General features: G+C 37.3%; 3 protein-coding genes across 3 annotated transcripts; 2 read left to right on the top strand and 1 right to left on the bottom strand.

The window, feature by feature from the left end:
* Window positions 1-5,239: 5,239 nt before the first annotated feature.
* LOC127138281 (probable acetyl-CoA acetyltransferase, cytosolic 2) lies at window positions 5,240-8,570 on the top strand. Its single transcript, XM_051064691.1, has 13 exons — window positions 5,240-5,578; window positions 5,756-5,854; window positions 5,925-6,098; window positions 6,193-6,437; window positions 6,614-6,691; window positions 6,785-6,850; window positions 7,072-7,157; window positions 7,279-7,378; window positions 7,456-7,566; window positions 7,645-7,686; window positions 7,775-7,861; window positions 7,995-8,080; window positions 8,156-8,570. Exons 1-13 carry the CDS (start codon window positions 5,560-5,562, stop codon window positions 8,187-8,189), a joined length of 1,227 nt encoding a protein of 408 aa, XP_050920648.1. The 5' UTR covers window positions 5,240-5,559; the 3' UTR covers window positions 8,190-8,570.
* A 5,222-nt stretch (window positions 8,571-13,792) lies between these two features.
* Window positions 13,793-16,760, top strand: LOC127138279 (WEB family protein At1g12150). Its single transcript, XM_051064689.1, has 3 exons — window positions 13,793-14,181; window positions 14,311-14,499; window positions 14,809-16,760. Exons 2-3 carry the CDS (start codon window positions 14,347-14,349, stop codon window positions 16,357-16,359), a joined length of 1,704 nt encoding a protein of 567 aa, XP_050920646.1. The 5' UTR covers window positions 13,793-14,181; window positions 14,311-14,346; the 3' UTR covers window positions 16,360-16,760.
* A 190-nt stretch (window positions 16,761-16,950) lies between these two features.
* On the bottom strand, window positions 16,951-20,851 carry LOC127138280 (phosphatidylinositol/phosphatidylcholine transfer protein SFH2). The gene is made up of 11 exons (XM_051064690.1): window positions 20,577-20,851; window positions 20,437-20,468; window positions 20,274-20,357; window positions 20,119-20,172; window positions 19,476-19,553; window positions 19,269-19,322; window positions 19,108-19,167; window positions 18,927-19,022; window positions 18,450-18,551; window positions 18,231-18,311; window positions 16,951-17,626 (listed from the first exon to the last, which is right to left on the bottom strand). Exons 1-11 carry the CDS (start codon window positions 20,614-20,616, stop codon window positions 17,312-17,314), a joined length of 996 nt encoding a protein of 331 aa, XP_050920647.1. The 5' UTR covers window positions 20,617-20,851; the 3' UTR covers window positions 16,951-17,311.
* Window positions 20,852-60,948: the final 40,097 nt, after the last annotated feature.

Below are 60,948 nucleotides of genomic sequence, written 5' to 3'. Positions count from 1 at the left end.
ACAACCAAGAATAAAGTAAGCACTATCGCAAAGAGGAACACACAAAGCTAACCATAATGTGGTCAAAGCCGGTTTATACGTAGCGACAACAAGAGCGGAATGTCGCACGCAAAGACCGTAATGCGGAAAAATATCTCATCAATATATCGAAATGAATTTTAAGCGGCATAACGACATATAAATGTCAAATCCGCTGGTCAAAATCCGATTTACACAATACAGCAAAATCAAACACAAAATTATTTTTACAATGTTTATGAATTATTAGAGTATCCCCAAACGAAAACACAAAGCAATCAAATCGAAAATTATAATTACAACTTTTGAGAATCGATTCAATCGATCTGTCTGTAAAACCAAAATTTTATTCTAAGCAAAGCTATATGAGTTAGATGCATGAAAGTTTGAAATGCCCGAACAAAATTGGGGTATGACAGGGTGCTTTGGGTGTGCGATGTCTAGAAACATTGGGTGGGGGCTATGATGGGATGGGATGGAATCATATGCATCATCGGGTCTATAGTAAAATGTGATGGCGACATGTGGTTGTTGATGGTATGGGTCATGCTCTTGGTTTTGTGTTCGGGGGTGTGGCATGAACTAGTTGTGGGATTAGGTTTATGTGGGTTCGTAATCATGTTCGATTGGTGGTTGGGTGTATTTGGTAAGGCGATGTTATGAGTTTGGTTGTTGGGTTTGGGTGGATTAACATTGTCCTTAGGTTTGGTAATGGTGTGGAGTTGGTTGTTGGTGGGGGTTGTTTGTTAGGCGTATGACGACGAAGCTCGTTGGTGTGGATCAATCAAATACCTCGGGTCAAACACAAACTATGTCGTTGTAACCGTCCTATACCAATTCATATAACTCGGGGTTGGTCTAACATCCTACATGATAGGTTTGGTTATGATCCGTTGATGCCGTTGCTTCTATTAATGACACATCTCCCTAGCAAATTCTCTCCAATCAAAATAATTCTATAGAGCATCAACTCTTAGTTGATGCTGTTGTCCCAAACACGTCCGGGGGTATGGGATTTGTTGCTGCATGTCAAACTGTGGTTTGACACAGTCACTCTGGTGCATCCCCACAGTAGTGAACATGTAGTAGATTCTAAAGAGTTATTTAGTTGTAATATATCGTCTGGTACAAAGTGATCTATAAGATTTCGATAGACCGTTATAGCATGTTTGGTACATTTGTTGTAGTTCATCCCTAGAACAGACCACTTAAACCGAAAGGAGTGAAAATAAATTATTTACAGTTAGTTGTAGTATAAATTAAGCAAGTGAAAATAATGAGATAAACTTACTTTGTTGCGAAGCGAATGTGAAGCTATTCTTGTTGATGGGGGCGAGTGACGACATTCTCGACTAACCCCATGCTTGGATAAAAAAAGCGCAAGAATAAAACGAACAAATACCCTTTTGTGCAATTTTACACAAAGAAATATATATATATATATATATATATATATATATATATATATATATATATATATATATGACAAAACAACTGAACCCCAACGATATGTTCCTATTTTATTTATGTTTCTTAACAAAGGAAAATACATAATATTTACCATATTACCAATAGTTTCAGAAAATAAAAAATTACTAAATAGTAACATAATATAACACTGAGTTTTAATTATTTTTCCATATTCAATCGAATATTTGGTTAATATTATACTTGAATAATGTTGTTTAAGATACTTTAGATTAATACCTTGGCCCCTTGTTGTGACTTCAAACAAAGGGACACCCAAAAGTTCTTCGCATATTATGTTATATTGGTTAACTCTACCATTAACAGCCATACCTTCGATAGGTACACCCAATAACATGTACACGTCCTCTAGTGTGATGGTACATTCTTCAAACAAAAGGTGAAATGTGTGTGTCTTGGGTCTCTATCTTTCTACCAAAGCGAGAATAAATTTATAATCAACAGAGTATGAGACTATGTTGAGTAAATCACCATAACCGCCTGCTCATAAATATAGTTCTATTAATTCGTCGTGTGAAACATATTCATGTACACGACAACGAAATCTCTTTGGATCCTAATAAAAAATAATTAAGAAAAACAATTAAGGAAAAGTATTAACGATAAATTTAGTAATACATTCAAAGTAATAATTTACAAACTTTGCAATGTTATTGATAATTCCTCTATGTGTCTCACCCATGTTCAACAACCAAGTCAAGCATTTTTAGCTAAAGGTCCGAGATGATGAATATGTTTAAAATATATTTCTCATGCTTGAACATTCTAGGTTCAACTATATTGAGTTGTATGTTTTACTACAATAAAATCATTTGTCTTAGATCGTTGATCCGTCACAAGTTTTTTGCAAAATTGACAACGAAGAACAAGCCGAAGTCGATGTTGTTGACGAGGAAGAAGAAGTAGATGAGATATTGGTTGATCATATGGTGAACGATGGAATTTTCGACCACGAGCAAGAGCCGTTACCTTCGGGTCACATGTATTGTCTGCCTCAAGGCATGCGAAACTTAGAATTGGGTGCAGAAGAATCATCCTCAGATATATTTTATAATTCATATATGTAGACAAAAGGGTATTTATAAGTGGGAGACAAGTTTCGCACAAAAGAAGACTGTGTGAGAGCTATAAAAAAACATCACATGGAAATCTCAGCTGATTATACCGTCAATCGCACTAATGTGACGAGGAGCAAGATCTTGTATCACAATGTGCTCTGCATGTTTCGATTGGCAACATCTTACCAGAAGAGGAGTAATTCTTGGGAGATAGGTTCTATGGGTCCAACTCACACTTGTATAATCACCAATCCGATGCAGGATCATCGCAAACTCAACTCTCAGTTAATATACGAAGAAATTTTATTTGTCATTAGCCAGGATCCGTTATTGAAGGTGAGTACAATAACCTCGCATATCGTTACACGATACATTATACTCCCTCGTACATGAAGACATGAATAACTAGGACTAAGGTGATTGAACGTGTATTAGGAAATTGGGAGGATTCGTACAAAGAACATCCACAATACTTGGTGGCACTTAAGCATTATGCTTCGGGAACTGTTGCAATTTTGGAGACCCTGCCGGCATATACCCTAAACATGATTTGTGTTAGTGGAAATAGAATATTCCACCGACTCTTCTGGGTGTATGAACCATGCATTAAAGGTTTTGCATTCTGCAAACCTATTATACAAATTGATGGAACATGGTTGTCCAGGAAACATAAAGGAACGCTACTCATGGAAGTGCCACAAGATGTCGACAACAACATTTTTCCAATCGCCTTGTCTCTGGTTGAAGGGGAAACTACTGGTGGATGAAGTTTTTTTCTAAAAAATCTCCGATTACATGTTGCTCCTCAACCTAACTTATGCTTGATTTTAGACAGATATCCATCTATTGAGAGTGCTTATAAAAAGCTTGATAACGGTTGACAAGATCCTCCTTCTGAGCATCTCTACTACAATAGACACATCGTTCAAAATTTTATGCGGGAGATCAAAGACAAGACACTACGGAAGAAGGTTGTGAACGCAGAGTATGCATTAATAGAACCTTCCTTTAAGCATTATCGTGAAGAGATCAAATTGTCAAATGCATATACAGTAAGGTGGATTGATAATATTCCATTGGAGAAGTGGACCAGGGCATTCGACAATGGTCAACAATGAGGCCACATGACAACAAATCTCGTGGAACCAATAAACTTTGTCTTCAAAGGCATCTGAAACCTACCGATATCCTCTTTGGTGAGAGCAACCTATTTTTAGGTTAGGGTCACTATTTGAGATCAGACGTTCAAACTAAAGTTCAGGGTTACAATCGGGACAAATTTTCAGTGAAACTTCAATGAAATTCATTAAGGAGGAAGTTGTCAAAAGTATCACACACGTGGTCACAATGTTTGACCGTTATAAAGGTTGGTTCAGTGTAGATGAGGAAATAGACCACAATAAGGATATTCCAAGGGAATATTATCAATTAGAACTAGATAGAGGTTGATGCGATTGCGAAAAGTTCCAAGCCTCCCATATGCCTTGCTCCCATGTCATAACGACATGTTCAAAGGTTCGATAGGACCCTTCCAACTTATTATCCGCTGTTTACAAAGTCATAAACTTATGTAATATGTACAATAATAACTTTCCGGTGGTAGAAAATGAGGATTATTAGTTTGAATATCAAGGGGAGATAGTTTGACACAATGAAAATATGCGAAGAAATAAAAAGGATTGCCCTAACAACACGCGTATTCGAATCAAAATGGATATGACGAACAAAATGGTAAGATTATGTAGTTCATGCCGTCAGCCCAGACACAATCGTACAAAGTGCACAACATAATTCAATAATCCATTTTTAGTCATTCATTTTATATCTGATTCATTTTATGTAACAATTTTATTTGATATTGAAAACAACTTTCATTTCATAAGTATCACAACATTCGGTTACAACAATTTAAAAAACAACTAAACAACAATTTAAACAATAAATAAACAACATGACAAACAAATATATCGACTAAACAACATATCTATGCGATTACAACCATTAGGATAATTTTCTCACAATTATGCATCATAATACGACATTCAGTGTCAATTTTAATTGAGTCCCAGAAACGACTTTCTCAATTGTCATTGTACACCGTAATAAGCCTTTGATTTTTTTTTGATTTTTTCACCGTTTGCAATGTCTCCATCTAACCAACGGATCAAACCCCCCTAAAGATGTTCGAAAGTCTCTATGTTTCAAAGTCAGATCTTTGTCGAAAGCTTTATTGCTGAATAAATCAAATTGGTATTTTTCTTGACAATATAAGATGACATTTTAAAGAAGAGAATTAGAAGATGAATGAAAAATGATAGGGAAGAGATGCACTATATATAAAAAACCCAAAACAACATAGTAGCCAATGTCCCTAACACATGCTTCTAGAGGATGCATGTATGTACCATAGACATTGACTTGACATGAATGCATGCGCCATATCCTATAATGCCTTGATTCAAATTTTGAGTGCATGAGCCCTACTCTTGTGGACGATTTTTTTTAATCATAATTAATTTGATGTTTTTTCTAAAAATATGGTTATTGTTATGATTTTATTTTAAAATATGATTACTTAAAAAAAAATTCAAAAAAAAAATGAAAAAGTATATTTTATGTTAAAAATATTGAGTTTGAAATATAAAGGGCTAATTCATGGGAGAATAGCCCAGATACATGTGATTCATAATATCTATCTTGTATATATAAGTAAGGAATAACGAGTTGATCCATTTGGTGATTGAATAACACGTTGATATATCATCTTTCTGATCTGTACTAAAGGATAGGGATAGGGATAGGAATGGGAAGAATAGCATGCAAAAGACAAGACAATTCAAGTAGGTGTGGTTGTGGGTCCCTTGACAATACCATTAACGTATTTAACTTTCCAACCTTCTGGTCTTGTGATTTCCTCTCTCACTTTCCCTTTCTTTGAATTTCATCTCTCATCAAATCAAACTCTTTTCCGACCACGCTCCCCATCCATCCATCCATGTCTTCAAAATCCCGAGGTATGTATGTATGTCTCTTGTTCCTTCAATTATCATGTATCCTCCATTTATGCATATTCAATAATTATTACTATAGATCATAGTCTATGTATAGCTATCTGGGTGAACGTGTCAGTGTCGTGTTTCTGGTGTCCCTATTATAGATCATAGTTATATTTTTTGTTTTGATTATTACAGATGTTTGTATTGTTGGTGTTGCAAGGACACCAATGGGTGGTTTCCTTGGTTCCTTATCATCTCTTTCAGCTACACACCTAGGCTCACTCGCTATTCAAGGTTTTATTTCAATTCTTCTATTATCTATTATTGCTATTAAAGGTTTATGAAAAACATGCTTCTCCTGCAGCGGCTCTCAAGAGAGCCAATGTTGATCCATCCCTTGTGCAAGAAGTCTTTTTTGGGAATGTTCTTAGTGCTAATTTAGGCCAGGCTCCTGCTAGACAGGCTGCATTAGCTGCTGGAATACCTACATCTGTTGTCTGCACTACTATTAACAAAGTGTGTTCATCTGGGATGAAAGGTATGTGTTCTTTCTTTTTTTTTTTGATGATTTTGTAAAAGGGTATTCCTGCTGCTTATATCAAATTATGATTTCATCTTTTTTTTCATTGCAGCTACCATGCTTGCTGCACAAACAATTCAGTTGGGTTCCAATGATGTTGTTGTGGTTGGTGGTATGGAAAGCATGTCAAATGCACCTAAGTACATTGTCCAAGCAAGGAAAGGATCTCGGTTAGGACATGATACTATCATTGACGGTATGCTTAAAGATGGCCTTTGGGATGTCTATAATGACTTCGGCATGGGAGTTTGTGCAGAACTCTGTGCAGATCAGCATTCCATAACTAGAGATCAGCAGGTAGTGTTCCTAGCAAATGGAACTTTGTTAGAATTTTGCGGTACATTTTGTTATCGTTTCTACCATGACCCCTTTTTCATTGTTTTGGAATAGCAAAGTTCTTTGAAACCTTAGTTGAATTGGGCTTGATTACTTTGTTTTGCTCTTTTATATAATATCTATATGTTGTTTCTCAGGATGCTTACGCCATTCAAAGCTTTGAGAGAGGAATATCTGCACAAAAGTCTGGTCATTTTGCTTGGGAGATAGTTCCGGTATGATTATGACTCCTCCTGCTTACATTGAAACTTTTGATAACTTGTGCTGTGCTGTTGTGATTTTCAATAAACACTTTCTGCACTTTGAAGGTTGAAATTTCCAATGGAAGAGGAAAGCCTTCCACACTAGTAGATAAAGATGAAGGTTTGGGGAAGGTAAATAGATTAATTTTGAAACATGTGAACTATTCTTAATGTACCATTTAGTTTGTAGTGTGCATACTCGTAGATTTAGGTTTACATTGTTATTATCATGTATGCGTGTGTGTGCGCGTGTGATCTGTTAATGTTTATTGTTGTTTTTAGTATTAACCATTGCAATTAGCATTTTGTGACTGCCGTGTTTAGCTTAATACCTTCCGTATTCGTGTTTCCAGTTTGATGCTGCAAAGTTAAGGAAGCTTGGACCAAACTTTAAAAAGGTTGGGGGTACGGTGACTGCTGGCAATGCTTCTAGCATAAGGTCCCTCCCTCCCTCTCTCTCTCTCTATCTGACCTCATCGGGGTGTATTGTGACCAATAACCATAAGGTTCTAAGTTGCACGATCTTTTGTTGATGATGCATTTTTTACTGACCTGACTAGTGATGGTGCGGCTGCATTAGTGCTAGTGAGCGAAGATAAGGCACGCGAGCTTGGTTTGCATGTAATTGCAAAGATAAAAGGATTTGCAGATGCAGCTCAGGTTCGATAACAAGTTAAAGAAAATGTTGATTAACGAGCATTTGGAATGGAAACTGAAGCAAAACTATTTTTTTGCAGGCACCCGAATTATTTACAACAGCTCCTTCCCTTGCAATACCTAAAGCTATATCAAATGCTGGTCTGAAGGCTTCTCAAATTGATTATTATGAAATAAACGAAGCTTTTTCAGTATGGAATACGTCACATATTTTATTTGTTCATGCTCTCCTGCTTTATGCTACGCTAATCATGTTCTATTCTACGCAGGTTGTGGCTCTTGCGAATCAGAAGCTTCTCAGTCTTGATCCTGTGAGGGTTCATGTTACTCAGCTCTTTCACTCTACATCATTTTTTGGCTGCTCAAATAGATAATTCATGTACTTGCTATTGAATGCAGGAAAAAGTTAATGCACACGGAGGTGCTGTGTCATTGGGACATCCATTGGGTTGCAGCGGAGCTCGCATCTTAGTTTCATTATTAGGGGTAACTTGTGAACTCGGCTATTCTATATATCATTTTCCTTCACCCTTGGAAGTCTATAAGCCATGCTGATGTTATCCATTCCATGGCTCTAGAAAATGCACTAATTTTCTCCGATTTTTGTGATATGTTTCAGGTATTGAGACATAAGGGTGGAAAGTATGGTGTTGGTGCCATCTGCAATGGGGGAGGAGGTGCATCTGCTCTAGTCGTTGAGCTCATGTAAGCCGTTTTTTTCATTTGATAAAGCGTGTAGCCCGGGTTCTTTCTGGGATGTCTAACTTCTGTGTTTTGCAGGCAAGGCGCCACTCAAAGACGTTCTTCATTGTGAGAAAGATAAAATCGCTTCACATCATACTGCTTTTCAACACTGCTACGACATTTTTGGAAGGACAACACATATAGGTTGAGTTAAAGGAAGAAATCGTGTTAGTTCACAACCATTGGTAGTTGTCTTTTTATGAACTATATCTAAAGGTTATCGATGCGTATTTGACAAAAGAAAATAAAGAAATATAGTCATTCTCAAATCTAGATTGTCGGCGAGTTTAGCCCGGGTTCTTTCTGGGATGTCAAACTTCCATGATTTTGGCAAAAACTACACTTTGTAGCTTCAACAAAATCATAGTGCCATTGTGTGTAATCTTTACATTGAATGAACACTTATGTAGATTCTACAAGAGATTAATAAAAATATTATAGTTCAAAATCATTTCATAGATTAATTCTGTTAATTACAATATCATTAAATGACATTATTAAACTTATGTAAAAGTAATGGTACTATAGTTCAAAGTTAGTTAAAACTGGTAAGGTAGTTAAATTACTTGTTACACAAGTATTTAGTTGTGTTCGCTGTGGATTGATCGAGCCTTATTAGTGATTGTAGGTTCAAGTCATGTGTTGTATAAGTAAGCAATGTGTGCTTGAATTAAAGTGAAATCAAGTGCATGATTAATCCATTCCAAAATTTTGTTTTCCATCTATGTGTGTTCTTAAAGTTCTAACAAGCGGTATCTAAGGTATCAAGTCTCAATTGTTGAGATTTGAAACTTCTAAATGAAATCAAGAAAGTTCTATATGAAATCAAGTGGGTGATCAATCCAAGGTATCTAAAGTTTCAATTGTTGAGATTTGAAACTTCTAAATGAAATCAAGTGCGTGATCAATCCAAAGAAGCGTAGAACATTTTTGAGAATGGCCATGACCGCGAAGACAAATTTAAGAAGGAATGATTTGAAAGAAAAACCGAGTACTTCAAGTGTATCTCATAAGACTCCAACAAGATGAGAAGGTATGATTTGAAAGAAAAGACAAATTTAAGAAGGTATGATTTGAAAGAAAAACTGAGTAATTCAAGTGTATCACTTAAGACTCCAATTAGACGAGAAGGTATGATTTAAAACTGCATCACATAAGTCTCCAATAAGATCAAACAATTGTGTCTTACGAAAAATCCAGTTTTTCATGAAAGGAGTAATCACGTCAAAGTTAGATTTCACTTCTTAAGGGAGAAGGTAAATCGAGGTGTACTTGAAGTAAGACATTACTCAAGTGAAGCATAGTTGACCGACATTTTCACCTAAGGATCGAAGATCGATAAATTTGTGAATTTGAGAAAAAAATTAGGAATAATTTAGATCGACTATGATTAGCGTATGTTTAACAACTTGAATTATAAGAGAATATGTTGTGATATAATCTAAGTTGTGTAACTCGAATCCAAAGTTAATTAGGATTTAAGGTTTGTTACTTAGTATATAAATTAGTTGTATATAAATAGAAATATTTTGTAATTCAGTTTGTACAATCATAATTCAATAATGTTAATCCTTATTCTCATGCTCTCTCATTCTTTCTCTCCTCCCTAAAAGTGTCTCACGCACTAACAAATTAGTATCACAACTCCGGTTAGATTCTTGATCGTGTTTTCAAGAATCACATGTCGGTGATTGTGTTTCCGGAATCGTTGGTTGTTAATAAATCGTTGCAAAGATGAATGATACTAATGGCATTATGAATTATCTTTTAATTCTTGATGGAAAAAATTGGAATCGGTAGAGCAAACAGATAAAGTCTTTGTTCGACTTTCATGAAACCCTAAAAGTGGTTACTAATGGCGTTCTTGAGCTTGTTGAGAATGAAATCGATGCTCAGAGAGTCATGAACAAGGAGGCGAAAAAGAAAAACTGCAAGGTCGCGTATTGCATTCAATCAGCGGTAGATTCGACAAATTTCAACAAGATCTCTCATGATGAATCAGCAAAGGAGACATGTGATACTTTTGTCAATTACTATGAAGAATGCGAGAAAGTCAAAGTCGTCAAATTGCAGACTTTGCGACGACAATATGAATTTCTGTAGATGAGAGAAGATGAAAAAATTGCAGGCAATATATCGAAGGTGCAAAATCTCGTCCATCTCATAAAGGGTTATGGTGAAATCCTAACTGGTAAGATGATAGTTGAGAAGGTAATGCGTACGTTGACCTCTCACTTTGATCATATTATCGTAACTATTCAAGAATCCAACAATCTTGAAATCCTGAAACTGGAAGATTTGGTTGGTTCGTTTGGAGGCGCGTGAGATTAGGATTGTCGAAAGGAAAGGGGTTCAAGATTCGATACAAGCACTGCAGGCTCAAACTTGGAAGAAACATGGTGGTTCAGAAAAGTTCAAAGGCAGATGAGGAAAGACTCAGAGCAAGAAGTATTGGTCGAACCCTCAAAAGCATAAGGTCTATGATAGGGCTCTGAATCCTTGAAAAGAGGAGAGGGAAACTCCTATCGAAAATACAAAGAGAAAAAAGGTGTCCAATACTATAACTGTGAAAAATGGGGTCACTTGGCCAAGAATTGTTGGTACAATAAAGACAAGGGAGCGACAAAAGGCAAGAAGGGATAAGCGAACCTTGCACGTCAAAATTCAGATGATTATGATGATATGATCGTTATGACTGTAGTTTTAGATGACCATGTCGACTCCAAGATCTGGTTCCTCGACTCGGGCTGCTCGAATCACATGACTAGTCGAAAAGTGTGGTTACAAGATTTTGACTCGTCTATGAGATGCCCGAAAAAATATTTGAAGGTTGTCTAGTTGGAAAGCAATCCAAAAAGTCTTTTGTTTCGACTATGCCAATGAGAACCTCCCGCATACTCGAAGTTGTACATTCAGATGTATGTGGCCCTTTTGAGGAGCATACCATTGGTGGAAATAGGTATTTTGTTTTGTTTGTCGATGAGTTTATTCGAAAGTTGTGAATCTATGTGATCCAACGAAAGGAAAAAGTATTCGAAATCTTTAAAAAATTCAAGAAGCCTGTCGAAAACTAGAGTGAGAGGAAGATCAAAGTTTTACGAACAGATGGAGGTGGCGAATATACATCAAAGATGTTTGAAGAATTTTATGCAGAACATGGTATTGATCATGAGGTAATGCTCCTTACATGCCTCAACATAATGGAATTACAGAAAGAAGAAACATGACCATATTGGACATGGCTAGATGCATGCTGAAGTAGAAGAATTTCCCAAAATCCTTATGGGGTGAAGCTGTTTCACTGCTGTTTATATTCTAAATAAGTGCCCTATGAAGAATATGAATAACAAGGTTCCTTAAGATGTATGAAGTGGAAAACGATCATCAGTGAGTCATTTGAAGGTGTTTGGCTCTATTAGTTACAAGCATGCTCCTAATGTTAGAAGAAGGAAGCTTGATGACAAGACTGAACCTATGATTTTGGTAGGATTTCATAAAACTGGTGCATACAGGTTGTTCAATCTAATTAATAAGAAGATCGTGATGTGTTGAGATATTGTGATTGATGAAGATTCTGCCTAGGATTGGAATTCTAGTGATGAAATTGACAAGCCATTGATGAACTATGATTTCGACGAAGCAAGTAATGATGTCGAAGTCGAAGATATAGTTGATATTCTAGTCAAAGTCAAAACATTTACTGACATGCCCGACACAATCTAAGTCAGAGATGGTGTAGCTAGCACAAGTCAAAGACCTCAAAGAACCAGAGTACTCCTAACAAGGCTTCAAGACTGTGAAGTGGTTGGTGATGATGAAGTCACACCAGATGGAAATTTGGTTCATTTTGCTTTAATTGCAGGTGTTGAACCAATCAACTATAGCGAAGCCTTAAACGATAATAGTAGAAGTCAGTTATGGTCGAAGAGTTACAAGCAATTGAAAGAAACAACACATGGAAGTTATTCGAATTGCCAACACATACAAAAGCTTTCAAAGTAAAGTGGGTGTTCAAGTTGAATCACAATGTTGATGGGTCGATAGAAAGACATAAGTCAATTTTGGTAGCTCGAGGTTTTCTTCAGAGATCAGGAGTTAACTACTCTGAAGTATACGCACCAGTACCAAGAATGGAGATTGTTCGACTAGTAGTTGCCTTGGCATGCAAGCAAGGCTGGTCGATATTTCACTTAGATGTGAAATCAACATGGTCCCTTAGACGATGAAGTTTATGTCACACAACCTCATGGGTTAAAGAATTTGTTTGTATTCGCGGTAGAAGGGAATAAACAATGTTCTTTTGTGAAAAGATTTCGATCGCACGAGGACGAGAAAAAGATAGGTTTGATTAGTTAAAATTTGTTGCTTGAACATGTGTTTAAATCGCATTCTAACGGTTAAACGTTGACTTGCATGCTCGCGGTGGAGACTTAAGTGCTAGTTTGTATACACCTTAGAAAGAGTTAAACAAATGTTCTTTCGATCGCACGGGGGCGAGAAAATAAGTTTTGATGTATTTAACTGCTTTTTAGGAAAATGACGAATGCTCGATGAGAACGAGACATGAGCCTCAAGACTAATTATTCGAGGTATTACTAGAATGCTAGACTCAAACAATACATTTTTCATTCAATGCATTTATAAAATTGTTTGATATACACCAAACATTAAAAAAGATTGTTCAAAGATTCCACTGGAATGCTAGACTCCAACGATCCCTCTTTTTGTCCAAGTTTATATTAAGTGTTTTGAAAACGAAAGAATGAACAAAAGGCTAGCCCAAGATGTGTGTCTTGAGAGTGATCATTCGAGGATTCAAGGAATGTAAGACTCCAAGGATCCTCTTTTTTCGTGCTTGTTTGAAAAAAAGATTTTAACGTTATATTTAATCGAGAAAAGATTTGAAATTGAATTGATGTGAATTAAAAGTGTTTGAAAAGAAATCACTTGGCGTTGAACCAAATATTATGAAAAGCCTAGTTGACGTTGGAACAAGGGTTTTAATCGCCTTTGAAAATTATTCATTAATAATTTATCTATTTACTATCATTAGTATTTATTTATTTATTTAATTACAATAATTAAAGAAGTAAGCAAATAAGACTAATAATAAACATAAATAAAATCAAAGTGTTTTGATTATGAGAAAAATATTCATTTTGTCAAATTACTTAATTATTATTATCGTTGCCCATTTAATTAATGGTAAATAATTAAATCAAATAAACAACAAAAATAATAAAATCACAATATAAATGAAGAGAGTGCATGAATAAAACATGGGGTTGCAAGAAATAGTGGCCCAAGGCCCAAACAAGGTCCAACAGAAAATAAAACAAAAATGAATAAAACTAAAAAACTGCAGAAATCAAGAATGAAAGGGGTTGCATGAGAATTGCGTCAATGGATAAACCATAAGATTAGCAAATAAGTCATAGTTTTAAAAGTTAAAAATATTATTTCTCTATAAAATTATTAACAAACTAATCATTATAAATGTTTTTTTTAATTAATATAATTGTCAATATTATTCTAATTTTTTTTAGACATGAAAATTCACAAGTTTTAACTAGTTGTATTTGAAAGCACAAACTCATATCTTACCCAAAAATATCTAGAATCTGTTGGATGGTTATTATTATGCTAACATATGAATTAGTTATTAGTAGAATTGAATGATCTATAAGGATCTGAATTAGTTATTCTATAGATCATCCTCATCATGCAAGGACAATGACAAGAATAAGGCAACATATATAGCATGATGCTTTGTCATAAACATAAGAATTTAAAAGGTCATTTTTGTATGGTTGGCATATCCATCCACAAACCTCTCTGTCTCTTGTGCCAAAATAGCATAACTAATTCTTCATCCTAGCAGATTTAACCAACCAATTATCTCACATTTTCTTTTCAAAGGGTCCATTCCTTTCAAATGTTACTTGGACTCAAAGAACCTACCTTTTCATTTTCATTAGGGTTCTTCTGAGTTCCAACACCCTTTCCTTTGGAGATTCATTTCTACAAGGCTTTTCAACCTTCTTCATCTTTGTTTCTTTCAGGTCACAACTTTCTCATCATTTTCATTTACATTATACATATGCCATTCAATCTTCATATTGAATATGATGTTTTGCAGATTCATATGCATTGTCGAAAGTTTATGATTAATCGAATGTAATGTTTTGCAGATACTATATATATATTTACAAGTTAGAGCAAAGAGAATGAATAGCCAAAGAAAGACGGATTCTCCGAGGGGAGAGGTTGGAGAGATTGACACAAGGGCACCATTCCAATCTGTCAAAGCAGCTGTTAGTTTATTCGGTGAAGTAGCAGCCCCTAAGGACAGATTGGCTGTCAAGAGAAGATCAGCAGAGGTATATACATCAAATTTAATCGTCTTTTTTTAACCGATTAAAAATAAAACAAGAACGAGAACCGCGCATGCATAGACATTTTTTTTTTCTTCATAAAAAATATCAGATGTTATGCTACCTTGTTACATTCCTTAGAGAAATGCAGAAATCTGAAACAAATGATAAGCTTATTAATCCTTGAAACATAAGAACCGATCATCATCTAACAAGAAATCGTGAAGCTTATACGACTATATACAAATGAATTTTTTTTAGCAACCTATTATTATAAAAAGGTTGGTTATTAATCTTTGTCATGGGAATTTGCAGAATGTATTTGAAAAGGAGACACAACTTATCCTGGCCCAAAAAGAATTGAACAAGTTAAAGAAACATGTAGTCAGTGCCGAGGCCACGAAAGCGAAAGCACTTTCTGACCTTGAGAAGGCCAAGGAGACCCTTGAGAATTTGACAACCAAGATGAACAATGTGAGAGAATCCAAGCAATCTGCAATGGAAGCGGCTGAAGCTGTGAAGAATCAGGGCAAGCATTTTGAAAAGACGTTATCCCTAAAAGCTATAGGATATGAAGCTTGGAAGCATGAGCTAGAGCATGCAAGAAACGGGTACACGGCCACGGTAACCAAACTAGATTCTTCCAAGAAAGAACTCACGAAAATCAGGCAGGATTTTGATGCAGTTTTGGAGGCGAAGCTGACAGCAATTCAGGCAACAGGAGAAGCTCAGCGTTCTGCAAAATTAAACTCGGAAAGGATTGGTGAACTATCGGAGGAAATTGCAACGATGAAAGCATCGATAGAACAGTTGAAGCTCACCTCTGCACAAAATGAAACCCATTTCGAGTTTTATAAAACCACAAAAGAAGAAGCACAGAAGAAGCTGGAGGCCTTAAAGAACGAATATAATGATCCAGAGCTAATCCAAAGTCTAGACGCGAAACTTGCTGAAACAAGTGCAGAGATTGAGGTTCTTCAAGAGCAGATGAAAAAGATCCATGCTTCTAAGATGGATTCTGTGAGACTTCTAACTTCAGAACTCAAAGAAGCCACAAAGACACTGCAGGAGGTTGCTGCAGAAGAAAACTCCCTTAAAAAGCTAGTGTATATTCTTAGGACAGAATTGAAACAAGTGAAAAAGGAGCAAGATGAACTGAAGGAGAAGAAGCAAGCAGCAGAAGATCTAGCTGCGAATCTCGCCGACGAATTGCAAGAGAGCAAGGAAGAGGTGGGGCCTCAGCCAGGTACCGTGGAGGATCTTGAAGCTGATATCTTCTACATGCAGAATTGTAAAGTCCAGAAGCTACAATCTGAGACAGAAGATGCAAGAAGAGAAGCGGAAGAGATGAGCAGAAAGGCTCAGGAACTGAAGCAAGAAGCTGAAGAATCCCGAGCAGTGGCTGAAGAAGCGGAGAAAAACCTGAAACTTATAACGGAAGAGGCTAAAGCAGCAAAAGCAGCAGAATTACGAGCAATTAAAGAGATGAAGATTCTGTCCGACGTGCAGAGTAGACTCTCGAATTCAAAATTCAGTGGTAAAATCGGAATGCCAAATGAAGAGTTTGAGTCGTTGAATGGAAAAGTGAAGCAGTTTCAAGATTTGGCAGAAATGAAAGAGGCATCTGTCATGGCTGAGCTGCAAGAAATGTACACAAGGAAAAATGAACTGGACAGAAAGGTGGAAGCTAACCTGAAATTTATTGAGGAAACAAAGGCTGCAATGGAGACAGCTTTGTGGTATGCAGAGATGGCAGATTCAGCAAAAGTGGCAATGGAGAATGAACTAAGGAGATGCCATCAATCTGGTAGTCCATCTTCCCGGATATCAGATTGTTCAGATAATTCTTCAATATTGAGCATCTAGAACTGAAATAAGAGATTCAAAACCTAAATGGGAAAGTAAACAGATCGATTGGTTCTTCGGTTGGTTTTCTGCCTTTCTCTTGGAAGAAAAGAAGACTCCTCGCATTGGAAGATCACTTATTTTAAGCAGTAACTCTTCCATACGATTGGAAGCAATGTTAATCTTTCAATCTTTCATATATGAAAAAAAAAAGTTTCAAAACATAAATACGATTTCTCATTGTTAACATGCTTCTATTTTCTTCTTCTTGTTCCTAGGGCCCTTAGTAAAAAAGTTTCTGGCTATTGTATTTTCCAATTCCAGGGAGAAATATAAGTTGTAGCTATTATTAACAGCAACTTATGTACATTCATTCACACAATGCGAAAGAAGGTTAACTTAACTGGAAATAAGGCATAAGTTTCCCCGACACACCATTCAAATTGACTATGGTTGGCTTCTGCTTATCATCTGAGATTTCTCTCTTGCATTGTGGAATGCTGCAAATCTAGGATTCACAATAAGCCAAATCCCAGTCGAAGTAATTTGGACATGAAATTTTTACACTAGCAGTACTCTATTGATTTTGTGTTCTTAATTGAAAATCCAAAATAAAAAAAGTTTTAGTTGCATTGTTGTTCTCAAATTTGTTTAACTTAAGTGATAGTAATTGTAATGGTGCACTCGTTACAAATTGTGGTTCTTTCTCTAGCACGCCTTTCCCAAGAAGGGATTTTCTTTTTATTCCCTCTCCATACTACTTGAGACCTCACTATACAAGTAACAAATTGAAAAATAAAAAATGGAAATTTAATAGAATAACAGCCTCAAAGCTCTGAGAATCTCTTAATGTTTCCTTTCCTTTTGTTTCTTCCTTCTTTCAGCAGCTTCTCATTTCCTGTTTTTTTTAGCTGTTATGCTAGTCTTCATCTGGTGCGTTTCCTGCTTGTTCCTGGGCTTGAGCTGTCTTGGATTAGATCTGTGTCTCAGTCAAATTGTTCAATCGCTCCTTATCACCATTCAAGGTTAAGTTATCAAACTCCGACTCTATTTTCTTGGCAATCCGTGTATCCACATCCTGAGGTTCGGGAAATACCACATGAAAGGATCCCTGTTTGATGGGTGCGACGGCTTCACGGAGTCTGGCTTGCTGCTTGACGTAGTCGTAGAGCTGTTGATGGAAGGGATGATCCAGAGAATAGACATTTTCGCTTCCACCTTCTAAATGTCTGGATGATCCAGAGCCTTCTTTTCTACAGAAATGTGGCAGAGATGCGTAATCCATGATCTACACCAAATTCCATTTGTTAAATTCAATTAGATTATATAAAAGTATACAATAAGCACCAAAGAGTAGGTTTTCGACGTTGTAAGAGAACTACCATGTGCATTCTAAAAGGAATAAAATAAATAATGTGAAGAAATTCAGAATTAATAATTGCACTTCTAGGAATGACTTCTGCTGTTTTTCATAAACAGATTTGAATCTTATAAAATGAAAGGGGAAATTTCAAAGGTAAGTGTGGAATTAAAACTATTAACTAAAAATGTCAAGCAGGCACTTCTGTTCTGTCCGGCTAAACTATTGGCTTTTGTAGAGTGGTCTCTTGTCCGGCTCTGCTTTCCTAAGGTGTTTTTTTTTCTCTATGTTGCATTCTTTATTGTTTTCTTGAACCTGCAAAAGAAATACCTACCCTCTACTTGTTATGCATTTCTCTCGTTTTATGAAATATTGTAAGTATCTTCTGGAGTAAATGTATGCAAGAACCGAGAACATTATAAACAGAAGGAAAAAAAAGTATTGTTTTCCTTCATACCTCAACTATTGACTTCTTATACACAAAAATATATCTTAAGGAAACAAGGGGGAAAAACAAAAACAAAAACCTTACATTTAACAACTCGTCTCGTCCACATCCTGGTAAGACCTGCACTTTTCTTCTTGTCCTCTCTTGCAAAAGTGGCTTCACAACCTGTTAATGTGGAGTGTTTAACATCTCGCTAAGGTTTCCATACAAACTCAAATTATATTGAATAAAAATATCATGCAGGAAACAAAGCCATACGGAACAACATCTCCTTTTCTTATTTTGGTAACAATAGTAACTCACCTTCCAACAAGCTGAAAATATGTATGGTGCATTTACAATGAAATAAGTATGCGTCTTCTCAGGGTAGTTCTGATCATCAATGGATGATACAATCGTTAACAACTGCAGCATCAGCATGAACAAGTCAATGATATAGAACATATAGATAAGAAAACAGTTCGAAAAAGTTGAACATTTTATGCTGCATGTAATTTTTCATGAAGCAATAAATTAAAAAGTTAGACCTCAATTCCAAAACCTGGAGTAAAAACTTGTATATGTTTAGTATTTGACTTGTATCAGACACCCTACTAGACTGTTTATTGATCCTTTCCTATTAATGATCTTTTCAACTTGCTCTCACAGTTGTTCACTATGACTATACTAACTCTATAAAACTATACAGTTCAAGAATGGCTTATATATACATTCAATTCACAGTTACTCATGGGTATACCAGTCCTGTTGGATCAACTAGCAGGGCAAACTAAACGGTACCTTAATCTGATTCAGGGCCGACAGCTTCAGACCAGTCATGTCTAAAACCTTTACACAAGTGGTAATAGGCCGTCCATGCTTCTTCGATGCAGAAGGCTAGAACCATATCACAGGTCAGAAGAAGAGAACAAAAAGCTTAACTAACAGATAAAATATGAAGCATCTAAATACTAATACCCACCAAGATTACACGGTCGCGATATTCATTCATTTGAATGTGAGACTGTACATAATAATGTACCTGCAACCATACAAATATGAAATGAGATCAGAGTATTTAAGAGATATTCTCCAAAAAAAAAATACAACATCTGTTTTTCTTTTACAAGTGATTAAACTTACAGATGCTTTGTCGAATGTGCTAAGCCCAACACCAATTGCAAAGACAGGAAGACCCTAAAAATGAAGGACATAAACGAACTAAGTCATAACATTTTAATCGATGTAAAAAAGTCTGAATTGTACTTTCAACAGGCAAACACTTCCGCTTAAGGCACGACAAAACTGAGATAGCATGTGATGAAAAAGATTATGTCTGAGAATGAGCACCTCTCTTGTGTACCCGGACACTCCAATGAGTTGTGAATCACGTATTTCTCTATATAATTCGGCAGGAATAATTGGTTTCTGAAAAAAAAACACCATAAAAAGATGCGACACAATAGATTAATTAACAATTTCTTATGACTATTGGTCAACACATACTCAAATAAACACTTGCATAAAGAGGAAAATATGGTTATCCAAGTTTCAACCCGGGATTTGACATAAAACATCCTCATAGTCAAACAACTAGGTCATATGCCATAACAATGAGGACTAACTACTAACTTTGTGTATGTTGGGTTTAACTCTTTGAAGAGGCAAAAGCAATTCTAGAGTGTATAATTGATTTTGGAATGATTTTATGTTGTTTGGTTCTTTTAATGTAGAATTGATTCTGCCTCCAAAATTGATTCTATTTAAAGCAAGAATTTGTAACTTTTGAGTTTAAATGTGATTTTTACATTGAAATTTAGTGTTCAACTCACTTCTATATAAATCTATCCAAACATAAATCACTTTACCTTCAATTCATTTTTTAACTAGAATCAGTTTTACATAATCAATTATTTTCACGGCCGAATCAAACACGCGCATCATAATTCACATCGAATTCACTAATAAGATTAAAAAAATTATGCAAACTTACTGATAATATATTGTCAATCTCATTTTGTAGTCTCCAATTTAAAGAATCAATCAACTGAAAACAAACCGGAACCATATATGACGAAAATTAGGTCACATAGAGTGAAATCCAATAGCAAAAGGACAGTTGCAGTTGCAGTTGCAGATATGACATACCATTTGATAAGCCTTAGAAGGATCCCAATCCCTTGCTTTTAGAAAGCGAGTCAATGTTTCAGTAACATAACCTTGATGAAGATTCTGAAGAGAAAGAATAAAGCTATTAATAAAATCATCAATCATCAAAAGCCTAAAAAAAGGAGAAAAAAACGGTTAAAACCTGAAACGTTGTTTGCAACGATGGATCGTCAACTACGGTGGTTGAAAATTGAAATGAAAAGAGAAAAAAAAAGTGAGAAAAAGGAAAATAGATAATAACGAAGAATCATGATGATGATGAAGAAGAAGAAGCAAGTAAACCTTTTTGGATGAATGTCTGCAACTGATTGATAGCATCCATTTTCTTGCTTTGAGTTGAGTTCAAGTTCAAAAATGAAATTGAGAGAGAGAGAAAGAGAAGTTGTAGGTATAATTTATCTGTAGGATTGTTTTGCGGTAGAGTTTGTTAAGAATAACTAACTTGAAGTCAAATAATGAACAGAAAGAGGAAAGTTTCAATAATGGCAGGTCTACCATATACCATCAACAACTCTACTATTCAACCGTCCCCTTTCAGGTATGTAGAAAATCTGATCGAGTTTAAGTTCAAATCCACGATATCTTATTTATTTTTAATAAGGTGAATTTAATAATTAATTAATTTATTAAAAAAATAGAAGAGTTAATTATTAAGATTTGAATTTGAAAATATGTTGATGTTAAAATTTTGGATTCAAATTCAATTAAGTGCTAACCATATTCTGATTTTAAATATTCTTTTAAGTTAATTCAATCGGTTACTTGATATTAAAATTTTAAAAAGAAAAGTGTTGTACTCATATTAAGATTTTAAAAAGAAAAGTCTTGTATTATATTTCTAACTAATGTGCAATATATATTCAGAATATTGAATTCACGGCGTTTTTTTTTTAATTTTTTTTATATTTTATACATTGGAAATGTCGAAAATTCAACTCTTGATGAAAATTCAGAATATGACTGGCGAATAACTTTTTTGGTAACATGTTGTTTTCGTTAGTCATCGATCTTATTGAATTAAAAAGCAAAGAAAAAGTGATTTACTTGTGTCAAAGAAAAAGAAAAGTCATTATTACTTATTAGTCACTAATGTTGACGGGTAGTATTTCTTTCTTGGTTCCTGATTGACCTGTTATGTTGAATTAAGTTTAACATTATTTTCTTAACGAGTACAAATAAAACTCATTTTCTTCTTCTTGCTGTTCGGCACCAAAGAGTTTCCTACTACCTCCCTCTTAAAGAACTAATGAGATACTGTAGGTTCACATGAGTATTGATGTATGACGGGTATTTATTTTAAAAATATAATAAAAATAAAAATAAAAATTAGTTTTAAAAAATTGCGAAATAATTAAAATAGAAAAAGGTTATATTAAAATAAAAAGTGCATAGAAATATAATATTTAGAAAAAAATAAAAAATAGGGGTGAACTAAAAATTTAGTTAAATGTAAATTATAATTAAGTTATGACACTAGAAAAAATAGATGAAAGAAAGTTGGACATAAAATGAAATATAAAAGAAAGAAAATACAGTTGTCATAATGGGCTATACGTATCATAATAAAAGTTTAGCGCATGAAATACACAATATTGACCATTTACCTTAACACATTCCTTTTGAATTTGACACCCGCATTGTATATGAAAAGACAACAATATCCTTATAAAATTATTTCATTAAATTTTCAAATTTATAGGATTCACGAGTGATTTTGAAAAGTGGCAATATCGGAATTTTGAATTACACTATCAGAAATTTTAGAAACAATACGTTTTAGACCGTGAATGTTAAAAAAATTGGGATTTTGTATTGAAAATTTCAAAAATTTTGGTACAAAATCCCATGGAAATTCTCGAAAATTTCCAGTAGTTATAAAAATATTGTTTTGTATCGGAAATTCTAGAATTTTCGATAGGAATAAGAACTTTATTTTTTATCGGAAATTTCAGAATTTCTGATTGCTATAAAAAACTTTATTTTTTATCGGAAATTCTAAAATTTTCAGTTGTTAATTTTTTAAAATTTCTTCTTCTTTTGCAATGAAATATAGAGGCAGGGATGACACTATTGCATGTAGAGTTATTGATATAGCGACATACCAGACTATGGCGACTGAGGCTGAGTCTTCCTAGATACGGGTTAGACGAGTGATTCCAACTGGTTCACACCGGAAACGATTGGCTAATCAGAGTCAATTCCATACACCTCGTAGTACCCGACGCCGATGGTACGATCAATTGAGCAACCCAAAGATGAGGTGGCAGATGAGGTGGGAGTTCCAGATGCTGTTGTTGAATATGAGGTTGTTGAGGAGGTAGTTAAGGAGGTTGTTGTTGATGTGGTTGCTGGTGAGGTGGATACTGAGGTGGTCTAGCCAGATGCTGTTGTTGCTGATCTGATCTCATCAGTTAATATGTTACAGCTCCTTCGACCGAGCCCTCTATGCACATTGACAAAGGATTCCCTGGAGGATCCACTGGTTGGTTGGTGCTTATTGAGTATGTTGATCATGTGACTACGTCTATGGCAGGGAGAGGTATATGTCTTTTATGTTTAACTTTAATTTGTTTATTATTGTGCCATGAAAGCTAACTGCAATTTTTTTATATATTTTTCTGTCACAGGACCGTCCCATACTGAAGGTAACTTTGCGCGAGTCAAAGCTGAAGGACTTCCTGAATATTTTGATGCCTGAGCAGGTCAGCCGGATTGTACGAAATTTCGAGCTCCTTGATTTTTTCCACTTCTCCCTCACCATGCTTGACGCGCCACTACTTACTACGTTTGTTCAGAGATGGCACAAGGAGACATCTTCATTTCATCTTCCGTTTGGGAGATGACTATCACTCTAATTATGTCTCCTCTTTATTCCATCTCCCCATCGACGGCGAATTCAGGACGACTCCTGTTCTTAGCATGCCACTTGCATGTATGACTGCTGCACGTGATTTGAGAGTTTCTGAGGCAGACGTGCAGAAGGAGTTTGGCATCAACAGGGACGTTCACCTTCATATGTCTTGGCTTCGGAAGATGTACGACAAGCTTGTAGCGGCTGAGAGTTATGAGGTTGCCGCTAGGGTGTACATGCTACATCTAGTATCATGTACTCTCTTTGCGAACAAGTTAGATGTTTATATCGATGTCTGATACGTGTGCCTGTTCAATAGCCTTGAGGTTACCAATTGGGCATGGAGGTGTGTTGCGTTGACCATTCTGTATATAACACTTGGAGTGGCGACAATATTTGAGACAAGATAGCTTACTGGTTATTTGAGTCTGTTACAAGTATACTTGAAATTATTATTTGTTGTTGATTTCTTATTTAATTGTTACAAATAACATTTCCTATTTAATTGTTACAAATAACATTTCTTATTTATTATTTGTTATGTTTGTGCTTTGATATCAATGCTGGATATATGAGCATTTCCTCACTATCTGTAACAGGAGGGTGCAACATTCCCTAGTAGGTGCCCCACGGGCGAGGAGATAAGAGGGGAGGTAGTCACATCCGGGTGGTGTTGCTGAGTACAGGAAGAGGCTCAATACGATGACTGCAGATGATGTCTTCTAGACATCATACACTGATCATAGAGTCCACTATGATTTCGAGGAGTCTTCATATATTCAGGTTATATGCGGCGGGAGACCATGATTGTTAGACATTTGCATGAGAGGTGTCTGCGACAGTATGTTATGTTCGAAGTATCCCACGACCAATTCCAGATATACCATGTGCACGCATTGATTGGTGGTTTTATAGTAACTTCATAAGCTCTGGTCGTGCCTTTAAAGATCGAGCAGTTAGGGTTCAACATTCGTCACAGTGTGAGGATGGTTACTTAGAGTGATACCTCACTGTATCACTGTTAGTTGGGATTTTCGATAAGGGAAAAAATCCTCAGCAAGAGGTCAAAGTTAGAGACATGTGGACTTTTGATGACGTGTACACATATTGGAGTCTCAGGTGAAAGAAATTGGGACTTAGTATTTTTTTAGAAGTGTTTTGGAAACATTTCGACAAGATTATTTTCGACGTCATTGAATGCGTCGAATAGGAAGTTATTTGAACACGCAGATGTTTTGTTCAAATGCAAGTAACAACTTCTTGGTTTTATCCTGAAGACACGTGGAGGAAATGCAGGACGAAATGCATGCAGATTTATTACGTGGCAGAAGCTGAAGGAGTGGACGTTAGGAAGTAGTTATTCCATACTAGTATAAATAGGAGTTTTATTTGTAAAATTCAGGGTGTTCATTTCATTACGAAATCTCACTTAAACTTGAAGTACCAATGCTAAGAGAAAAGAATTTTCATTGAGAGAATGTATGAACCTTGAAACACCACTTTTTACTTTAATGCAAAGACTTTTAATTCAATTTATGTTTCTTGCCCAGTTACTTTCATCCATGTGTTAATAGCATTGTCTTTTACTCTTGTTTTACTGCAACATTTTTGCTTTATCATTGTCGAGATTACATCTCTACACCTTCTCTATAACTTTTTCGACCCAGTTGAAACCATACCTTTTTAATGGAAAACTATAAACAGAAATCTTTAGCATTATGTCATAGGATTTACTAGTCGATCCTTTCAGTAACCTTTAATAAGAGACTAGCGATTGTTTACCAATTTGCAGTGTAAATAAATTGGCACGCCCAGTGAGATCGATGCTAAAAAAATTTAAATTGTGTAGATATTCATAGTTTTCTCTTTAAAACTTGTTATGCATTCATTAATGTTTCTATGTTGTTTGCATGCGTTTAAGAAGTGGAAAGTCTTTACCAAAAATGACACGTCCTTCCGTAGACAACACTAATGCATAAAATAATCCCCAGAATATGGTAGAACAACCAGTCATATCGACGGTTGAAGACGCGGTTATGTGAAAACCTATTAGGACAAATACTCCGGTGGTGTCATCAAAAGCGGTTGCACCAATACCATTACAAGGGGGTGACCCCCCACCACAATTAGGAAATACCTTGTTTAAACCCACAATCGTAAGGCCTTTGTTCGGTTTCTCGTTGCCAATGAATAATAGCAATTGCTGTTATGACATGCCAACGCCGATGATGGCTGACCAAAACATACTAACATGTCTACTTTTAGTAATAACACAATGGCAACAACTCCATTGTATAACCCACAAAATGCCTCAGTGTCGACCATCAATAATATGACTCGACCAGGAGGTATATGTTATATCCCCCAAACAACATCATCATTGAATACCACTTCTATGATGGCTATGAGGCAACAGATGGACGATATTATTATGGAATTAATAAATACTCTCACCCAATAAATGGGGACTATTTTCAACCCATTGATTACAAACACAAACCAAATAGAGGAACAACTGATGAACCAAATAGGGAGAATAGATGATTTCTTTGGCATACCCCATATCCCACCTCGATCAACTCCCCATATATCAAATGTGGGGCAGGTGGAAACACCTAAAAAATGGATTGGTCCAGGCAAATGCATGCCAGAATCTAGGGTTTCGACCCGAACTAGTCCCAAATAGGGAAGAAGTGGAATACATGACTCAGTCCAATCCCAGGCCCCTGATGGTTCAAAGGAACCAAGATGCGGATCAGGTCCTTCGAAATGTTCAGCAATTTTTTTTTGCTGGGAATAATAACATAGCCAATATGGTCGAATAGATCTTGGCCCAAAATGGCCTTAATGTGGGACTTTACAGGCCTAACTTCATCTTCCCTTTGTTAGAATATATTCAACAAACAGAGTTACCCAAGGGTTGAAAAGTACCCAAATTCACTAAGTTCGCTGGCGACTGTAATACCTCAAAATTCGCCCCCCTCATTCATGCATTCATTTTTAGGTCATTTAACATTTCATATTGCATTTCATCATGTCAATCGGAATTAGATCCAAGAAGCTTGAATATCATCCAAGACACTTTGTGGGTCCTATCTGGGTGATCAGTCAACACAAGGTAATGACTTGAGATACTTCCAACATGTTCAAATGGGGTCTATTCATCAATCAAAACGTTAATCTTGAAGGAGCAAAAGTTTGTTCATGAGCTGTCATGCTCGCTAGGCGAGCAGAATGGGTCGCCTAGCGAGTCCCAAGAAAAGCCACCAGAATCACCTACGCTCAGAGGAATTTCTTGAACTGTCATGCTCGCTAGGCGAAGCCCACGCGTTTTGAAAATAAAAAATAAAATAGTAAAAAAAAAACAAACAAAAAAAACAAAAAAAAAAAACAAAAATAAATAAATAAAATATAACAGAAAAATCTTGGACTTAGACCTCTCTCATTTGAGCTCACAAAGCCACGAAAATCAGGTTATAAATACTAGAGTTTCATTGAAACAAAACCTGGCAGGGGAAAAATAGTGAGAGAGATTCTAACTAATTCAGAGCAACCTCCAGAGACTAAAGGGAACTCATCTGCAAAGAACCAATTCCCTCTCATATAAACCCTAAGATTGTTCTGCAAAGCCAACGGTGCAATTCAATTTCAATCGATCCTCCCCAATCAGGTATGCCCTATTTCCACTACTTTATACTTTCAACCTGAAATTTCTGAATGTATGAGGTATTATGGGTGAATTTGGAAGAGTGGGTATCGTTAGGTTTTGCATGTGGGCACATGTTTTAGTATGTATGTCATGTCTTGATGTGTGGATCCTTGCCCCCTGACTTTGAATTTTGATACCCTTTTGATGCATGTGTTTGACAAGAGGTTTAGGCCTCCTACACTTGGTTGCTTTTTGTGAACTTTTTTGTGAATTTTAATGGCATGATTCATGTGGTTACATTTTGATTTGGGGCAACTCTTGATTGCACCCCATCTTGTCACTCTAACCTGTTTGTTGAGTTTTTTGTGAGGGCTCACATGACTCCTGAAAGGATAGCTTGCTTGGCATTCCATTTTATTTGTGGGATACCATTTGGAGATTTATTCCGATTACCTGTATTGACTTGCTTTCTTTGATGGTGCCAGCTCGAGAGATCTTTGAGTTTCTTATTTCTTTAGCTGTTATTACTTCAGATCTTTATCCGTATGGTAGATCTCTTGATCCTTTATCTTTCCCGCATTTTACCACTTTCTTAGCTGGAAGACCTCAATAGGAGGCAATGTTTTCTTTTGTTTGTTAGTTTTGTGCCCAAAGACCTCCAAGAAGAGGCATCAGTGCTAAAGACCTCCCTGAAGAGGCAATTGACGGATAAAAGGGATTAGTAATCAATCCCCCGTTATTCAGTGTGTCGTTCTTTAAGCTCGCACTACGTGTCGATGCTTCAGAACAAAAGCCCAAGATCTTTTGTCCGGTCAGTCAGTGGAGAGGGTTCCACCTTTCTGAATCCCCACCTTTTGTCATGAGCTCACCCTGTCCAGGGTTAAGAGCTATGAGGTCTTATCCTCATTACCCTTCTGATCTTCTCACCCTGACGTTCAGTGTCAGTGGTTCATAGCCCATTTGATTACCTATTCCATGGCTTGTTTGTCGAGGTTGATATGACCCCTCTTGACTAAAGCCCTACCCATGTATGTTTGAGCCCCCTTGGTGGCATTTTACTTTATGCATGTTTGTTTTGTATGGTGCGACCGTCTCCCCATAGGATTGCTAGGCTTCGTATAGTCTCTCGTCGCATGTCAATTAAGGTAGCACTGTTCCTTCGTCTAGGACTTCCTTTTTTGCATGAGCATTCCTAAAACACAAACAAACTCATTGATTTTTCTTCTCCTAAGAACACGTTAACTCCTTCTACTACAAGCGAGTAAGTCTCCAAAGGTCGAGCATCCGGTAGATTGCATAGTAACATCATTCATCTAAAAAACACAACCCTTAACCCGTAGGTAGCCGAACTATGGCTTGCTCTGATTCTCATTCCAGATGAGATACGTAGGCATAAGACGCGATGTCTTAGCGAGCACACTCCTCTTTAACCCATAGGTAGCCGAGCTACGAAGACTCTGATTCTCATATTCAGATGAGATACGTATGCAGTGGATGCGACATCCATGCGAGTCATTTTCTTTTGACCCCTCTTTTAGTAAATAGTACATTAGATAAACCCACACCCTTTAAACAAGAACAACAAGAGCGGATCCCGTAGAGTACTACAGATGCGTAGGGGTGCTAATACCTTCCCTTCGCATAATTGACTCCCGAACCCAAGATTTGGTTGCGAGACCTTGTCTTTTCCTTTCCTTTTTCCAGGTTTACTTCGAGCGTTTCCTTTCCCTCCTTTGGGATAAATAACGCACGGTGGCGACTCTTCTGTCATTTCTTTCTCGCCGGTTGTTTTTTCGCATCTCCTTTTTCAGGTTGCGACAGCTGGCAACTCTGCTGGGGACCCTGGTTTCCCTGAGCGAGTCCCTCCTAGCTTTTGTAGGTTGTTTGTTTATTGGGTGTTCATTCTTTTGTACATTTATTTATTTTTCAGCATTTACCTGCTTCATTGCATTGTGTACATATCATTGTTGTATCTGTTGGCTTTGCTGTTGGTCTGTTTGTTTGTTGGGATGGGGTGTTCTATGAGAGATAAGCCCATTACCCAGGCTTGAGTGTACACACAGGTTTTAGAGTGGATAGTCATGAGGCTTGCGTGGCGTGTTGCTACGTTAAGTCGTTCATGAAGACCCACATCCAGACGAGGTTTCTTTTGGATATATTCTGTCCTATGGGTGTTCCATAACGGCAAATGTTCCTCTAGAAATCGTCGACTCTGGTGACCATTTCCCGAGAACTCAGTCGAGGCCTCTCCTCCGAGACGTGACTATGTTAGCTCTGGTGGGCACATTCTCGCTGATCAATCCGAGGACCCCGAGACTGGGAACTTGCTATTAGGATGTCCTGTTGAGGGGAGTCAGTGGAGGTCTTTTATCCCGTAATAATGCCAAACCTTCAGTGGTAAACGTATTATTCTCGACCGAAGGGCCGAAGTTGACAAACTTCTGTTCTTAGAACCTACCAGTGAGGGGCGGGCTAAATTCAGGAAACCTTAACCTCCAACCAACCCGGTTTTCTGGAGCAGAGCTTTGATCTTGTATTATATTCTTCAGTGGGTTTCTCTTCAGACAGCGCAACCCGACAGATGTTCAAGCAGATACAACAATCCTGATTCCCATGTCACATCATTGCATCACATCATTTTGCATTCATATCATTTAACATATGTTTATCTATTTCTAGGGGGTTTACATCTTCCTCTTGATTCCGGTCGGGATTTCTCTGGTTCTCTTAAGATGGATATTGGCAGAAAGAGACATGTCGCCTACAAGTTTCCTGTGGTCTGTTTGGAGCCTATTCAACAACTGATGAAGTTAATGGATCCTGATTCTTTAGAAGGATTCCGAAAGGATTACGGTTTGATTCTAAGTTTCGTCGCGGTTCTTTCCAAAGATCAACACGATGCTCTCTTTACATTGTTGCAGTTCTATGATCCTCCATTGAGGTGTTTCACATTCCCGGATTACATTTTGGTCCCTACTTTGGAGGAGGTTGCTAGTTTTCTCAGAGTTCCTATCAAGCCGCAGTTGCTATTCTACAGTTCTGAATTTCTGCCTGATCTCAGCATGGTTGCTTCAACCACATATTTGGGGGAATCAGTCTTGAAGGCTAATATGTGTCAGAAGGGAGAAGTTAATGGTTTTCATCTGAGTTTCTTACTGGGAGAAGCAAAGAAGAAGCTTGAAGATGGTGACCAGAGGGGTTTCAATGCTGTGTTGGCTCTTTGTGTGTATGGGATCGTCCTGTTTCCTAATGTGGCGAAATTTGTGGACGTAGACGCCATACGCCTCTTCGTGTTGGGAAATCCAGTGCCGACCTTGTTGGGAGATTTCTTTCATTCAGGGTATCACAGGAATGAGAATAGAAGGGGAGGATTGGTGAATTGTTATGCGCCTTTGTTTTATAAGTGGTTCAGTTCCCACCTGCCCAAGTCAGGAGCGTTCGTTGATGTCAAGGACTCGTTGAGTTGGTCGAAGAGATTGATGGGGATAAGAGCTAAAGATATTTCTTGGTGGTCAGACTGGGGCTTGCTTGGGGCGGATATTATTCACAGTTGTGGGAACTTCCCGAATGTACCGTTGGTAGGAAGAAGAGGAGGTATCAGTTACAATCCTTCTCTGGCAGTCAGACAGTTTGGATATGCTTTAAGAACTCTGCCTTTGGAAAAGGATGTGGAAGAATCTCTGTTTTTCCATTCTTCATCTGATCTGACTGTATCCCGTAAGGCAGCTGAGGCTTGGCTCAAGGTGATCAAGAGAGGAAGGACTGTGCTTGGAAAAGGAGATTGCAGGACTTACCCTCAGTATGAAGATTGGCTTCAAGGAAGAGTCGAAGAGTTTGGTCTGCCATTTCCTATTGAGGAACCTTTGTATCCACCTACTCCTGAGCAGTCAACAATGGTGAACCGAGAAGAGTATAACAAATTGAAAAATGCCATGGAGGAGCTTCAATCTGAAAACTCAGAGTTAAGTGTGAAGCTGCAAGACTGTATGCATCAATTCCATGAGGCGGAATATCAGAAGAGGGAAGCCGTCAGATTGCAAGGGGAAGAAGAGAGGAAATTAGTTGTGGAGGTGGATTTCTTCAGGAAGACATACGAAGCCTTGAGATCATCCAGTTCTGAGTTGAGGCGAGTCAAACAGCAGTTAGCAGATGCTCATGGTAAGTTAGCTGGTTGGCAAGAGCAATGGGATACATTTTTAGCTTCTCGGAAGGCAAAAGAGGAGGAGACGGCGGTCCAATTGACTGGTCAGATGGAGAAGTTGAAAATCCTGCTGAGGGAGAAGAACCATGAGCTGCTGTGCGCCCGTTCAACCAATGGCTATATCACAGATCAGTTCAACAAAGCTCAAGGACAGATTGAGGAACTCAAAGTGCTGGCAGGTTTGAAGAAATCCAGACTTGAAGAGGTATTCGGAGAAGATGATGGGAATTACTACAGAGAGCACATCAACGAGTTGGATGGAGTTATTCACAAAAGGAATCTGCTTATCCGGTGTTTGACAGAATCTCCAGATCGTCCTGACACAGTGGCACTACTGGCTGAAGTAAGGAGCAGTCCTTATGGGTTGTATACAGGAGGCTGATTCCTGATTTTTTGTTCCTCTCTTTACTTATTGTATTGTAGTGATGATCCACAGGCTTGTTGTGGAGATCCTTTTTGATGTACTATTGGCTAAGGCCGTTTCCCTTCGCGAACTCATTTATATGATGGTTTTCCTTATTGCATCTTGATCTTCGAAGCTTATCTACGACTCGGTCTTCTTGCGTGAGACTGGAATCAAGGGGGTAGAATACCCTTTGGAATCGATAAACGTGTCATTGCATTTACATGTTCATTTGCATATCTTGCATAACAGGTACCGCTACGATGTTCTCATATTATTTGGTGTTCCACTAGCAGGATAGCTGACCCAGGCATTCACCGGTACGGTACCCGCAGAAACCACCAGAGAGCAATGGAAAGCCTACAAGCAGAGCTCGCCGAGATGAAGATTCGCATGAATCAGTTCATGGATGTGGTTCAAGGGGTGGCTCAGGGACAACAAGAGCTCAGGCAGATGATGTAGAGGAATCCCACCACTACTCAACCAGAGACGTTGACTGATCCTCCAGCTGGAGAGGTTAATGAACCCAGTGGACCGGGGCCTACCCCGATCCTACTTGTCAACTCCGGTCAGCAACCCGTCCATGATGATCAGGAGGATCAGTTCCCCTTGCTTCAGGAGGACTTTGGTATGAGTCATGGTATGGACCCTATGTTTCGGAGACTGGAAGAGAGGTTGAAGGCAGTGGAAGGACAGAATCCTCTGGGAGTAGACGTTGCTGACTTGGGATTGGTCCCAGGCGTAAGGGTGCCACCGAAATTCAAGGTCCCGATATTTGACAAATACAGTGGTAACTCTTGCCCAAAGACCCATGTGCAAGCCTACTTTCGAAAGATGGTTGCATAATCCGATGACGAGAAGTTGCTTATGTACTTTTTCCAGGATAGCCTAGCTGGGGCATCCTTGGAATGGTATATGAGGCTGGACAGAGCCCACATCCGCTGCTGGAGGGATTTGGCTGAAGCTTTCGTGAAGCAATATCAGTATAATGCAGACATGACTCCGGACAGAACTCAACTTCAGAATCTGTCTCTTAAAAGCAATGAGTGCTTCAGGGAATATGCTCAACGCTGGAGAGAAACAGCTTCCTGTGTTCAACCTCCTATGTTGGAAAAGGAAATGGCTAACATGTTCATGAACACTCTGCCCGGACCTTACTTGGAGCGCCTGGTGGGTTGCAATGCCTCCAACTTTGCTGATGTAGTCTCTACCGGTGAGAGGGTGGAGAACTATTTGAAGACATACAAGATCCAGAGTGGAGGTGGATCCTCATCAGGGGTGAAGAAGCCGTTCATTCAGGGACAAAAGATGAGAGAAGGGGATGCAAGTGCCATATCTTCTTATCAGAACAGGGATAACCGGAGGAATAACTTTCAGAACTATCATCAGCAACCGTATGTTGCGGCTGTGACCATTCCAGCTGCAGCACCACTACAACAACAACAACCACAACGTCAACCAGCTCAGTACCAACCACAACAACCGGGTAACAGACCCGCTTATCAACAGAGGCCAAGGACGATGGACCGGCGTTTCGACACTCTTCCAATGTCGTACGCTCAGCTACTTTCTAGTCTTCAACAACTACAACTTATGCAGTTACGCACTCTGGCTCCTCCCGTTGGTAGACTTTCGGTGGGTTACGACGCCAACGCTAGGTGTAGCTTCCACTCTGGGGCACCTGGTCACAATATTGAAAACTGTAAAGCTTTTAAGCACGTAGTTCAGGACCTCATAGATTCAAAGGCCATCGACCTTGCACCGACTCCTAATGTTGTCAACAATCCCATGCCACAACATGGTAGTGCAAATGTTAACATGGTTGAAGGAGAAGCCAAATCATATGGCCAGGTCTCCGCGGTCAATGAAGAAGATGGGGATAGTGATTGCGACATCGATAACTGGGTGCGTCCGAGGATCCCGGGTGAAGTCATCAACAATTGGTCTTCTGAGGAGATTGGCCAAGTCACTTTTTTGGAGGAGTAATTTTCTTTGTTTGTTCATGCATATCCAAGTCTTACGTTCCGCCCAAGGCGTAATGACTCATTGTAGGGCTCATCTATGTGGATACCTACATTTTTTTATCATAAATAAAGGACGTCTTTTTGCATTCAAATATTTTGTTCACTGTCTTTCTATTTTTGCAGTTTTCAAAAATCAAAAAATATTTGGCAATGTTTTGTTTAGTTTTCATTCCTTGTTCACACTCATAAGCACATACCATCACTCATGCAGACGCACGTCACTGGATCCTATTGATAACGGTTCTGCTATGGCTCACTTCAACTTTGAAAATCCAATCTTTCAAGCTGAAGAAGAGGGTGATGAAGACTGTGAACTCCCTGAAGAACTTACCAGGTTATTAAAACAGGAGGAAAGGGTCATTCAACCGCATCAAGAGTCTGTTGAAGTGATTAATCTCGGCACCGAGGACGCCAAGAGAGAAATCAAGATAGGGGTTGCTTTGGAAGATAATGTGAAGAAAGGGCTGATTGAATTGCTGCAAGAATATGTCGACATCTTCGCTTGGTCTTATCAGGACATGCCAGGGCTTGACACAGATATTGTGGTACACCGTTTGCCTCTCAAAGAAGGTTGTCCTCCGGTTAAGCAGAAGCTCAGAAGAACAAGACCAGAGATGGCTGTTAAGATAAAGGAAGAAGTGCAAAAACAGTTGGATGCAGGGTTTCTAGCAGTCACAAATTATCCGCCATGGGTTGCAAATATCATTCCAGTACCTAAGAAGGATGGAAAGGTACGGATGTGTGTTGACTACTGGGATCTGAACAGAGCTAGTCCTAAAGATGATTTCCCATTACCTCACATCGACGTTTTGGTGGATAACACAGCTCAGTTCTCGGTATTCTCCTTCATGGATGGCTTTTCTGGCTATAATCAAATTAAGATGGCACCAGAAGACATGGAGAAGACAACATTCATAACCCCATGGGGCACCTTCGTCTACAAGGTGATGCCGTCTGGTCTGAAAAATGCCGGAGCAACATATCAACGAGCGATGGTGACTCCGTTCCATGATATGATTCATCATGAAATCGGGGTTTATGTTGATGATATGATTGCCAAATATCAGACAGAAGAAGAACATTTGATGAATCTGCAAAAACTGTTTGAGCGTTTGAGGAAATTCAAGCTGAGGCTTAATCCGAACAAGTGTACTTTTGGGGTGAGATCTGGAAAATTACTGGGTTTTATTGTTAGTGAAAAAGGGATTGAGGTGGATCCTGCCAAAGTGAAAGCGATACAGGAAATGCCTGACCAAGAACAGAGAAACAAGTTCGTGGTTTCTTAGGGAGGTTGAACTACATTGCAAGGTTCATCTCTCACCTAACAATCACGTGTGAGCCAATATTCAAGTTGTTGAGGAAAGATCAGGCTATCAGGTGGAATGAAGATTGTCAAAAGGCTTTCGAGAAAATAAAAGAGTATTTGCAGAATCCTCCTATCCTTGTGCCTCCGGTCCCAGGGAGACCGCTGATTATGTATTTGACAGTACTAGACAATTCCATGGGCTGTGTTCTCGGTCAACACGACGAGACAGGTAGGAAAGAGCATGCCATCTACTACCTGAGTAAGAAATTCACAGATTGCGAGTCGAGATACTCGATGCTTGAAAAGACATGTTGTGCACTTGCATGGGCTGCTAAGCGTTTGAGACAATACATGCTGTCTCACACAACCTTACTGATCTCAAAAAGTCGTCTCTCTCGCAGATTATGGTTGCCAGAACCACTATCGCTTTCCCCAACAGCAGGTTTTCAGTTCCGTTCTCTCCCCAGTCAGAGTCTCGGTATTTCGTCATTGCTAGAACACCGTGTGGCGGGTCATTTCCCCACAGGTTTCTTTACGCTGTGCATCTCCAACAGCCTTGCCAGGGTCCAGAAGATGGTTATCATTTCCCCTCAGATTCCCTTGCCTCGGCTTGGCATTCTACCTAGCATTTCACATCCCTGCATGAAGAATCATATTGCATTGCATCCTCCCAAATCGCGTAGCATTTCCATTTTCATGGAGCATTACGCCATTGAAAAATTCAAACATACGCATGTAAGCATAAAACATTCTCGGTATTCCAAGTGATAAGCTAGAAGTTGTTTCCAGTACTCAGACTGAAGATTGTTCATGACTTACCTTTATTATCCCCAGCAAGTTTCATTGGCCCATGCGCCGCCTCTATTATCTTTCCCTATTTCTGCCGATGCTGACAGGCATGAAGTTTCCGGTATTCAGACCAAAGTGGCGTTCAGGCCAGTTTTCCGATGTTCAGATCGAAGAAGTTTCCGACATTCAGGTCGATGCAACTTGCGGCATTCAGGCCAGTTTTCTGATGTTCAGATCGAAGAAGTTTCCGACGTTCAGGTCGATGCAACTTGTGGCATTCAGGCCAGTTTCCAGTATTCAGACCGAAGTGGCATTCAGGCCAGTTTCCGGTATTCAGACCGAAGTGGCGTTCAAGCCAGTTTTCCGATGTTCATATGGAAGAAGTTTCTGAAGTTCAGGTCGATGCAACTTGCGACATTCAGGCCAATTTTCCGATATTCAGATCGAAATGGCATTCAGGCCAGTTTTCCGATGTTCAGATCGAAGAAGTTTCTGACATTCAGGTCGACGCAACTTGTTGCATTCAGGCCAGCCTCTCGGTGTTCAGACCGATATTAATAATCTCATATCTTCCGATGTTCAAATCGAAGTCATTTCCAGTATTCAGACTGATGAGCGGCATTCAGGCCATGGTTATTTCTGTGTTACCATTTATTTTGGTATCCAGGTTAACATTCTTTTTCGGTATTCAGACTAACTCTCACCGTACCAGACGGATTCTTCTTTCAAGACCACCTCTTTGCCGATTCTGACAGGCATTGTTACTTCACTTCACTTCAGTGCAAATTTTCGGGCTTTTATTGTATTCAATCCCTAGATACCTCGAAAGTGCGAAAGCCGCTACTATCTTCTTTTCGGGTCTCCAATTGATTGAATAGGGGCAGCTGTAATACCTCAAAATTCGCCCCCCTTATTCATGCATTCATTTTTAGGTCATTTAACATTTCATATTGCATTTCATCATGTCAATCGGAATTAGATCTAAGAAGCTTGAATATCATCTAAGACACTTTGTGGGTCCTATCTGGGTGATCAGTCAACACAAGGGAATGGCTTGAGATACTTCCAACATGTTCAAATGGGGTCTATTCATCAGTCAAAACGTTAATCTTGAAGGAACAAAAGTTTGTTCATGAGCTGTCATGCTCGCTAGGCGAGCAGAATGGGTCGCCTAGCGAGTCCCAAGAAAAGCCACCAGAATCACCTACGCTCAGAGGAATTTCTTGAACTGTCATGCTCTCTAGGCGAAGCCCACGCGTTTTGAAAAAAAAATGAAAAAAAAAAGAAAAAAGAAATAAATAAATAAATAAAATATAACAAAAAAATCTTGGAGTTGGACCTCTCTCATTTGAGCTCACAAAGCCACGAAAATCAGGTTATAAATACTAGAGTTTCAGTGAAACAAAACCTGGCAGGGGAAAAATTAGGGAGAGAGATTCTAACTAATTCAGAGCAACCTCCAGAGACTGAAGGGAACTCATCTGCAAAGAACCAATTCCCTCTCATATAAACCCTAAGATTGTTCTGCAAAGCCAACGGTGCAATTCAATTTCAATCGATCCTCCCCAATCAGGTATGCCCTATTTCCACTATTTTATACTTTCAACTTGAAATTTCTGAATGTATGAGGTATTATGGGTGAATTTGGAAGAGTGGGTATCGTTAGGTTTTGCATATGGGCACATGTTTTAGTATGTATGTCATGTCTTGATGTGTGGATCCTTGCCCCCTGACTTTGAATTTTGATACCCTTTTGATGCATGTGTTTGACAAGAGGTTTAGGCCTCCTACACTTGATTGCTTTTTGTGAGCTTTTTTGTGAATTTTAATGGCATGATTCATGTGGTTACATTTTGATTTGGGGTAACTCTTGATTGCACCCCATCTTGTCACTCTAACCTGTTTGTTAAGTTTTTTGTGTGGGCTCACATGACTCTTGAAAGGATAGCTTGCTTGGCATTCCACTTTATTTGTGGGATACCATTTGGAGATTTATTCCGATTACCTGTATTGACTTGCTTTCTTTGATGGTGCCAGCTCGAGAGATCTCTGGGTTTCTTATTTCTTTAGCTGTTATTACTTCGGATCTTTATCCGTGTGGTAAATCTCTTGATCCTTTATCTTTCCCGCATTTTACCGCTTTCTTAGCTGGAAGACCTCAATAGGAGGCAATGTTTTCTTTTGTTTGTTTACTTTTGTGCCCAAAGACCTCCAAGAAGAGGCATCAGTGCTAAAGACCTCCCTGAAGAGGCAATTGACGGATAAAAGGGATTAGTAATCAATCCCCCGTTATTCAGTGTGTCATTCTTTAAGCTCGCACTACGTGTCGATGCTTCAGAACAAAAGCCCAAGATCTTTTGTTCGGTCAGTCAGTGGAGAGGGTTCCACCTTTCTGAATCCCCACTTTTTGTCATGAGCTCACCCTGTCCAGGGTTAAGAGCTATGAGGTCTTATCCTCATTACCCTTCTGATATGCTCACCCTGACGTTCAGTGTCAGTGGTTCAGAGCCCATTTGATTACATATTCCATGGCTTGTTTGTCGAGGTTGATATGACCCCTCTTGACTAAAGCCCTATCCATGTATGTTTGATCCCCCTTGGTGGCATTTTACTTTATGCATGTTTGTTTTGTATGGTGCGACCGTCTCCCCATAGGATTGCTAGGCTTCGTATAGTCTCTCGTCGCATGTCAATTAAGGTAGCACTGTTCCTTCGTCTAGGACTTCCTTTTTTGCATGAGCATTCCTAAAACACAAACAAACTCATTGATTTTTCTTCTCCTAAGAACACGTTAACTCCTTCTACTACAAGCGAGTAAGTCTCCAAAGGTCGAGCATCCGGTAGATTGCATAGTAACATCGTTCATCTAAAAAACACAACCCTTAACCCGTAGGTAGCCGAACTATGGCTTGCTCTGATTCTCATTCCAGATGAGATACGTAGGCATAAGACGCGATGTCTTAGCGAGCACACTCCTCTTTAACCCATAGGTAGCCGAGCTACGAAGACTCTGATTCTCATATTCAGATGAGATACGTATGTAGTGGATGCAACATCCGTGCGAGTCATTTTCTTTTGACCCCTCTTTTAGTAAATAGTACATTAGATAAACCCACACCCTTTAGACAAGAACAACAAGAGCGGATCCCGTAGAGTACTACGGATGCGTAGGGGTGCTAATACCTTCCCTTCGCATAATCGACTCCCGAACCCAATATTTGGTTGCGAGACCTTGTCTTTTCCTTTCCTTTTTCCAGGTTTACTTTGAGCGTTTCCTTTCCCTCCTTTGGGATAAATAACGCACGGTGGCGACTCTTCTGTCATTTCTTTCTCGCCGGTTGTTTTTTCGCATCTCCTTTTTCAGGTTGCGACAGCGACACGAATGAGTCGACGGTCGAACATGTTTCCAGGTATCAGACTGAAGTGGGTAACATTACTAACAATGAGAATTTAAAAATGAAATATTTTCCAAATTATCTTACGAATAACGCCTTTACCTATTTCACCACACTTCCTCCACATTCTGTCCAAACATGGATTCAGTTGGAGACGTTGTTCCATGAACAATTTTACATGGGTCATTCTAAAATAAGTCTGGAGGAGTTGGCTAATGATAGGCGAAAAGTCCCTAAGTCTATTGATGACTATCTCAACAGGTTTATACTTCTTAAAGCAAGAGCTTTACAGAAGTCCCTGAGCATAAACTGGTCGAAATGGATGTGGGATGCCTAGACTATTCCATTCGGAAGAAGTTAGATACTCAGTACCTTAGGGACATGGCGTAATTGGAAGATAGGGTTCGCCAAGTAGAACACTTCAAAGATGAGAAAGCCAGGACGAATAAGTATTATAAGAGAAATTCCCTTATGTAGAGGCAGATAATTGTTTGTCAAACATAGGCGACGAATGTGTCGAAGAAAGTGACGTAAACAAGGCTAAACTTAAGCCATGACTTCCCTATGTATGCAAGTTGTTGAAGCCATCGAACGGGAAAACTCCTGTCGAGCGCAACAAGAATGGAATTTTTTTCGCTAAAACTTATACTTTCGACATAACAAAATGCGACGAAATATTTAATTTGTTAGTTACAGATGGACATATCATTTTCCTCAAGGCTGGACATATCATTTGCCTTAAGGCTTAAAAACTCCTCCATTAGAATAAAGGGAAAAATAGAGGTTTTTGTAAGTGCCGTAATTTCTTAGGTCATAAGACTTCTCAATGTGCTCTTTTCAGGGATTTGGTTAAGAAAGCTTTGAATGAGGGCAGACTCCAATTTGGTGAGAGGCCAAAGTCAATGATGAAGGTGGACTCTGACCTGATGCAGGCCGAGGATGCTCACTATGTTGAGCCCGTGGAGATCCTGATAGTCGAAACCAATGAGGGCTTCAACATGGAGGTTGACAAGGGTGAGCAAATCTCTGCTATTTCTGATTCTGACATGTAGATAGTGTGCCCCCAAGCTGAAGAGGGGTTAATCGACTTTCTGGAGCACTACAAGCTCAATGACTCCAAGACAATGATGTGCCCGAGGTGCAGTGTTATTTTTGATGAAGAAGCAGTGAAGAAACTTGAGGGCACTAGAAGGAACGATCCCATAAGAGGTTGATGAGGAAGTCAAGCTACAAGGTTCGCCTCAAACAACGGAGGTGGCCCTCGCAGGAACGAAGAATATAGGAGGCAGTCAAGACAACCTCAACAGAGGACATTTTTCCCATCATCTAATGTGCCTAAGAACAAGTGGGTGAAGCCCCTAAATTAGAAGGGGGCGAACCAACCCAAATGGAAAGAGATTGACCCAAGGTAGGGGTGCTAGATCAAAACAATGAGAAAATGCCTAAGGGAAAATCTCATATTCCCCTAACTTACAAAGGAAATAACCCAATGACGCATATTCAATGGAGGTGTCATTAGAGGAAAAAGAAGGCCGAAAGAGAGGCCTTTGCGAACAAGCACGAAGCCACTGAGGAAAAACGCCCCTCAGCTGTGTTGAAGGCTCAAAAGAAGCCTTACTCGAAGAAACCAGATAGGGAAGATATAAGATCGCACAACCAAAGGCCTTCTATGAGGGTGGTGCAACGCGCCAAGGATGGCTACAAGGAGATGGAGAAAACGTATGAGTATTCGCCTCAATCAGATCATGAGGACCCAAAGTACATTCCTCATCCTGAGGAGGAAGTACCCTAGTATACACCTCAACACAGCTATTTTGAATAATAAAAATCTATTTTTTTTATTTCTTTCTTTTTAGTTTAATTAGGTTTTATTATTTTGTATGCCCTTTTTATTTTGTACTCGTTAATTAAGATTTAGATATTTTATATCCCCTTTTAAATTATGTACCCCCCATCCCGAAACCATGTAATAGCGTAGTCTTATTTTTTGTACTTTAATTTTTCCATACTGTGAATATAACTGTCTAGATGTATGCTAATAGGATTGCATGGAAAGATAAATAATTGAACTTATATAAATTAATTCAAGATAATATATCCGAATCCAATCATTTCCACACTTGCACCTCTAGGGTAACCCTCTCTTTGTTGCCTTACGATATTACGGTCATGTCCCGCGAATAGGGGGATACCCTTAGCAAAGACCCTTTCGATTAAATCATCATCATCCCTAAACAGATAAGTCATAGTCCCTTCGATCAAAAGGTCAATGTCCCTACAAGATAAATCATAGTCCCTCGAACATTGCCTTCGAATATATGACTTTGTCCCTCGATGACCCTTCGTTGTAGCCTACGATTAAATGATGATCGTCCCTTCGAATGGTAAGGTATCCTTACAAATGTTGCCTTCAATGACCAATCGACGACCCCACGATGTCCCTTTACATCCAAAGGAAAAGACTACTTACTTCTCAATAGTAAGGACAATTTTACCCTCATAAGGATAGGAAATACCTATAAAGACCTTGGGTAGGTATAACTCTTAAATGCTTGCTCACAGCTTAAAATGCTTTTCACACCTCACACTTTTCAAAACATCTTTTAGAAAATCACCACTTGGTATACAATCGCACCAGAATCATCGCCGAGTTATATTTTTCTAAACATCTTTCAAAATCAAACGAGATAAACACTTTGTATACATTCGTACAAGAATCATTACAAAGTTAAACTCTCCTTTCAAAATATTTTCTAAACACACCACATTTCTCAAACACTTTCTCAAACAAGGAAAACATAAGTGAGTTAAGCAATTAAGAGCCCATGGATAACCATGGATACAAAGGGTGCTAACACCTTCCCTTTGTATAATGTACCTCCCGAACTCAAAATCTAATCAAGGTCTTTCCTGTTCTTTTCCGCCTTTCCTTATTGGATAAAAGAAAAGTCGGTGGCGACTCTTGCTATCCGCAACATAGCTTTTCAAAGCAAAAACACAAAGTCAGTTCACCGTATCACAGAACTGGCGACTCTGCTGGGGAATCTTAAAAAGAGAGGTTACCTTAAAGATAAGATCACTTATGTTTTCGAATTGTTTCTTTGTCTGAAGACATGGAGCCAGAGTATACGCCACAATCGGACAACAAAATGGTTGAAGATGATTTTGACATAGGGTCAGAAGACGATTTACAAATCAATTGTGGAATAGTCTCTGTGTTGCCTGCTGAATATGATAAGGTTTCATAGGTGTCTGAGGCTGAAGAGGACTACGAACAAAATGAGGCTGCTAATCAGAAGCCTCTTTACTACTATGTTATGAATAACAATTTCGTTGAAGAGGGACAAACTATCTTCGAAAGGTCTGACCTTGTAATGATGTACCATCTAAATCCATTATTCATCAGGGAAAAGGTAGACGGTATAATCGTTAATAAAATGTTTGTTGATGGCGACACGACAATTAATCTGATGTCGCATTCATTATTCAAAAGTACGGGGAAGAGTGATGAAGATCTTCGACCCCATAACATGGTTTTATCGAACTACGAGGGCAAGACCAGTCACATTTTAGGTGTAATTCAGGTGGACTTATCAGTTGGGTCTATTTCAAGGCCAACATTATTTATGGTGATAACATTCAACACCAATTACAACTTACTCCTCGGGTGTGAATGGATTCACATGATAGGCGTAGTGCTTTCGATGATGCACCAGAGGGTGGTTGTCTGGCGACAAGATAACATTGTTGAGAGTATAGACACCGACTAGAATTATTACAAAACTGAAGTTGGTAAGGTCGGAAGAAAGGATTTCAATAGGAACCTAGTGAAGATTCCTCCATACTACGCAGTAGAGGAGGTCTATACCCCTCAGAAGGACTCCACTTATTCCTTAAACCTACATCCTAACTACAGGTTCATTTGGGAGAAAGAGCAGGTGGAAAGTCAGCCTATTGATGAAGAAAGTTTTTCCCTCACAGGGTGGATAATGGTCAATGAAAATGAGTGTTAAGTCAATATCATTGCCTCGAATTTCGGCTTACATGGCCAAAAATTGATTAAAATCGTCCCTAGAGGATGATAACTTCTAGAATATAGCTTGTGAAGCAATTATCAAAAACTCTGAGAATCTTAGAGGTGGCCTAAATGGACAGACAATAACTTTAGAAAGTCGGAGGCTCAATTGTATATATGACAACGAGCCTTTGGGGTTTGAAAAAGACCCACTTGAATCTAACAAGAAAATGCAGGCCCAGGCCCCCCTATAAAAGGTAGATTTGGGCAACGAAGCACTAAAGAGGCCAACATACATCAGTGCCAAGATAGAACCGGGCATGAAGAAGAAAGTGGTTGAGCTGCTCAAAGAATTTAAAGACTGTTTCGCCTAGGACTACAACGAAATGCCATGGCTAAGTAGAGATATGGTGGAGTTGAAGCTACCAATTCGTCCAGGCAAGAAGTCAGTGAAACAACTACTAAGGAGGTTCACACCCGAGATAATTTCTAAGATCAAGGAGGAGATCGAGAGGCTGCTCAGAAGGAAGTTCATAAGAACGACTAGGTATGTCGAGTGTTTAACTAATATCGTTCCAGTTATAAAGAAGAATGGAACGCTTAGAGTTTACACAAATTTTATGGATTTAAATAATGTTACACCTAAAGACGAGTACCCAATGCCAGTGGTAGAAGTGCTAGTAGATTCAGCCGCATGTCATGAACATTTAAGTATGCTAGATGGGTGCTCTAGCTAGAATCAGATCTTTATAGATAAAGAAGACGTACCTAAGACGTCATTTCGATGCCTATGTGCATTAGGAAGTTATGAATGCATTGTGATGCTCTTTGGTCTGAAAAAAGCTGAGACAACTTACCAAAGAGCTACGAATTATATGTTTCATGACTTCATCGAGACTTTTATGCAAGTCTACTGATATAGTTATAAAGTCCTCATCAGGAAATGGTCACTTAGGCCATCTTCGACAGTCCTTTAAAAGGATGAAAAAATATGGATTGAAAGTGAATCCATTAAAATGTGCTTTCTATGTTCGTGCATGATACTTCTTGGGATTCATGGTGCATAAAAAAGGCATAGAGATCAATCAAAATAAGACGAAAGCAATTGTCAATCTCAAGCCTCCTTCAAAGAAGAATCAACACTAGTCTTTGTTGGGGAAAATAATTTTCCTAAGAAGATTTATCTCCAATTTAAGTGGCAAGACTCCATCTTTTTTACCATTGCTTCGACTCAAGAAAGACAGTGACTTCGTTTGGGGGAGTGAGCAACAGGAGGCTTTTGACAACATCAAAGAATATCTAACGAAGCTTCCAACTTTATTACCTCCAAGTAGAAATAAGAGCATGGAATTAAACATAGTTGCGTCAGATTCGACCATAGGAAGTATGTTAGCTCAAGAAGATGAAAATGTTGTCAAAAGAGACATTTATTACTTCAGTCTAATTTTGATAGACGCTAAGACTAGGTATAATTCAATGGAAAAATTATGTTTGTGCCTATACTTCTCATGTATTAAACTCAAGCATTATATAAAACATGTGGAAGTTTACGTTTATTCTCATTTCGATGTTATTAAACATATGTTGTCAAAGCCTATTTTTCATAGTCGACTAGGAAAGTGGGCCTTGATGCTTACTAAATATTCATTGACTTATTGTCCTTTTAAAACAGTAAAAGGAAAAATTGTCGCTGACTTCATTATCGACCACTCATTGGTCGAATCAATAGAATGATACGTAGGAACTAGGCCATGAAGGTTATACTTCAACGGTCCTAGACATAAATATGGAACCGGAGTAGGAGTATTTATAATCTCTCTGGAGGACGTGCCAACCAAATTCAAGTTTAGGATCGAAGGTGCATGTTCTAACAAAGAGGTTGAATATGAAGCCTTAATAATAAATCTTCAGATCTTATTAGATTTACGGGAAAGAGGTGTCGAAATAAAAGGAGATTCTAGGTTGGTGGTCAGGAAATTGAAAAAAGAATACAAGTGCATCAAAGAGAATTTGATGATGTACTTCGTTAACACTAACTCTCTACTGAAACATTTTAACCACATTTTGATCGACCATATGCCCCGATTGGAAAATTAAGAGGCAAATGACTTAGCTCAAATTGATCCAGGATATAAAATCTCCAAGGAAAGATTGAAAGACCTGGCCGAGGTAAGGGAAAAGTTAGTCTTGGTAGATGAATTTCAAGAGACATTGTCAATGTCAAAACTTGAGGGGGCAGATAGAACTAAGATATCACCAAACTTAGAAAGGTATGAGTTTATTGGTAGTTGTTTGAACTATGAAGTTTTAGTCATTGACTCAATCTCAAATAATGATTGGCGAAAATCCATCATTGAATATTTGGCGAATCCAACTGGAGCGGTTGATCGAAAAGTCAAGTACATAGCCCTATGTTACCTGATTATGGGCAGCGAGTTATTAAAGAAAACTCCTAAGGGGATTATCCTTAAGTGCCTTGGTGAAAGCAAATCGTATATGGCGATCTCTGAGGTACATAGAGGATCATGTGTCTCATATCAAACAGGCCACAAGATGAAATGGTTGTTATTTCGACAAGGAGTTTATTGGCCAACTATGCTAAAAGATTGCATAGATTTCACCAAGGGTTTCCAAGAATGCCAGAAGCATTTAGATATCCAACATGTGTCTGCTACTGAGCTTCACTCAATAGTTAAGTCATGGCCTTTTAGAGGATGGGCCTTAGATATAATTGGAGAAATTAAGCCTTCCTTGACAATTGGGCATATATATATTTTGGTGGGAATAAATTATTTCACCAAGTGGATATAAGCCATATTGCTTCCGAATATCGACCACAAAGAAGTAATCAATTTCGTTTAAAATCATATTATATATAGGTTTGGAATACTTGAGACTATTACTACGGACCAAGGTTAAGTATTTATAGGGAAAAATGGTAGAATTTGCCTAAAAAATATGGTTCAAATTGTTAACTTTAACACCTTATTACGCCCAAGCTAATGGTCAAGTAGAGGCGGCGAACAAGCTCGTGATCGATTTGATAAAAGATCACATAGGTCAAAAGCCAATAAATTGGCATAAGAATTTAAACCAAGTGCTATGGGCATGTCTAAACTCTCCCAAAGAATAAACTAAATCCACACCATTCCGACTTGTTTATGTGCATGATGCAATACTCCCTTTAGAGATTTATTTATAATAAGCCAGGATCCAAAGACAAGCGAAGATCCCGATGGAGTACCATTTGGGTATGATGTATGATGAGTTATGTGATTTGGATGAAGAAAGGTTAGCTGCTTTAGATTTCCTAATGAGATAAAAATAGAAGAGATTCTAATGATGAATTTGTGTTATTGATGGCTTCTGAATTCGATGATGCATATTTGGCAGGCTTGTGGTATATGGACACTGGCTGCTTGTCATACCCCAAAATTTTCCTGTTAATTTTTATGATAAATTGATTCATGCATGACATTCATTTCACATTTGCATTCATTCATTAGCATACATTCTCATATAAATTATAAATTTTAATTTATTTATTATGTGATACAGATATAAAAAATAATAATAATTTTGGTTATCTATATGATATAAATAAATTATATATATATATATATATATATATATATATATATATATATATATATATATATATATATAAATAAAATAGTTTTAATTTAATGATAAATAAAAATAGATTTGAATTTTAATTGTATAATTAAAATTTTAAATTAATTTTATTTGTTAAAGCTCATTAAATTATAATAACTATTTTTTATAATTTAGTGACTATGTTCCATTTATTCATTATTTATAAATAGTATTTATTTAGTAATTCACGTTTTACTTAATAAATTTTATTTATAAGAGTAACATTTTTTTAAAAGCCCATAAATTATAAAATAATTTTGGTTGATATAAGTAAGAATAATTTTGATTTTTTTTTAAATGATGAAAGTAAAAATAGAAATAGGTTTAAATTTTAATTCAATTATGTAACTAAAATTTAAATTAATTTTTATTTGTTAAAAGTCATTTAAATTATTCATTATTTATAATAATATTTGTATTTAATAAATATTTAGCAAGGTTAAACCCTAACTCTCCTAAAGTATAGGAAGGGATCCAAATATTTAGCAAGGTTAAACCCTAACTCTCCTAAAGTATAGGAAGGGATCCAAATATTTAGCAATGTTAAACCCTAAAGTATAGGAAGGGATCCAAATATTTAGCAAGGTTAAACCCTAATCCACACCATTATAAATACTTCATATGGCTGCAACGAGAGGGGGAAAAAAAGACGGAAAAGAGGAGAGATACAACAGAAGAAGATACACAAGGCAAGGCAAAAGCAAGAAGATTCACGGGCAGGGAAAAGAGAAGCAACCATAAAGCACTCATAGCCTGAATAAGAACAACACACATACAGTGAAAAAGCTAGAAGAATCGAATCCCCAGTAAGTGTTCATTATGGAATTTGCATCCAGCATGATTACCTTGCAATACTCCTTAATTCATGCATGAATAATATTTGTTTAATATATATATTGAGATGACGTATTCATGGTTTGGTGGATGTTGATATTGCTTTATTCAAGTATGCATCTGTTCTTGATATGTCATAGCATGTTGGAGAAATTATGTTTGCATGATTAAAGAATTATATCTGCCATTTAATTATTATTATATGAGTGTTGTTTCTAGCATGATTATGTTTATTTCATATGCTGTTATTACATAATAATGATGATGATGATATAATGGTGATAATATAAATCCTTGGTTGTCTTTAACATGTATGTGTAATGTTTGTTTTATCATTATCACTTGCAGTAAAGAGAACTAATACATGAGTAAAATAATATAAGCTTCTTGATTTGTGCATGACTATTTTTATTATTGCATGATGGTTACATATGATCTTATTTTATGTGTGTGGTTTGATATAAGATGAAGTTACAGGTTTGTTTTATTCACATGAAAGAAACAGCATGAGAAAAAATAAAGTAGCTTGCCGTAAGAGAGAAAGCTGTAACATGCATGGTGGCGTGTAGAATTAATATATGTTTTAATGAAGGCGAATAAATAACGAACAGACCAACATGGCTCGTTGGTAGCTCCCCCCTCACTGCAACGTAGAGGTCCTGGGTTTGAGCCCCCATGACCTATTTTTTTAGCTTTTCAGTGTTTTTCTATGTTTACTCCCTTTCCTATGTTTAATCCCTTTCCACTATAATTAATTCACCACTATTTTTTCTATTATTAAAATAAAATCCATTAATTAATTTTCTAATTGATATATTATATTAGTTATTTAAACTAGGATATAATTTAATCTAGTTTATTAATTAAATTTTCATATATCACTTAATTAATTAAAATGGGCTATTTTGAATAATAAAAATCTATTTTTTTTATTTCTTTCTTTTTAGTTTAATTAGGTTTTATTATTTTGTATGCCCTTTTTATTTTGTACTCGTTAATTAAGATTTAGATATTTTATATCCCCTTTTAAATTATGTACCCCCCATCCCGAAACCATGTAATAGCGTAGTCTTATTTTTTGTACTTTAATTTTTCCATACTGTGAATATAACTGTCTAGATGTATGCTAATAGGATTGCATGGAAAGATAAATAATTGAACTTATATAAATTAATTCAAGATAATATATCCGAATCCAATCATTTCCACACTTGCACCTCTAGGGTAACCCTCTCTTTGTTGCCTTACGATATTACGGTCATGTCCCGCGAATAGGGGGATACCCTTAGCAAAGACCCTTTCGATTAAATCATCATCATCCCTAAACAGATAAGTCATAGTCCCTTCGATCAAAAGGTCAATGTCCCTACAAGATAAATCATAGTCCCTCGAACGTTGCCTTCGAATATATGACTTTGTCCCTCGATGACCCTTCGTTGTAGCCTACGATTAAATGATGATCGTCCCTTCGAATGGTAAGGTATCCTTACAAATGTTGCCTTCAATGACCAATCGACGACCCCACGATGTCCCTTTACATCCAAAGGAAAAGACTACTTACTTCTCAATAGTAAGGACAATTTTACCCTCCTAAGGATAGGAAATACCTATAAAGACCTTGGGTAGGTATAACTCTTAAATGCTTGCTCACAGCTTAAAATGCTTTTCACACCTCACACTTTTCAAAACATCTTTTAGAAAATCACCACTTGGTATACAATCGCACCAGAATCATCGCCGAGTTATATTTTTCTAAACATCTTTCAAAATCAAACGAGATAAACACTTTGTATACATTCGTACAAGAATCATTACAAAGTTAAACTCTCCTTTCAAAATATTTTCTAAACACACCACATTTCTCAAACACTTTCTCAAACAAGGAAAACATAAGTGAGTTAAGCAATTAAGAGCCCATGGATAACCATGGATACAAAGGGTGCTAACACCTTCCCTTTGTATAATGTACCTCCCGAACTCAAAATCTAATCAAGGTCTTTCCTGTTCTTTTCCGCCTTTCCTTATTGGATAAAAGAAAAGTCGGTGGCGACTCTTGCTATCCGCAACATAGCTTTTCAAAGCAAAAACACAAAGTCAGTTCACCGTATCACAGAACTGGCGACTCTGCTGGGGAATCTTAAAAAGAGAGGTTACCTTAAAGATAAGATCACTTATGTTTTCGAATTGTTTCTTTGTCTGAAGACATGGAGCCAGAGTATACGCCACAATCGGACAACAAAATGGTTGAAGATGATTTTGACATAGGGTCAGAAGACGATTTACAAATCAATTGTGGAATAGTCTCTGTGTTGCCTGCTGAATATGATAAGGTTTCATAGGTGTCTGAGGCTGAAGAGGACTACGAACAAAATGAGGCTGCTAATCAGAAGCCTCTTTACTACTATGTTATGAATAACAATTTCGTTGAAGAGGGACAAACTATCTTCGAAAGGTCTGACCTTGTAATGATGTACCATCTAAATCCATTATTCATCAGGGAAAAGGTAGACGGTATAATCGTTAATAAAATGTTTGTTGATGGCGACACGACAATTAATCTGATGTCGCATTCATTATTCAAAAATACGGGGAAGAGTGATGAAGATCTTCGACCCCATAACATGGTTTTATCGAACTACGAGGGCAAGACCAGTCACATTTTAGGTGTAATTCAGGTGGACTTATCAGTTGGGTCTATTTCAAGGCCAACATTATTTATGGTGATAACATTCAACACCAATTACAACTTACTCCTCGGGTGTGAATGGATTCACATGATAGGCGTAGTGCTTTCGATGATGCACCAGAGGGTGGTTGTCTGGCGACAAGATAACATTGTTGAGAGTATAGACACCGACTAGAATTATTACAAAACTGAAGTTGGTAAGGTCGGAAGAAAGGATTTCAATAGGAACCTAGTGAAGATTCCTCCATACTACGCAGTAGAGGAGGTCTATACCCCTCAGAAGGACTCCACTTATTCCTTAAACCTACATCCTAACTACAGGTTCATTTGGGAGAAAGAGCAGGTGGAAAGTCAGCCTATTGATGAAGAAAGTTTTTCCCTCACAGGGTGGACAATGGTCAATGAAAATGAGTGTTAAGTCAATATCATTGCCTCGAATTTCGGCTTACATGGCCAAAAATTGATTAAAATCGTCCCTAGAGGATGATAACTTCTAGAATATAGCTTGTGAAGCAATTATCAAAAACTCTGAGAATCTTAGAGGTGGCCTAAATGGACAGACAATAACTTTAGAAAGTCGGAGGCTCAATTGTATATATGACAACGAGCCTTTGGGGTTTGAAAAAGACCCACTTGAATCTAACAAGAAAATGCAGGCCCAGGCCCCCCTATAAAAGGTAGATTTGGGCAACGAAGCACTAAAGAGGCCAACATACATCAGTGCCAAGATAGAACCGGGCATGAAGAAGAAAGTGGTTGAGCTGCTCAAAGAATTTAAAGACTGTTTCGCCTAGGACTACAACGAAATGCCATGGCTAAGTAGAGATATGGTGGAGTTGAAGCTACCAATTCGTCCAGGCAAGAAGTCAGTGAAACAACTACTAAGGAGGTTCACACCCGAGATAATTTCTAAGATCAAGGAGGAGATCGAGAGGCTGCTCAGAAGGAAGTTCATAAGAACGACTAGGTATGTCGAGTGTTTAACTAATATCGTTCCAGTTATAAAGAAGAATGGAACGCTTAGAGTTTACACAAATTTTATGGATTTAAATAATGTTACACCTAAAGACGAGTACCCAATGCCAGTGGTAGAAGTGCTAGTAGATTCAGCCGCATGTCATGAACATTTAAGTATGCTAGATGGGTGCTCTAGCTAGAATCAGATCTTTATAGATAAAGAAGACGTACCTAAGACGTCATTTCGATGCCTATGTGCATTAGGAAGTTATGAATGCATTGTGATGCTCTTTGGTCTGAAAAAAGCTGAGACAACTTACCAAAGAGCTACGAATTATATGTTTCATGACTTCATCGAGACTTTTATGCAAGTCTACTGATATAGTTATAAAGTCCTCATCAGGAAATGGTCACTTAGGCCATCTTCGACAGTCCTTTAAAAGGATGAAAAAATATGGATTGAAAGTGAATCCATTAAAATGTGCTTTCTATGTTCGTGCATGATACTTCTTGGGATTCATGGTGCATAAAAAAGGCATAGAGATCAATCAAAATAAGACGAAAGCAATTGTCAATCTCAAGCCTCCTTCAAAGAAGAATCAACACTAGTCTTTGTTGGGGAAAATAATTTTCCTAAGAAGATTTATCTCCAATTTAAGTGGCAAGACTCCATCTTTTTTACCATTGCTTCGACTCAAGAAAGACAGTGACTTCGTTTGGGGGAGTGAGCAACAGGAGGCTTTTGACAACATCAAAGAATATCTAATGAAGCTTCCAACTTTATTACCTCCAAGTAGAAATAAGAGCATGGAATTAAACATAGTTGCGTCAGATTCGACCATAGGAAGTATGTTAGCTCAAGAAGATGAAAATGTTGTCAAAAGAGACATTTATTACTTCAGTCTAATTTTGATAGACGCTAAGACTAGGTATAATTCAATGGAAAAATTATGTTTGTGCCTATACTTCTCATGTATTAAACTCAAGCATTATATAAAACATGTGGAAGTTTACGTTTATTCTCATTTCGATGTTATTAAACATATGTTGTCAAAGCCTATTTTTCATAGTCGACTAGGAAAGTGGGCCTTGATGCTTACTAAATATTCATTGACTTATTGTCCTTTTAAAACAGTAAAAGGAAAAATTGTCGCTGACTTCATTATCGACCACTCATTGGTCGAATCAATAGAATGATACGTAGGAACTAGGCCATGAAGGTTATACTTCAACGGTCCTAGACATAAATATGGAACCGGAGTAGGAGTATTTATAATCTCTCTGGAGGACGTGCCAACCAAATTCAAGTTTAGGATCGAAGGTGCATGTTCTAACAAAGAGGTTGAATATGAAGCCTTAATAATAAATCTTTAGATCTTATTAGATTTACGGGAAAGAGGTGTCGAAATAAAAGGAGATTCTAGGTTGGTGGTCAGGAAATTGAAAAAAGAATACAAGTGCATCAAAGAGAATTTGATGATGTACTTCGTTAACACTAACTCTCTACTGAAACATTTTAACCACATTTTGATCGACCATATGCCCCGATTGGAAAATTAAGAGGCAAATGACTTAGCTCAAATTGATCCAGGATATAAAATCTCCAAGGAAAGATTGAAAGACCTGGCCGAGGTAAGGGAAAAGTTAGTCTTGGTAGATGAATTTCAAGAGACATTGTCAATGTCAAAACTTGAGGGGGCAGATAGAACTAAGATATCACCAAACTTAGAAAGGTATGAGTTTATTGGTAATTGTTTGAACTATGAAGTTTTAGTCATTGACTCAATCTCAAATAATGATTGGCGAAAATCCATCATTGAATATTTGGCGAATCCAACTGGAGCGGTTGATCGAAAAGTCAAGTACATAGCCCTATGTTACCTGATTATGGGCAGCGAGTTATTAAAGAAAACTCCTAAGGGGATTATCCTTAAGTGCCTTGGTGAAAGCAAATCGTATATGGCGATCTCTGAGGTACATAGAGGATCATGTGTCTCATATCAAACAGGCCACAAGATGAAATGGTTGTTATTTCGACAAGGAGTTTATTGGCCAACTATGCTAAAAGATTGCATAGATTTCACCAAGGGTTTCCAAGAATGCCAGAAGCATTTAGATATCCAACATGTGTCTGCTACTGAGCTTCACTCAATAGTTAAGTCATGGCCTTTTAGAGGATGGGCCTTAGATATAATTGGAGAAATTAAGCCTTCCTTGACAATTGGGCATATATATATTTTGGTGGGAATAAATTATTTCACCAAGTGGATATAAGCCATATTGCTTCCGAATATCGACCACAAAGAAGTAATCAATTTCGTTTAAAATCATATTATATATAGGTTTGGAATACTTGAGACTATTACTACGGACCAAGGTTAAGTATTTATAGGGAAAAATGGTAGAATTTGCCTAAAAAATATGGTTCAAATTGTTAACTTTAACACCTTATTACGCCCAAGCTAATGGTCAAGTAGAGGCGGCGAACAAGCTCGTGATCGATTTGATAAAAGATCACATAGGTCAAAAGCCAATAAATTGGCATAAGAATTTAAACCAAGTGCTATGGGCATGTCTAAACTCTCCCAAAGAATAAACTAAATCCACACCATTCCGACTTGTTTATGTGCATGATGCAATACTCCCTTTAGAGATTTATTTATAATAAGCCAGGATCCAAAGACAAGCGAAGATCCCGATGGAGTACCATTTGGGTATGATGTATGATGAGTTATGTGATTTGGATGAAGAAAGGTTAGCTGCTTTAGATTTCCTAATGAGATAAAAATAGAAGAGATTCTAATGATGAATTTGTGTTATTGATGGCTTCTGAATTCGATGATGCATATTTGGCAGGCTTGTGGTATATGGACACTGGCTGCTTGTCATACCCCAAAATTTTCCTGTTAATTTTTATGATAAATTGATTCATGCATGACATTCATTTCACATTTGCATTCATTCATTAGCATACATTCTCATATAAATTATAAATTTTAATTTATTTATTATGTGATACAGATATAAAAAATAATAATAATTTTGGTTATCTATATGATATAAATAAATTATATATATATATATATATATATATATATATATATATATATATATATATATATATATATATATATGTATATAAATAAAATAGTTTTAATTTAATGATAAATAAAAATAGATTTGAATTTTAATTGTATAATTAAAATTTTAAATTAATTTTATTTGTTAAAGCTCATTAAATTATAATAACTATTTTTTATAATTTAGTGACTATGTTCCATTTATTCATTATTTATAAATAGTATTTATTTAGTAATTCACGTTTTACTTAATAAATTTTATTTATAAGAGTAACATTTTTTTAAAAGCCCATAAATTATAAAATAATTTTGGTTGATATAAGTAAGAATAATTTTGATTTTTTTTTAAATGATGAAAGTAAAAATAGAAATAGGTTTAAATTTTAATTCAATTATGTAACTAAAATTTAAATTAATTTTTATTTGTTAAAAGTCATTTAAATTATTCATTATTTATAATAATATTTGTATTTAATAAATATTTAGCAAGGTTAAACCCTAACTCTCCTAAAGTATAGGAAGGGATCCAAATATTTAGCAAGGTTAAACCCTAACTCTCCTAAAGTATAGGAAGGGATCCAAATATTTAGCAATGTTAAACCCTAAAGTATAGGAAGGGATCCAAATATTTAGCAAGGTTAAACCCTAATCCACACCATTATAAATACTTCATATGGCTGCAACGAGAGGGGAAAAAAAAGACGGAAAAGAGGAGAGATACAACAGAAGAAGATACACAAGGCAAGGCAAAAGCAAGAAGATTCACGGGCAGGGAAAAGAGAAGCAACCATAAAGCACTCATAGCCTGAATAAGAACAACACACATACAGTGAAAAAGCTAGAAGAATCGAATCCCCAGTAAGTGTTCATTATGGAATTTGCATCCAGCATGATTACCTTGCAATACTCCTTAATTCATGCATGAATAATATTTGTTTAATATATATATTGAGATGACGTATTCATGGTTTGGTGGATGTTGATATTGCTTTATTCAAGTATGCATCTGTTCTTGATATGTCATAGCATGTTGGAGAAATTATGTTTGCATGATTAAAGAATTATATCTGCCATTTAATTATTATTATATGAGTGTTGTTTCTAGCATGATTATGTTTATTTCATATGCTGTTATTACATAATAATGATGATGATGATATAATGGTGATAATATAAATCCTTGGTTGTCTTTAACATGTATGTGTAATGTTTGTTTTATCATTATCACTTGCAGTAAAGAGAACTAATACATGAGTAAAATAATATAAGCTTCTTGATTTGTGCATGACTATTTTTATTATTGCATGATGGTTACATATGATCTTATTTTATGTGTGTGGTTTGATATAAGATGAAGTTACAGGTTTGTTTTATTCACATGAAAGAAACAGCATGAGAAAAAATAAAGTAGCTTGCCGTAAGAGAGAAAGCTGTAACATGCATGGTGGCGTGTAGAATTAATATATGTTTTAATGAAGGCGAATAAATAACGAACAGACCAACATGGCTCGTTGGTAGCTCCCCCCTCACTGCAACGTAGAGGTCCTGGGTTTGAGCCCCCATGACCTATTTTTTTAGCTTTTCAGTGTTTTTCTATGTTTACTCCCTTTCCTATGTTTAATCCCTTTCCACTATAATTAATTCACCACTATTTTTTCTATTATTAAAATAAAATCCATTAATTAATTTTCTAATTGATATATTATATTAGTTATTTAAACTAGGATATAATTTAATCTAGTTTATTAATTAAATTTTCATATATCACTTAATTAATTAAAATGGGCTATTTTGAATAATAAAAATCTATTTTTTTTATTTCTTTCTTTTTAGTTTAATTAGGTTTTATTATTTTGTATGCCCTTTTTATTTTGTACTCGTTAATTAAGATTTAGATATTTTATATCCCCTTTTAAATTATGTACCCCCCATCCCGAAACCATGTAATAGCGTAGTCTTATTTTTTGTACTTTAATTTTTCCATACTGTGAATATAACTGTCTAGATGTATGCTAATAGGATTGCATGGAAAGATAAATAATTGAACTTATATAAATTAATTCAAGATAATATATCCGAATCCAATCATTTCCACACTTGCACCTCTAGGGTAACCCTCTCTTTGTTGCCTTACGATATTACGGTCATGTCCCGCGAATAGGGGGATACCCTTAGCAAAGACCCTTTCGATTAAATCATCATCATCCCTAAACAGATAAGTCATAGTCCCTTCGATCAAAAGGTCAATGTCCCTACAAGATAAATCATAGTCCCTCGAACGTTGCCTTCGAATATATGACTTTGTCCCTCGATGACCCTTCGTTGTAGCCTACGATTAAATGATGATCGTCCCTTTGAATGGTAAGGTATCCTTACAAATGTTTCCTTCAATGACCAATCGACGACCCCACGATGTCCCTTTACATCCAAAGGAAAAGACTACTTACTTCTCAATAGTAAGGACAATTTTACCCTCCTAAGGATAGGAAATACCTATAAAGACCTTGGGTAGGTATAACTCTTAAATGCTTGCTCACAGCTTAAAATGCTTTTCACACCTCACACTTTTCAAAACATCTTTTAGAAAATCACCACTTGGTATACAATCGCACCAGAATCATCGCCGAGTTATATTTTTCTAAACATCTTTCAAAATCAAACGAGATAAACACTTTGTATACATTCGTACAAGAATCATTACAAAGTTAAACTCTCCTTTCAAAATATTTTCTAAACACACCACATTTCTCAAACACTTTCTCAAACAAGGAAAACATAAGTGAGTTAAGCAATTAAGAGCCCATGGATAACCATGGATACAAAGGGTGCTAACACCTTCCCTTTGTATAATGTACCTCCCGAACTCAAAATCTAATCAAGGTCTTTCCTGTTCTTTTCCGCCTTTCCTTATTGGATAAAAGAAAAGTCGGTGGCGACTCTTGCTATCCGCAACATAGCTTTTCAAAGCAAAAACACAAAGTCAGTTCACCGTATCACAGAACTGGCGACTCTGCTGGGGAATCTTAAAAAGAGAGGTTACCTTAAAGATAAGATCACTTATGTTTTCGAATTGTTTCTTTGTCTGAAGACATGGAGCCAGAGTATACGCCACAATCGGACAACAAAATGGTTGAAGATGATTTTGACATAGGGTCAGAAGACGATTTACAAATCAATTGTGGAATAGTCTCTGTGTTGCCTGCTGAATATGATAAGGTTTCATAGGTGTCTGAGGCTGAAGAGGACTACGAACAAAATGAGGCTGCTAATCAGAAGCCTCTTTACTACTATGTTATGAATAACAATTTCGTTGAAGAGGGACAAACTATCTTCGAAAGGTCTGACCTTGTAATGATGTACCATCTAAATCCATTATTCATCAGGGAAAAGGTAGACGGTATAATCGTTAATAAAATGTTTGTTGATGGCGACACGACAATTAATCTGATGTCGCATTCATTATTCAAAAATACGGGGAAGAGTGATGAAGATCTTCGACCCCATAACATGGTTTTATCGAACTACGAGGGCAAGACCAGTCACATTTTAGGTGTAATTCAGGTGGACTTATCAGTTGGGTCTATTTCAAGGCCAACATTATTTATGGTGATAACATTCAACACCAATTACAACTTACTCCTCGGGTGTGAATGGATTCACATGATAGGCGTAGTGCTTTCGATGATGCACCAGAGGGTGGTTGTCTGGCGACAAGATAACATTGTTGAGAGTATAGACACCGACTAGAATTATTACAAAACTGAAGTTGGTAAGGTCGGAAGAAAGGATTTCAATAGGAACCTAGTGAAGATTCCTCCATACTACGCAGTAGAGGAGGTCTATACCCCTCAGAAGGACTCCACTTATTCCTTAAACCTACATCCTAACTACAGGTTCATTTGGGAGAAAGAGCAGGTGGAAAGTCAGCCTATTGATGAAGAAAGTTTTTCCCTCACAGGGTGGACAATGGTCAATGAAAATGAGTGTTAAGTCAATATCATTGCCTCGAATTTCGGCTTACATGGCCAAAAATTGATTAAAATCGTCCCTAGAGGATGATAACTTCTAGAATATAGCTTGTGAAGCAATTATCAAAAACTCTGAGAATCTTAGAGGTGGCCTAAATGGACAGACAATAACTTTAGAAAGTCGGAGGCTCAATTGTATATATGACAACGAGCCTTTGGGGTTTGAAAAAGACCCACTTGAATCTAACAAGAAAATGCAGGCCCAGGCCCCCCTATAAAAGGTAGATTTGGGCAACGAAGCACTAAAGAGGCCAACATACATCAGTGCCAAGATAGAACCGGGCATGAAGAAGAAAGTGGTTGAGCTGCTCAAAGAATTTAAAGACTGTTTCGCCTAGGACTACAACGAAATGCCATGGCTAAGTAGAGATATGGTGGAGTTGAAGCTACCAATTCGTCCAGGCAAGAAGTCAGTGAAACAACTACTAAGGAGGTTCACACCCGAGATAATTTCTAAGATCAAGGAGGAGATCGAGAGGCTGCTCAGAAGGAAGTTCATAAGAACGACTAGGTATGTCGAGTGTTTAACTAATATCGTTCCAGTTATAAAGAAGAATGGAACGCTTAGAGTTTACACAAATTTTATGGATTTAAATAATGTTACACCTAAAGACGAGTACCCAATGCCAGTGGTAGAAGTGCTAGTAGATTCAGCCGCATGTCATGAACATTTAAGTATGCTAGATGGGTGCTCTAGCTAGAATCAGATCTTTATAGATAAAGAAGACGTACCTAAGACGTCATTTCGATGCCTATGTGCATTAGGAAGTTATGAATGCATTGTGATGCTCTTTGGTCTGAAAAAAGCTGAGACAACTTACCAAAGAGCTACGAATTATATGTTTCATGACTTCATCGAGACTTTTATGCAAGTCTACTGATATAGTTATAAAGTCCTCATCAGGAAATGGTCACTTAGGCCATCTTCGACAGTCCTTTAAAAGGATGAAAAAATATGGATTGAAAGTGAATCCATTAAAATGTGCTTTCTATGTTCGTGCATGATACTTCTTGGGATTCATGGTGCATAAAAAAGGCATAGAGATCAATCAAAATAAGACGAAAGCAATTGTCAATCTCAAGCCTCCTTCAAAGAAGAATCAACACTAGTCTTTGTTGGGGAAAATAATTTTCCTAAGAAGATTTATCTCCAATTTAAGTGGCAAGACTCCATCTTTTTTACCATTGCTTCGACTCAAGAAAGACAGTGACTTCGTTTGGGGGAGTGAGCAACAGGAGGCTTTTGACAACATCAAAGAATATCTAACGAAGCTTCCAACTTTATTACCTCCAAGTAGAAATAAGAGCATGGAATTAAACATAGTTGCGTCAGATTCGACCATAGGAAGTATGTTAGCTCAAGAAGATGAAAATGTTGTCAAAAGAGACATTTATTACTTCAGTCTAATTTTGATAGACGCTAAGACTAGGTATAATTCAATGGAAAAATTATGTTTGTGCCTATACTTCTCATGTATTAAACTCAAGCATTATATAAAACATGTGGAAGTTTACGTTTATTCTCATTTCGATGTTATTAAACATATGTTGTCAAAGCCTATTTTTCATAGTCGACTAGGAAAGTGGGCCTTGATGCTTACTAAATATTCATTGACTTATTGTCCTTTTAAAACAGTAAAAGGAAAAATTGTCGCTGACTTCATTATCGACCACTCATTGGTCGAATCAATAGAATGATACGTAGGAACTAGGCCATGAAGGTTATACTTCAACGGTCCTAGACATAAATATGGAACCGGAGTAGGAGTATTTATAATCTCTCTGGAGGACGTGCCAACCAAATTCAAGTTTAGGATCGAAGGTGCATGTTCTAACAAAGAGGTTGAATATGAAGCCTTAATAATAAATCTTCAGATCTTATTAGATTTACGGGAAAGAGGTGTCGAAATAAAAGGAGATTCTAGGTTGGTGGTCAGGAAATTGAAAAAAGAATACAAGTGCATCAAAGAGAATTTGATGATGTACTTCGTTAACACTAACTCTCTACTGAAACATTTTAACCACATTTTGATCGACCATATGCCCCGATTGGAAAATTAAGAGGCAAATGACTTAGCTCAAATTGATCCAGGATATAAAATCTCCAAGGAAAGATTGAAAGACCTGGCCGAGGTAAGGGAAAAGTTAGTCTTGGTAGATGAATTTCAAGAGACATTGTCAATGTCAAAACTTGAGGGGGCAGATAGAACTAAGATATCACCAAACTTAGAAAGGTATGAGTTTATTGGTAATTGTTTGAACTATGAAGTTTTAGTCATTGACTCAATCTCAAATAATGATTGGCGAAAATCCATCATTGAATATTTGGCGAATCCAACTGGAGCGGTTGATCGAAAAGTCAAGTACATAGCCCTATGTTACCTGATTATGGGCAGCGAGTTATTAAAGAAAACTCCTAAGGGGATTATCCTTAAGTGCCTTGGTGAAAGCAAATCGTATATGGCGATCTCTGAGGTACATAGAGGATCATGTGTCTCATATCAAACAGGCCACAAGATGAAATGGTTGTTATTTCGACAAGGAGTTTATTGGCCAACTATGCTAAAAGATTGCATAGATTTCACCAAGGGTTTCCAAGAATGCCAGAAGCATTTAGATATCCAACATGTGTCTGCTACTGAGCTTCACTCAATAGTTAAGTCATGGCCTTTTAGAGGATGGGCCTTAGATATAATTGGAGAAATTAAGCCTTCCTTGACAATTGGGCATATATATATTTTGGTGGGAATAAATTATTTCACCAAGTGGATATAAGCCA

This window comes from Lathyrus oleraceus, chromosome 4, assembly GCF_024323335.1.
Source record: "Lathyrus oleraceus cultivar Zhongwan6 chromosome 4, CAAS_Psat_ZW6_1.0, whole genome shotgun sequence".
Classification (NCBI taxonomy): Eukaryota; Viridiplantae; Streptophyta; class Magnoliopsida; order Fabales; family Fabaceae; genus Lathyrus; species Lathyrus oleraceus.
This window is presented reverse-complemented; position numbering and strand designations above follow the sequence as displayed.

What these genes read in the sequence shown, in the direction of transcription:
- LOC127138281 (XM_051064691.1), top strand. An exon ending in AGGCTCACTCGCTATTCAAG is followed by an intron (nt 5,855 to 5,924) that starts GTTTTATTTCAA and finishes CTTCTCCTGCAG; the next exon opens with CGGCTCTCAAGAGAGCCAAT. An exon ending in CCATAACTAGAGATCAGCAG is followed by an intron (nt 6,438 to 6,613) that starts GTAGTGTTCCTA and finishes GTTGTTTCTCAG; the next exon opens with GATGCTTACGCCATTCAAAG.
- LOC127138279 (XM_051064689.1), top strand. Translation starts at nt 14,347, where the DNA reads ATGAATAGCCAAAGAAAGACGGATTCTCCGAGGGGAGAGGTTGGAGAG. An exon ending in TCAAGAGAAGATCAGCAGAG is followed by an intron (nt 14,500 to 14,808) that starts GTATATACATCA and finishes GGGAATTTGCAG; the next exon opens with AATGTATTTGAAAAGGAGAC.
- LOC127138280 (XM_051064690.1), bottom strand. Translation starts at nt 20,616, where the DNA reads ATGGATGCTATCAATCAGTTGCAGACATTCATCCAAAAAG. An exon ending in CGTTGCAAACAACGTTTCAG is followed by an intron (nt 20,358 to 20,436) that starts GTTTTAACCGTT and finishes CTTTCTCTTCAG; the next exon opens with AATCTTCATCAAGGTTATGT. An exon ending in CGGCCCTGAATCAGATTAAG is followed by an intron (nt 18,552 to 18,926) that starts GTACCGTTTAGT and finishes CTGATGCTGCAG; the next exon opens with TTGTTAACGATTGTATCATC.